Source organism: Sciurus carolinensis, chromosome 3 (assembly GCF_902686445.1).
Source record: "Sciurus carolinensis chromosome 3, mSciCar1.2, whole genome shotgun sequence".
In the NCBI taxonomy this organism is placed as follows: Eukaryota; Metazoa; Chordata; class Mammalia; order Rodentia; family Sciuridae; genus Sciurus; species Sciurus carolinensis.
In genome coordinates, this window is record NC_062215.1 from 139,571,106 (window position 1) to 139,643,194 (window position 72,089).

The 72,089-nt window shown below is 37.5% G+C and overlaps 1 protein-coding gene and 1 pseudogene across 2 annotated transcripts; both read left to right on the top strand.

The window, feature by feature from the left end:
• Positions 1-22,858: 22,858 nt before the first annotated feature.
• Nabp1 (nucleic acid binding protein 1) lies at positions 22,859-30,207 on the top strand. Of its 2 annotated transcripts, XM_047547249.1 has the most exons (6): positions 22,859-23,436; positions 23,731-23,869; positions 26,289-26,360; positions 27,937-28,012; positions 28,479-28,545; positions 29,561-30,207. In XM_047547249.1, the coding sequence occupies exons 1-6, from the start codon at positions 23,346-23,348 to the stop codon at positions 29,728-29,730; spliced, it is 615 nt and encodes a 204-aa protein (XP_047403205.1). In that variant the 5' UTR covers positions 22,859-23,345; the 3' UTR covers positions 29,731-30,207. The 2 variants fall into 2 exon arrangements, with proteins under 2 accessions (XP_047403205.1, XP_047403207.1); XM_047547251.1 differs by lacking the exon at positions 22,859-23,436 and having other exon boundaries at positions 23,749-23,873.
• Positions 30,208-34,630: 4,423 nt separating this feature from the next.
• On the top strand, positions 34,631-41,313 carry LOC124979507 (60S ribosomal protein L10-like; annotated as a pseudogene).
• Positions 41,314-72,089: the final 30,776 nt, after the last annotated feature.

Genomic DNA, 72,089 nt, shown 5'->3' on the forward strand with positions numbered 1-72,089 from the left:
TTATTAAATATTTCCTATATTTGGAGATGGTGTTTGAACTAATCACTTGGTCTTCTATTGAGCATTAAAAAATTTGAATTTCCTTTGAAAATTTCAAAATCATCTCATTTTTGCCCCAGACCAATCATTAGGTTATCTAACATAATAGTTAATATCCCTATATACTCCAACAAAACTATGAAATTTAATTTTTACAGTATTTTTAATAATAATTATCTTGAATCATCATAGGCAAAGTTGCATAATAGTCAATATAGTGAGTTTTAAGAACATTTCAGCTAAGATGATTTTTTTAAAAATCAACTTTATAAAGGATAGTCGACTGGGGGTATGGCTCAGTGGTAGAGTGCTTGGCTAGCATTCATGAAGCCCTGGGTTTGATCCTCAGCACTGCAAAATAAATAAAAACATAATAGAAAAATAAAAGGGACAGTCAGCAATTAAGTGGGTCCTGAGAACATATGGGTGAGAAATATCAGGTGCGTTCTTTGTTAAGTGTGGTGAGAAAGGCAGATATTAATCAAATAGTCATAAAAATGGAGAGCCTAATTAATAAGTGAGATAAAGAAATGAAGCATGTTTCTATATGAGTATAAAAAAAAAATACTGACCTCACTAGACTTCCCTGAGGAAAGGACACTTAAGACTTAAGGAACGAGTAAGCAATACCAGGCCAACTAGAGGGGCAGTTAGGCTGCTGGGAGCAGCTGTTAGCTTGGAGCTCTTCTACCTGAAGGGTCCTTTGCAGGGAAAAGAGCATCAGAGAAAAGATCAGAAGCAAGAATTCCTGGCTTGGAGGTGCAGCCTTGGAGAAGGCCAGAGAGGGAGCACCTCTATCCCTGCCAGTCATACAGACCTTGCTAAGGATTGTCAGTTTTCTGGGAAACAACTGAAAGTTTAAAGCAGATCACGTAGAACAAGATCCAGCTTGCATTTTGGAAAGGTGGCAATGACTGCAGGGCGGGGAATGAACAGGTAAGAGGCTGAAAGTGTTGCAGGGCTATCAGCTAGAACTGTAGAAGTCTAGGGGTGAGGACTGTGTGTTTGGACTAGGGTCTTTACAGTAGGGAAGGAAGGAAGTGGACATACAGTATATTCACAGGCAGCACTGGGGCCAGGAAGAAGGTACTCGAATAACTCCTAAGTTTTTGATGTGAGTAATTGAAAAGATGAGGTAGCACTTACTAAGACAGTGCCCATTGTAGGAGAACCCTGCGGCACTCATAGTTTGTATAGTAGGTTATAAATTCTATTTTAACCATGCTGAGTGTCACATAATTAAAAGGTTCCAGACAATTTCTGGTGAGCATGGAATCAAAACAAAAAACAATGGAAAGTCCTGATGGACATGTTTTCCAAATGATGGTTATTATATTTCTTTAGTGACTGCATTTTTGCTTACTAGATTTAGAATCCCTCTCTATAATAGGATGAGCTCCACACACCATAACATAAATAATAGCTTAGCATCTGTGGAAGTTTAATTTAAGCTGTCAGATTGAACATAAGCATGCAAATCTCTTTGCTCCTGAACCCAGCTAAAAGAACAATAAAATGATTTTGAACAAGACATAAATGCACAAGGACAAAGGGAACGAGGTAGAAGACAATAGCAATAAAATTGTAGAAAATGGGAAACAGATAGATGAGTAGTAACTGAATTGGGACACCCAAGAAAGCTGAATTTTAAACTTATGGAGACCCAGTCCAATTTAGCAATATACAGTCCTAATATATTGGAGTAACAGGTACCTTAGGAACTAGGAATGAGTGGCACTTAAATAGGGGATTTGGTATGGAGTCTTTGAAAGAAGATGGTAGATCCCTAAATCCCCACACCCATTCTTTGCAGGGAGCAGAATTGCTCTCTGTCTCATTCTGCTGAGAAACACAAAGGGACTCTGGATCGGTGCAAGTGGGAAAGGAAAAGGGTTATGACACTGAAGACTAGGGATCAAGAGTAAGTTTATAAATCGTGCACCAACACTTCCTCAACCTTATTCCTTCTCTTGAGTCCCAGAACACTGTCAGACAGGCAGAAGGCTGGAAATTTTCTCTGGAAGTCTTATCAGCCTGAGAGAAAAGACAGTAACATTGGCCCAGTAGGTTGGCCTGTGTCCCATAGTCCCAGAGCAAACCCAGTGAAGAGCTGTCTCATTCACACAGAGCTTCCTCTTCTCAATGGCCCATTCCTAAAATAACACTGGACAGCCAGGGATGGCTGGATATTTGAGGGGAAAAGCCTATTAATGAAAGAGAGAACAAAACAAACAGAAGAAAGCAACTTGAAGGGAATATACTCTGCCAAAATAAAACTTTAAAACTATCTTGTCTTCAGGGACATAAGAGAAGATATGAAACAATAACAGATTATCTATAAAAGGAATATTCAGTAAGCACAAAAGAAACCTGTGACATTAGAAATGAGAAATTTGATATTAGGCTTAAAAGATAAAGTTAAGGAAACCTCCTAGGACAAAGCGCAGAAAGACTAATATAAGGATGTAGGAGAGCTAGGATATTATAATTATTGGAGCAATCCAGGAGTCCAGTATCTAAGAAAAGGGTTACCAAGAGAAGAGAGAAGATGATAGGAACAAAGGAAAAAAATTCATGAAAATACTTTATGATTTCAGTGTCCAGGTTAAGTGACCCATCAACAGCTCCAAACAATGGGTAAAAATGGATGCTCATTCGAGAATACCATATTAAAACTTTCATTGATAAATTCCTATCAGATATAATGGAAACCACAGCATGACCATATTGAGAGAATGGGCTCAGGATGGGAGTGAAGAATGAGAAAGAAAGATGGCTAAGCCCTCACTCTCTAGAGCTACATGACAAGGGAGAATGCCCAAAATGTAAAACTCACAAAGTAAAAATTAAAACACATTATTCTGCCAGATGCAGCACACACCTATAACCCCAGTGCCTTGGAAGACTGAAGCAGCCTCAGTTCAAAGCCAGCCTCACAATTTAGTGAAGCCCTAAGCAACCCAGTGAGACCCTGTCTGTAAATAAAAAATTCAAAAAAGGGCTGGGGACGTGGCTTAGTGGTTAAGTGCCCTGAATTCAATCCCCAGTACGAAAAACAAACAAAGAAACAAAAAACCCCAAACATTACTTTGTAAAACAGAGGGAAATATCTTATTAAGCAATTGGGGAGTGGGCTTGGATGGAAAATGAAAGGAGTTCCCTCTAGGAAATGAAAAGCAGGTTGTTTTCAAAACAAACCTTGTAGAACTGATCCTTTAAATTATATGTATATGTAATGTCAGTAAAATAAAATGTAAATCTACAAACTCAGGCTCTGGAGGTGTACTGCTGTCATATGTATCCAATGCCTAACACTAGTTGTGTGATGTTATTTAACTTCTTGAGCATCAGTTTCCTCATATGAAAAAACAGAGACAATAATGCTGCCTATGTTTAGGGTAATTGAGAGGATTAAATGCAGTGAAGTGCATAAAGTTAGCACCGTGCCTTGTCTACATTCTGGCATTTGGGGGGATTCTTTTTGCTTTCCTTCTTGCCAATCATCCTTATTTTATTTACTTAACCTTCCTCACATTATCAAATTTCCATCGCATTTCTGATCAGATTACCCTCCCAGATATTGTGCCCAACTTACTTTGCTAGGAATTCTGCGTCTCTCAAATACACTGATAGGTTATACCAATATCTGGTTAAGTGTCAAAAACAGATTAAATGTGCTCTTACCTGGATATATTTGATGCCTTCTTCCAAAATGTGTTGGGAAATATTTTCACCAGAAATTATAAGCAATCCATTTTTCACTGTGTTCTTTATTGTCTGAATTTTGGGCTGAGGGTACAATAGACAGTAGTTCTCTTTGATCAGAAAAAAATTATTTTGAAAACTCTTCCATCATAAATTTACCATTTTCTGGTTTATCCCTAAAGGTGGCTTCCTCAGCTATTGTGTATGAATTTTACTAGAGTTATGTATCTTCAAGTTCCTAGTGGCACTCCACTGTTCCTCCAACAGAGCAACAGTCACAGTGCGTTTGGAGCATAAATTATTTCAATTTGCCAATATAGAAATGGCACTCACTGGCTTGTCTGAAAGTCACAACCAGAAAGTTGTAGAGTTAACTACACTTCTGTCATTCTAAGCCTAGTGTTCTTTCTTCCAAGTAAACTGAGTGCCCATCAGTGAGTGACATCTTTGTAGGCTCAGATTTGTGACTCAAAGGTGTGAAATAATCTTTAAATTCCTGCCAGCCCTAATTTCCCATGAATTACTGAAGTGTAGGACAAGATTAAACCTGTATCATTACCAATATTTTTTCCTCCCAGGTAGGGACTGTGGATTCTACTAAGAGCCAAAAGACCCATATAATTATAAAGTCCAGCTTTGTCATGTACAATTTTCACTTCCTGTCTTATTCATAAATACCAAGATACAAAATGGCTTTGGGTTTTATTTTCACTTTTGCAATCACTCGGGCATCTTATCAAGGCTGAGGAAAGGTTTGGAAATTCATTTTACATTTCCCAAGAAACTGCAAAGGTTGTGAAATTCACTGGATTCTAGGCTTCCTGAGACAATGAGCTCTAACTGGACAAAACAATTCATTTCCAGTAATGTTCATGGTAGTTCTCTGGAATTAATGGAGAGGTCATGATAGTTGCAGCCCAGTGGTGTACTTTCTGTTAGGGACTGTATCCAGTGAAGCACCCCACAGGGTTTTCTTTTCCCTCAGTTCCAGACATTCATTCAGCAAGCTGGATTCAGCCAGTCAAGAGAGGACATACATGATACAGTGCAGCCCAATGCATTATGGGAGCTCAGAAGTTACAAAAACCAAGTTACTGCAAATGTTTCAAACTAGATACAGATATAAGAGAGAGAGAGAGAGAGAGTGATTGCTTTTTGCTTAACTCTTGGCTTGTGTGTGTAATTAACCATGAGTCCCACTTTTTCAGGCATTCCACACTACTTGCTGACCCCTCTCAGCAATTGTGAATGATCTTTTTCAGTTTGAGTGGTTTTAGGACTTGGTAAATAATGCTCTGTGAGAGAACTCTTCTTCTGTGCTTAAAGACCCAGAACCAAATCTCTAAAAAAAAAAAAAGTCATTTGAAAAGCAAATCTCTATGAAACTGGTCTTGGAGCTGATGATATTTGAAAAAGTCTAATCCCAAACAATACTCGTAAACACTTTAATCAACTTCTGAGGACTCTCTAATGCATTGATTGGAAGTTACTGGTCCTTGAGCACGCTACTACTTAATAAACCATTAAATAAAGTTAATTATTATCAATACATTGCAGGATTGGAAAATCTATCTGGGCTTTTATTTTCCCATGCATTCACAGGGAATTTAAAATTGAGAGACCAGTGATATGGTGATTATACTTCAGGTACTTCTCTGAAGCAAACTAAGCTTTAACTATATGTCAGCCTTGCCCTTTAGTGCCCCTTTCTCAGTGGTGTTCTTTCCCAGCCCCCTCCCAGCCTGTGCAACACCTACCTCTACAGAGCTCTTCACTCTCTTCATGAAAATTTTACCCTGTAAAGAATATAATATGGTGAGTAAAAACGGTGTGTAAAGACTGATCCAGTTGACTGTGTTCCTTCTTGCAGAGATCTTTTCATTTTGGTACCTCTTAGGACAAATGAGAGGATCTGCCATCAGAATTTACTTTGTTAGAGGAAGGTAAAAGGGAAAGGAGTGAGCTTCCTGTGGATCCTAGCTGTAATTCTGCTCTGAAATCAAAGTATGTAAAGCTCTGTGTAGAGTGCTTGACACACAGTGAAGGCTCAATAAATGTTGGCTGGTATTTTTGTGATTTTACCATTGTGGATGCAATCATTAGCTCCTGAGGGGAGTGAACTGAGCTTTCTTTGATAAGTCACTGGGGAAAGTATAATCCATATTCAATTGTCAAACTATTTAAAATTTATCAGAGTACATCGGCTTCTGCTTTGGACCGGTAACCAGAAAAGAATGCATTTTGTTTTCTTGACCCCTGGAAGTCAGTGGAAATATCCCAGGGATTATAATTTTAAGACCTCTGACAGGAAATGCGTACACAGTCTGGGACATATACAAGCTTCCTCAGAATGGCCACGAGCCTAGTGACTCTGCTGAAATGTCAAGTCAAATTGAAAGGTTCTGAGGCCACTGAGTAAGTTGCTAGGCTACCAGCTGGCCTGTCACATCTCCCTGGCATTGTTCTCAGCTTGTTTCACATGTAGTCAATGGTATTATTATTTTACATGTTCCCCAACTGCTGGTTCTGTTAACACAAGTAAAACTCTAAGAAAGTGATGGATGGTTCTTAGTGAGGCAATAGAGTTTCTGAATAAATTAGTATGTGGAATATATAATTTAGAAGTGGTTTCAGTCTGTGACACGAATGATTCTTTTATATTAAACAAACAAAAGATGTTAAAGTGTTTTAGTGAGTACTCCTACCCAGTGCAAAACTTGTTTTCGGAGAGAAAATGAAATTTTGGTGAAAGATGTAAAAGTCAGTAATTTATTCTACCAATATCCTCCTACATGTGTGAAATGACATTTGTTTCAGCTATTTATTACAGTTTTGTTTGTAATATCAAAAAATTGGAAATAACTCAAATGCCCATCAACAGGGGATTAATAAAATAAACTACAGTAAGTCCATCATTAGAACGTTATGAAGTCTGAAAAAAAAAAAAGAGTAGACTCTCTACGACTATAGAAAGATTGCTAGGATATAGTGTAGGGTATAAAAGCAAGATACAAAGAGTATTGTAAAACAAGGTGGAAGGAAAGGACATATGCGCATCTTTGCTTATAAAGGCACAGATTATCTCTGAAGTGGTACACAAGAAAATGGAAACTGTGGTGGTTAGGGGGAGTGGAGAACTGGGTGCCTGGAGAGCAGAGATAGGAGAAAGAAGTCTCACTCTATATACTTCATGTTTTTAATTTTTCATCATGTGAATGCATTTTCTTCTCTTAAAAAGTTATTTTTTTTTAATTTAAAAGAAAAAAATAAAGAAAAGTAGCAGAAGAGCATGATCTTATGCATAGGAAACAACATATCTATCAGTGGAATGTAGAGAAAGCCAAGAAATCAAATAAATCATTAATTTTTATGAATCTTGGGAATTTCCAGTTTCTAGAATTGCCCTTTAGAAATGTGAAACAAGTTGGGCGTGGTGGCACAGGCCTGTTATGCTAGCAACTCAGGAGTCTGAAGCAAGAGGATTACAAGTTTGAGGTCAGTCTCAGCAATTTAGTGAGGCCTTTGGCAACTTAGTGGGACCCTGCCTCAAAACGAAAAAATAAAAAGGGGATGTAGTTCAGTGATAAAGCACCCCTGGGTTCAATCCCCCGCACACACAAAAAAAGGAACGTGAAACATTTAAGGGTGTCATGAATATCTCTGGCCATTCATGATTAGGCAAACTTCTCCTTTCCACTAAATTCTTTTTGCTGGGTCTTAGTAAATGTTGCAACAGAAAACCATGTTCACTGCAGTGAATATAGTGGTTGACATGTCAACATCAGTCAACTCCACCCCTAAGGTTAGCCCAGGTATGGTTGATTTGCCAGGGTGGGGCCAGATTAACCAAGTCACAGTAACCCCACTACCCTTGCCAACATTTAATTGATTCAGGGAAGGACAGCTCAGGTCAATCTAGAAAGTACATTAAGTAAAACCTAAGGAAAACTGATTAAGATATGGACTTTTTGTTCAAGCTATATTGTTTTGTTAATTATAACAAACGTTTTATACTAATTGAAGACACTAAGAGTAGGGGAAACTGGTTGAGGGGTACACTGGGAACTTTATATTATCTTTGTAATTTTTCTGTAAACCTAAAACTGTCCTAAAGTAAAAGAATATATAAATATATATGTACACACAAAAAAAGAGACTAAAATTGGGTTTTTATTATTGCCATGTTCTCTATATTTTCAAATTTTAAAAAAATCTTAATTTTTAAAAAGGCATTGTTTTTGAGACGAAAGCAATGACACCACCTACTCAGGAGGTTAAAGCAGGAGTTCAAGAACAGACCCAGCAACTTAGTGAGACCCAGTCTCAAAATAAAATAAATAATAAATAAATAAATAAATAAATAAATAGAGCTAGAGATACAGCTCAGTGGTAAAGCACCCCTGAATCCAATCTATAGTACATCATTATCATCATCATCATCATCATCATCATCAGAAGTTATTATTTTTTAAAATTTCACCTTCCTCCTGTTCCGGAAGATCTCTGTGGTGGCACACACCTGTAATGTAGCACCTTGGAAGGCTGAGGCAGGAGGATGGAAAGTTTTAAGCCAGGCTTGGCAACTTAGCAAGACTGTGTCAAAATAAAAATAAACAGGGTTGGGGATATAGCTTGGTGGTATAGCACCCCTAAATTTGATTCGTGGTACCAAAAAAAAAAAAGACCACCCCACAATTTTGGGTTTTTAAATAATTAACTATTTACAACTTTGTTTCATATTTTGTGTGTGTGTGTGATTCACCTCAAATTGCTACTTCCATGTTACTTTGGAAAGTAAATGGTTAATAAGTCCAATCCGATCAATTGAACAAATTTCCCTTTATTCCACACCTTCTAGCACTGGTTTAAAAAATTTCATGCAGATTTTTATGTTTTCTGTCCTATTTTGCTCTCTTTGTATAAGATCAAATAAAGAATATGGTGTGAATATAATTAATCAAAAATGTGTAAACTTTTCCCATCAATTAAGTTCATTCATTCTTTGAAGTCAGTTAATAAATGAAAGATGCTAATAAGATGATGTTGATTAAGAGACTGGTTATCTGATTTCTCCAGTTAAACAGTTTTCATTAATCTGTATTTTTGGTTCAATGTGTGTTCTAAGTTTTTATTTTTGTATAGTTTAGCAACCGGGTTTTATAGGTCTCTCAGATATGATCTAGCCTACATGAGATTCATACAAATTAAATTCCTAATTGTGGTGATTTTGAATCCAGAATATTAAATAACTGATTTATAATATGACTAAATATCATAGCAACTATATTATCTATGGTTTTCTTCATCCATGTTTTCAGTTATTGCAGTACTTAACCCATGATATTTATGATGAAATTCCTTAGTAGGTAAGAGATCAGGACATGTCCTGATGGTCTTACCTACAGCACTCATGTGGATCCAATAATCTGATGGTAGCTCACCTGAGGCTGAAGGACCTACATAGGCCTTGCTTTCATTCCTGAAGGTGAGGTGCTGGTTGTGCACTGGGTCACCTCTGCTGTTTTCCATGTTCTTGGCCATCCTCTGGTGATTCACGCCAAATGGCAGCCTCATGACTTCAGGGTTCCAAAGGGGCAAGGAGAAGCTTCAAGTCTTCTAGGCCTAGACTCTAGAACTAGTGTAATGTCACCTTTGTTACATTCTGTTCATCAAAGTCAACACACATTCAACTGAGATTCAAAGGGGGGATTCTGCCTGCTTATTATTTCCCAAAATTATATTGCTTCTTTACTACACTACTTCTTTGACGATGTTATTACTTTTTTATACATGTTAAATAGCCACATTAGCATTGATTATAATAATTTCCCTAGTGACAAAGCAAATCCCTTTTTTTTTAATTATGGAAGGACTTAAATATTCCCCAACTATAAAAGTCTAATGCTAAATACACTTCATTCTGTAGTATTCAAGTATATTTACACAAGTAAGTAAACACACAAAATCACTCTCCATTTGTGAAAGCACTTCCTATCACTAGGGCTTCATATGTATATTTATATTTTTTAATTAAACTCTTCGAATGGGAATAATTTCAACTAGTATTGTTCTTTCAACCCAGTACTTATAACACTAAAAGTGAATTCCCTAAGCAATTTTACAGTAAAACCAATCCTAAGAAGCTTAGACATACTCATAGCAGACCACAAATAAAATATAAATTTGCTACTCTTTTTTTTTTGGTACTGCGATTGAACTCCGGGGCACTCAACCATTGAGCTACATTCCCGGTCCTGTTCTGTCTTTTATTTAGAGACAGGGTCTCACTGAGTTGCTTAGTACCTTTCTTTTGCTGAGGCTGACTTTTCAACTGGCAATTATCCTGCCTCAGCCTCCCGAGCTGCTGGGATTACAGGCATTCACAACTGTGCCCAGCTAAATTTGTTACTCTTTTGGTGAGATCTCTTTTGAGTAGTGGCCCTTTAAAAAACAGTAGTATAGTTCACAGTTTCTCTTTACTTCCCTGAGAATAATCAGAATCAAGTACTTCGGGTAAATACTTTCATGACAGATTGTAGTTACCATGTAAGAGGTTGCAAGAAGGACACAAAATAGGCTTCCAGATGTGGAGCGGGTTTTACATTTCCAAAGCCTGAGAGAGGGTTTTGGTATTGGGTTGATGAAGTGAAGGTATTGCCAGTTCTACATGTGTGTGGAGAGGAGAATGTTGTTGCTGGGTCTGAGAAGGAAATTAATATTTTTTGAGCATTTTCTTTATGTCAAGCACTTGGTATATATTCTCATTTAATCATTATAACACAACTCCAAAGTAGGATTTATTATCCACATTCCACAAATGGGAAAATGAAGAACTATAGAGAGACTCCAGACCACAAACTACTGCTGAGCAGTACTGAAATTCCAACCATATTTCTCTAGCCTCAAAGTTTCAATGTAAGAGAACATGTTATCATGTCACAAGACACAAATAGCTCTAATTAAATGTAAGCCATCCTTGGTATTATCCTTCAAACAGAGTGATCTGCTTAGAGATTAAATTTTAAAGCAAAGTGAATTGAATAGGGGTCAGCCAACTGTGGCCCCAAACTCGTTCCTAGTATTACCTAAGGCTGCTTTCAACAGAGGCAAGTAGTGACAGAGACCACATGATCTGAAGAGTTCAAAATATTTACAACCTGACCCTTTACAGAAAAATGTGCCAACCTATGGTATAGAACCTTTGTTGATCCATATCCGGTGGTGTTCCAAGAAGAGAAATCCAAAGTCTAGCAGACACTGAAAAGAGGTATGTTTTATGGTTGTAAGGGGATTTGCTGACTTTGCCCTATCTTGGAAGTAGTATTTTATAAAATCAGTCATGCTTTTAAGACGTGAAGTTTTGACAATATTTGCTATGTAGCTATTCATACCTGAAAACTAATCTGAGTAAATATTTGTTTCTTGTAGTAGAAAAAGTCCAAGACAAGGGCAAATATAAGTGAAAAGCAACTTAATCAGGTTTGATAACTTTTGAAGAGAAATACACGATCTTCAGCTTACTTCCTTAACATTAAAAATGAGGCACAAAAGTGTTCAATGACGACAATAAACATAAGTAAGGAGGTAGCATAGTATTGTAGAAGGAACTCTGGATAAGAAATTGGCAGAAATGGGTTATGGTTATTTTTCATTAACTAGTTTTATAATCTTAAAAAGTTGTGCAGCCTCTTGGTGTCTCATTTCTTCAGCTATGATGTGAAGGCCACTCCTCTGCTCATTCATTCATTCAGGAAACATCCATCACTCCTAACTGTTGGGAACCATTGCCATGGGGAGGGATTAAGATGATAGTAGACTTTAAATTTCTTGTACAAAGCTTGTGTGTGTGTGTGAGTACACATGTGTGCACGCACATGTGTTTTTTTTGCGTTGCTAGACTGAACCAGGGTTGCCTTGCAACATGCTAGGTAAGTAGTGCAAGCTACATTCCCATATCTTCTACTTACACATTTCTGTATAATTTACTTTTAAAAAATATAGTTTATGTTTATAATCAGCAAAAAATGAAGATGTTGTTATGGGCTAAAATGTGTTCCTCTAAAATTCATATGTCGAACCTCTAACCCCCAATGTATCAGAATATGACTGTATTTGGAGATATGGTCTTTAAAGATGTGATTAAGTTAAAATGATGCTGTTTTGGGTGTGTCATAATCCAATATGACTAGTGGATATCTTGTAAGAAGAGGAAATTTGTATAGACGAAGGGACCAGGGGCCCATGAACACAGAGGAAAGGCTACATGAGGACACAGTGAGCAAGCAAAGGACAAAGAGATAAGAAACCAAGTGTACTGATACCTTAGATTTCTAACCTCTAAATCAGTGAGAAAATAAATTTCTACAGTTTAAGCCACACAGTCTATAGTATTTGGTTTTGGTGGCCCTAGCAAACTAAAGAAGATATTTTCATATTGGAAAAGAGATAATACTTTTAATGAGTTCATGGTCCTTATTCTCGACATGCTCATGTTCAAGCGGGAGGAGAGAAATATTAACTTTTGCAGTATGTTGAATGCTACATTTAGACCAAGAATACTTGGTCCACTTTTGCATCCACTACAGAAAGGGAGATGCTGCATCAAGTGAGGAGAGTTTAAGAAACTTATTCTGGGGGCAAGAAGTCATTTTTAATGTTGAAGGAGAAGCAGGGATAGTAACAATCTTATCTCCTGGCCCCTCTGCTGACCCTTTGTGCTTGGTTGTCATAGGACGTGTTGGCCACCAGTTAAGGATTTCAAGAATCAGTATTTTTACTTAAAAAATAAAAAGTTTTAAATTCTGCTTTACTTAAAAGATCATCATCACCATCTCATTAAGAGATATTTTAACATAAAAATAGGAATATTACTTCATAATAAAGGACAGTTCTCCAAACTGAATGCATTTAGCTTTAATTCTCCTGTATTATCCTTGGCTTTTTGTACTGCACATGTATTGGTAGTCTTAGACCAACATTGATTGGATGGTCATTAGAGTTTTAAGTCAACTTTAACCCATTAGACTAAGAACATAATATTTGGGGTTTTTTTGAACATGGTAAATATTTCTACTTTTCCTCCAAAATTGATATTTTTATTTTTCCATAGAAAGAGAGATTACATGAGATACATGACCACTCAGCTAGAAATGACATCTTTAACCCCTTTCACAGCTGGATGTGACTGTATGGCTACATTTTGGCTAATGGGGTGTAAGTTAAAGTAATGTGTGAGGCGAAGTAGTATGTACTTTCTGGGTCACCTCTACCTCAGAATGGAAACCATTTGCCTTGGAGTCCTCTCTTTTCCTTTTTGATGGATTGGAACACTGAATGTGAACACAACCCAGCTTTGTCTATGAGGTCACCTCAGGGAACAATGAAATGGAAAATGGAGAGAATCTGAGTCCTTGAGTGCACAGAGTACAGGCTCCCTGAGAACCTGTGCTTTCCAACTGGGACTACACCATGAGGAAAAAATGAACTTCCACTTTGTTTAAGCCTCTGCACATAGGTGTACACTTTCTGGGTTTTCTTTCTTTGAGCAACAAACCTAATAGCAAAATTCAGCTCTTATTTTCACAATAATATTTGCTTTCCAACTTCCACTTCAAAAGTTCCATGCCACTCCTATTTATCCCACCCACAAGAGACAGCTAAACTACGAGGTCACTAGAGAAAGGTATTTAGGTAATATTTCCCCATGTCATTGTGGAATTCCCCTAAATGGAGAAGTTTGGTTACCTTCTTACTGCTCTTGCACAGTTTCTCACACTGGTCTCTGCCTGTTCCTTTGCCCCATCAGGAATTTCTACCGTGCTTCTCACTTCCCTTTTCTACCTTCCGAGTATAGCCTCTTTAACTTCCCGTACAACTAGATAGTACATATCCCCTTTCAAATTGTACAAAGATTTTTAACAAATACTTATTGAACATACATTTTTTAAGGTATAAGATAAAATTACAACTTTTCATTCTAGTTGGAAGAAATAGACAAATAGGCAACGGTACATTAAAGTGAAAATTCCTTGCCTGGTGCAGTGGTACATACCTGTAATCCCAGCAACTCAGGAGATTGAGGAAGGAGCATCACAAGTTTGAAGTCAGCCTGGACAACTTATAGACACCCTGTTTCAAAAATAAAATAAAAAGGTCTAGGGATATAGTTCAATGGTAAAGCACCTCTGGGTTTAGTGCCCAGTACCAAAACAAAAATAGAAGAAAAAAATGTGAAATGTCCTATAAAGGGAATAAGTATAGTGTATTATATTGGCATAAGTACAGTGTATTATGGGAATAGTTAGGTGAGGCATCTGACCCCACTATACAGTAGGGAGCATGATCAACAGTGCCAAGTGAAATAAAAGCATTAAAAAAAGGTGAATAAATATATACATAGATGGCAAAATATCATATACCCATTAATTAATAGGATGATTTAAAAACTTCAAGTCATGTAAAATATGCAAAACAGAAACAGTTCTTTCTCTCCCAAATCTTAATTCTAATCCCCATAGTAATTTGTTAATATTCAGTACACATTGTTGAAATTATACAGTATGGAAATAGGGGGTTAGGGTTGTGACTCAGTGGTAGTGTTTACCTGGCATGCACGATGTCCTGGTTTCAATGCCCAGCACAGCAAAAAAAGAAAAAAAAAATTAAATCTAATGATAGTATAAATATTGTGCTGTGTGTGTGTGTGTGTGTGTGTGTGTGTGTGTGTGTTTGTAGTGCTGAGGATCAAACCCAGGGCCTCACACATGCTAGACTAGCACTCTACCACTGAGCTGCACCCGCAAACTTGCAACTTCCTGGTTTTTTTTTTTTGTCCTCCACAAGCTCTTGCTTCCTTGTCAGGACATGGATATTTACCTCATTTAGAAGACAGGTGCCTTGATTACCCTACTAATGATACACTAACTTATTTAATAAGTGTCCCCTTTTTGACATTCATAATTAAAAAATGTTTTTTCTTCTATACTCAGTGTTTCAAAAGAATTCATTAGCCTTATGGTAAATATTAAGAGAAAAGGACTACAATCTAACTTTTCTATAACTACTCAAGATTATATTGGGAATTATGTGAGAAAAGTATGTGAGAAAAAAATCACACATTTTTGAATCTGTGAGTACAAGAAGGTACTTTTTTTTTTTTTTTTTCCCCTTTCTGGGGAACTTACATGAGGAAACATTCCAGCAAAGTCAAAATCAAAGCAAAACATGACCTCAAGGGGATTTAAAGGACATAAAAACATGAGTGAGTAATCAAGCCAGTAAAATTTGAAAGACTAGAACAGGGCCAGGTTTCTGAAAGGGGAACTTGAACATTATAGACAAATCAGTATATCCCAAGTAATTTTTACGCTTTTTCCAATTCTAAACAAACTGTGCAAGGATTTTGAATCATGACAGCATATTTTGGAAAAATAAAGTAAGGGACAGTGGTCAAAGAATGTTTGTAAAAGGGGGCTGGAAGTTGGTATTTGCCTTATTAGATGCTGGAGAATTGTGCAATAAAGTATGTTAAATAGTGAGACTAGCCAGAGAAAATAGTGACCAAGAAGAAGTCCATAATGTGGACTTTGAGTTTATAAAATAGAAAAGGATAATAGGAGAATATATTTTAAGGTGGATGCAGGGGCTCATGCCTGTCATCCCAGAAATTTGGGAGGCTAAGGCAGGAGGATCTTAAACTTGAGGCTAGTCTCAGCAACTTGGACCATGAGCAAGACCCCCAGCAACTTAGCAAGACCCTATGTTTTAGTCAGTTTTTTTTTCACTGCTGTGAACATAAGACCTGACAAAAACAATTTTAAGGGGGAAAAGTTTATTTTGAGGCTCACAGTTTCAGAGGTCTCAGTTCATAGACAGGGAGCTACATTCCTCAGGGCCTGAAGTGAGACATAAAATCATAGTGGAAGGGTGTGGTGGAGGAAAGCAGTTCAGGACATCAGTCCAAGAGGGAGGGAGGGAGGGAGGAGGGAAGGGGGTGGGGGAGAGAGAGAGAGAAAGAGAGAGAATTTGATCAACAAGGACAAAATATAAACTCCAAGGCATACCCCCAATGACCCACCTCCTCTAGCCACACCCTACTTGCTTACAGTTACCGCCCAGTTAATTCCTATCAGGGGATTACTGCACTGATTAGGTTGAGATTCTCTTTACCCAGTCATTTCACCTCTAAACTTTCTTGCATTGTCTCATACATGAACTTTTGATGGATGCTTAATATCTGAACCATAATATCCTGTCTCAAACTAAAAAATAAAAAGGGTTGGGGATATAGCTCAGTGGTAAAGTGCTGTGTTCAATCTCCATATACACATACACATTTACACAAATGAATTGCAAATCTAAAGATAGGGAATTGTTTCTAAGTAACAGTAGGAAAATTAACTTTCTGATGAACATTTTGTTAGATTATTGCATCACAGCATACAAACAGATAGATTAAAGAATTAAAAATTCAACTATAACAAATGGAAAATGGTACAGAAGAAAGTTTATATCATCCCTTAAGAGAAAGGACTATCTCAAGCAGAAAAGCAACAGAAAATACCATAGGAAAAGAAAATATATTTGACCATATAAAAATATAGACTTCTGGAGTTAAAGAGTATAGATAAAAGGAAAGGGCAAATCACAAACTAGGAAAGACTTACACAACAAATGTCACAAAAAACTATGTTACTATCATTTGTCAAAACTCCAGTGCTTGTTACACCCAATTCACAGCCTGTCAGTCCTAAACCTTCACAGATGCATGTGTCTGATGAAAAATAAAAAACCATGTGCAGTGGTCTAACTTTAAATTGGCTGTTAATTGCCTTCAAGTGAGACTTCAGTCTGCTTCTAAAATTGTAATATATTTGCCTGGTTCATTCAATCTCCCACATCCCCCAATCACTATTTCATACCCTCTCCTCACACTTCAAACTTCCAGCACCTCCTCCCCATCTTCACTCTAAACTGATGGGCTTGCGTATTTCACACAGAATAGTAGGAACCAGAAGAGAACTTCCACACACTTCTTTCACTGTATCAGCCCACTTTCCTCCTGTTCCAGAAGATCTCTGTCTCTGCTCCCAGCAACCCCTCCCCAAGGGCTCTAGTTCCCATGCCCTCTCACCTACTCAAGGAACAAGGATGTGTCTCCAGCGATCTGACCCTCTTCCCTAAACTGAGTTATGTCCTTCAGTTTACAGTCAAAAAATCATTTTTTCTCATTCTTAAAAAACTCCCTTTTGTCCCACTACCCATCAAGTCGTTGCTCCATATTTGCTGTCCTCTGCAGCAAGCTTCATAGAAGAGCTGACATATAGCTACTTGGACATTTCCAATTCCTGCATTTTTGTTCTCTCTTAAACTCAATCCATTCAGGCTTTTGCCTTCTCCAACTTCATGGCAATGCTCTTGTCAAGATCACTATGACCTTCATTTTTAATGCCTAAAATGTTGTTCCTTGTCTTTCCATAACCCCCCAAATTGCTCCACTTGCAACCTTCCCCATGTCAGTTAATGACACCATCTTTCTGGTTATTTAGACCAAAAATTTGGAAGTCTAAATTTTTTGACTCACTGTATCATACTCTGCTTTCAGTAACACAGTGATCCCATCTTCCACAGAGATCCAGATGCTGATCATTTTGTCCCATGGTTACTGCTACCACCCTTGTACTCCACATCCCAAGTGGACGAATATGACAACCTCCTGATTTTCCTCTTTCCACCTTGCTACTTTTGTAGCCATCAGTCAGAGTGACTCCAAGTCAGGTTAGCATGTTAGTTCAGTGCTCAAAACACTCCAATAGATTCCTGTCTTCAAATAAAAAAGTCCTCTTATGTGATACACCCCCTCTTCCTCCTCAGCTTCTAGACTCTTTTTGTTCACTGTTCTAGCCATAGCAGCCTTCTTGCTGCTCCTGCAAAAAGCCAGATGTGATTGGACCTTTTCAATGGCTCTCTGTCTAGACTGTCTAAATTCAGATGTCCACCTGGATTGCTTGCTCACTCCTTTGTATCTTCACCCAAGTATCCCCTTCTCTGACCACTCTTTGCATCTCTACATGCAAGATCCCTCTCCCCTCCCTTGCTTCATTTTCACCTTAATATTCATCATCCTCTATCATACTATATAATTTTATTTATTTTATTGCTGTCTACCCCTTTAGAATGGAAGCTCCACAATGTCAGGAATTTTTGTTTCATTTTTTACAGATGCCATCTCAGTGCCAGGAAAATTAACTTTCTGATGAACATCAGATTTGATGATTATTTATTGACTATTTAATAAAAATTATTTAATAAAAATTCATCAGATAAATTATTGAATTACTTTTAATGCCTATATAAAGGCCAAATGGAAGTGTAAGTCTCTTCAAAATTCCCAAGATGTAATTTGATAATATATATCAGAAGTCTTAAATATTCAATTATTTTACTCCTAGAAATTTATCAGTACAGGTTTTCCCTAGTTAGAATAAGGGAAACACTGTTTCAGAGTATTAAGAGGTATGTGGGGGGGGGGAGAGAAAATTCTGAGAAAACAAATCATGTTACCCTACTGTAGTTCTCAGAGTTGGTTACATTGTAAATTACCTGGGGAACATTAAAATATGTCAATGCCTGTGTCCAACCTTGAGGGATTCTGATTTAATTGGTTGAACTGGTTGTCTCTCTTTTTATGATATTAGCAGCCTTTGATGTTTATGACTGAGATCCATTAGTTCATTAGAAGCTGAAGGTGGTAATCCTGTTATCATTTTCCAGCTTGTATTATTTCATACACAAAATGAAGGGTTCAAGTAAGTACTTTATCTGTAAGCATCCTTCCACCTGGGACACACTATACTCATAGGAAATGCTCTTAATTAGGGGTTTGTGCGGAAACATGTAATGTTTCTTCCTGGTGATTCACTGGTGCACGAGTGCGTGCACGTGTGTGTGTTTACTAATACAAAATAAGAGAGTATCTATTTTTATGAGCTTCAGAATAAGAGAGCATCTATTTTTAATTCAGAGAAACCATGATAATAAGTCAGAATTCTATATAGAATCCTCAAGTCCACTCCAACATGTGTCAGGCATTGAGATGATAGGGACTCTCACATACTTTTTGTAGGACCATTTAAGGAGCAGGGCTCTGAAACCAGGCAAGCTAGAGTTTTACACTATTTTCTTCATTCATTTGTCCATTTTAACACAAGACACTGGGAACATCAGCAAACACTAATAACTTTTTTTGAAGCATCTAGTAACATACAGTATTCTTAGAATTCTGTAGGACTTTTGATTCTACAAAAACCTTAAGTGCTCTGAACATGTGATTTGTTGGATTTTCTACAATATCCCTTTAAGTATGAGAACCATGATATCTACACCAATTAAGTAAGTATTCCACTAGAAAGAAATATTTTGCTCCCTCAGTTCCATTGGCAGTATTTTGGTTTTTCTCATAAACAACAAATTTAGCAACTATTTAGAAGTGCAATACACTTGTAAGAAGCTTTGGAAAATGGAGATGCTAAAGTTTTTTACTGTGTCATTAAAAAGATCATCAGTTGATTTGAATTAATCTATTCAGGGATGTATTTCTTCCTAAGAGAAACTAAAAAGTTATTTCTCACAAGTAGATTCCACTGCCTCTACATAGTCAGACATTGGGAATCACATGTTACTGCATTTATCACTATGATTTACAAAATCTTTGAATAATTAAATTATCCATTTAGATAATCAAAAAAGGACATGCCAGGACAAGTAACTTGTTTTGTAGAAAAGTTACATGTATCAGTTAATTTTAAATCCTACCTCCATAACTCACTATAAAATTAGAACAATCACTTCACATGTATTAAGTAACATATTAGGTGTTAAGTGCTTATAAGTGTAAAAGGCCTGGCACATAGCAGATGCTCAGTGTATCAGCATTGATCATTACTAAACATTATTTCTGAGTCATTTGGCTAAATATTTTTAAGAAGATTAAGACTTTTTTAAAACCTTGCCAAGTATGTTGCAAAGTGGATTATTTATGTAACATGAGAATAGTGTGGTTTTTCTAATTTTTTTAAATTCTTAGTTTCACCACACAAACCACCTAGTGTCAAACAGTATTTGGAAGATGTTTTTCTGATGTTGTAATAGTTTCAGTTCTTTTTTTGTTAGTGATGGTGTTTGTTTTTTTGGTACTGGGGATTGAACTCGGGGGTGCTTTACCACTAAGCTACATACCCAGTTCTTTGGGGGGACAGGGTCTTGCCAAGTTTCTAAGGCTGGTTTTGAACTTCCAATCCTCCTGCCTGCAGCCTCCCTGAGATTACAGGCCTGAACCACCATGCCCGACTTATAATTGTTTTACATGTGAAGATAATTTTTGTAATGCCAGAAACTAAAACCTGGAAGAGAATATGGGTAGTGGGTGCTGGACACAATTTTCATGAAACCTTTATCATTGAGGACCTTTATTAATGAGATAATGAAAACCTTTTATCTACAGAATTCTATTGGATGCCCTTTTGTATTATACTATGTCTCACTAAGTAATCCTTTCATGCAATTTATAGTGTTGAATTTCTGGGCATGAAGTGAAGAGTCAATCATTTTAGAATAAGTTTATATTTGACTGTGAAAAACAAAGAAGGCCCAAAGAACACACAAGTTTTAGAAGGAAGAAGACCAGAAGACTGTGAAGTAATTGTGTAATATACGAAAGAATCAGCAATATAATAATTATTACCTAATTGGGTGCACTGAGTGGCAGATCTCCTTGTTTATGTAATGGAACGTTAATGTTAGGAAAGATTATTTGCCTAGAAATAGTTCTTCACATCCCCTTTCTCTTTTCATTAACCATCACCTTTGGGGAGTGATTTGGGAGTAGTTGAAACCAACTAACCTGAGTTGAAAAGTTCCTATACTGCCTGCACTATCTTGTTTCTCAAAGCTATCTTTAGTTTTAGTTAATGAGAAAGCATATGGTTGCCATTTCCTTTCTGAGAACGGCTGAGTTACTAGGGAAGGAAGTAGATGTTCAGCTGAACTGTGTCCTGGGGGAGGGAGATTTGGGAAGGGCTGGGCCACTGCTCTAAGCACTAGCTTCTGCTTTTGCTGGGCTTGGTTTCCTAAGTGTCTGCTTCCTCTTTGTAAAATGTCAATATAATTAGTCTGAGCAGACCTACCTAATCTCTTTCTGGGGGAAAATGACTGAGAATCTGGGGAGTGGCTAACTTTCTTTGTCCAAACTTGGCCACAATTCTACATAACATTCATTCTTAATTGGTTTCCTGTTTTATCTTTTTAAGAGCTCATCAACCCTTTAAAAAAAAAAAAAAAGGTCTGATTTAAATATTGCTAGGATGTGTTGCCCATTAAAAATTCAGCTTTGAGGACTGTCCAATTGAAGTGACTGTCAGATAACCATAGTAGAATAGGAAGTTCTTATCTGGATCTGGAGTTTTGGGGAGCCCTGAGGTTGGACCTAGTTCTACCACTAACTGGCATGTTTTCCTTTGTTTTATTTGATGTAGAAATCATGCTCATCATATTATTTTACACTACTTTCCAGTATTACATCATTGTCTTTGGCACTATGAGCCCTGTGTGTCTGTGAAACGGAAGCTTCTGCTTCCTTAAGAAAAATCTTGACTCTCTTGCTAATGTTGTGATTATTTTTGAAATTCTTTTTAGGGTAATAATATAGCTATTCTTCTTGCAGATATTCAGAAAGGAGAAAAAATTTGCAAGCTTCTGACATAAAATTCTTTGACACTCCTTCCAATGTTTCTGTTGACGATCAGTTAACTAGATGATTATTTAAAGTCCTACAATATATCTTTTTGCTACTACCTTATTTCTTCCATCTGTTTTAAATAATCCCACCATGGAAGTTTAAATCTAAAAATTATTTCTAGGCTGGAGGCCCCTGGGGTCAAGATTGCCTATATTCAAAACCCAATTTGATCATTCTCCAGCTAGGTGGTCTCTGGTGAGTTTCCTTATCTTTAAAAGGGAGATTAAAATTAGCACTTACCACAAAGGACCCTTGAGAGGATTAAATAATCATAGTTTAAGTATTACTCTTCCCTTTAAAAATAGAAAATTGGCTAGTAAAAAATATTGAATATCCATCTACTATTTGCTAGACACTAGTTGGATGATTTACTTATGATCCCATTTCATCTTCTGTGAGGTAGGGATCCCAGTACTATTTTTCTGATGATTAAATTATGGACCAAAAGTCACACAACTGGTAAACAGTTCAAGTCCAGGTTTGTCTCTAAAGCACACTTTATCTTTCTTCAGGTTATGTTTCAGGGTTTCCCGTTGCTGTTATATGATTAATTACTTTTGGTTGTATAAAAACAAGTGCAAACTAAAAGAAGAAAAGTCAAATGACGAAGAAAAACTGTCTGCAAAGATATTCGACTGCTTGTCTATCTCCTTAATTTTATAGAGGGAAAAGTGGAAGACCTGCCTGTTGACAAGTTGCTGGATGAGCTTCAGCAAACGACCCTCATCTTTCTGGATCCTAGTTTAAAAATGCCTAAAATGGTGAAGTTGAGTGGATCTCCAATTTCCTTTCTGTTAAGAAAGCTCTAGCCTTGCAGCCACTGGAACCATTCACCATCCCAGCCCGTTTTTCCTTGATCCTGAACACAGTTAAACATGCCAGAGCCCTGTTCTAATTCGATTGCATACTTTTGCACCCGCTGGATCCTAAACTCATTCGTCCCCGTGATCGCAGGATCAAAGGACATGAGTGGGGGATTGAATTCTGAGTGGTAGGGAAAAAAGGGATGAAAACCCTTACGTTGACAGCTTGTAGTAAAAGCTTGCGGCAGGAAAGTTAGGCAGGGCAGAATTGACGTTGTGCAGCGATGGAGGGCGGGGCCGAGAGTGGATTGGAAGGTTGGGGGGCGGGGCCAGCATTGACAGCCCCGCGGGAGGAGCTAAGGAGGCTGCGTGGGCGTCGTCGGTTCTTTTCCATCCCTTGGTTTCCCCGACCCTGCGCCACGCGGGCGTGCCGACGCCGATTGACGTCACAAGGGGCGGGGCTGCCTGGTAGTCCACCGGTGCGCGGGCGCGTTCGGCAGTCGCAGTTTGGGACGCGGGGTGTGCGGTTGCAGTTTCCTCTCCTGTTTTGCTGTCATAGCTGGTCCCTTCGAGTCCAGGACAGACTGGGCGCGCGCCCGTGTGTGTGTGTGTGTGGTGTGTGTGTGTGAGCGGGACTCAGGACAGAGGTGTCCCCTCACTACCTGTTTTTGATTTTTTTTTTTTTTTCCTTTTATCTAAAGAAGGCAGTTCTTACCTTTGCCTCCCTGTCGCCTAGTTGGGAGCGCGGTTGGCGTGCGCAGTGGTTCGGAATTTTTTTTTTTTTTTTTTAACTTGTGAGCGCTTTTCCCCCTCTCTTTCCCCGCCTTCAATTTAGGCTCAGTGCCGCCAGCTCTGGTTTCCTTGAATAACCGCTTTCGGCCCCTTCTCTCGCCACCCCAGTCCCAGTTGGTCCCTCCGCCTTCGCCCCTGGCCCGGGAGGGTGGGAAGCCTTGTCCCCGCCCTTCCCGTCCGCGCCTCGGCAGCGGTAGCCGCACCTGCTCAATATGAATGGGGTCAACGACCCACCTCTTTTTATAAAAGATATTAAGCCCGGACTGAAAAACTTAAATGTCGTCTTTATTGTCCTGGAGATAGGTAAGTGGGGTCCGCAGCCCACCCCACCGCCCCGTGTGCGCCCTGGGGTCGGAGGGAAGGACACCGCCGGCGCGAGCCGGGGCTCCCCTCCCCCTGCCCTTCCTCCTCCTCCCCTCCCCCACCCACGTGGTCCCAGTGGCCCCCGCTGGCGCTCAGATCCCACCGCGAGAGGAGCCGTGGCTCGGCTTCTTTTCTCCTTCCAGAACTATTAATTTATGGAGGAGGAATAACCCCTTTGGACGTCCTCGTTAATCTAACACACCCCTCTCCCTTTTGATTTTTAAATCTTCACAGGACGCGTGACCAAAACCAAAGACGGCCATGAAGTGAGATCGTGCAAAGTAGCCGATAAAACGGGCAGCATCACTATTTCCGTGTGGGATGAGATCGGAGGTCTAATACAGCCAGGGGATATTATTCGGTTGACCCGAGGGTAGGTGTGTAAAAGAGGGCGCGGGGGCGAGGGACCCTAACAGTGCAGATTCTGGATTGGCTGACTCCTGGGATCGCCTGCCAAGTCCTGAAGTTCCATACCTTTTCTGTGGGCTGCTGGAAGTTTTGAACCCCTTTGCTGTTAAGTTAGTGAGCTGCGTTGGAATGCAGCACAGCCTTGCAGTTAAACACGGTAGGTTTCAGGCAGGAAATCCACTCCTCTCTCCAATTTACAGGTTAGCTATATTTTATTATTTTTAAAGTTTTTTTTTAGTTGTCAGTGGACCTTTATTTTATTTATATGCGGTGCTGAGAATGGAACCCAAGTGCCCAACACATGCTAGGCAAATGCTGTGCCACAGAGCCACAATCCCAGTTCTAGTTATATTTTAAAATTCTGTCTTCAGAGTCAGTACATTGGTACAGTCCATACTCTTAACATTTAATTGTGTATGTTCAGTTCATTTCTACTTCTCCTCCCTTGAAGGAGACTTGAAATCCTTCCAGTAGATTTTTTAAAAAATATTTATTTTTGTGGACAGAAAACTAGTTGGAGAATTTAGTATTTTCTGTGGTACACATTTGTACTCAGAAATAAAACAGTATCTGAAAGTCTCATTCTTAAAAATGAATTTTTCTGTTTTCTGTTGTAAATGTACAAAAAAGTAAAAAGGATACACGTTTGGCAGAAGGATGTCTATGATACCTTCATTCAGAAGATTCAGGTGGCAAATTGGTGGTTTTAAAAAACAATTTAGCACCTATTTCTCAATAGATTGGTTTAAAAATTTGACAAATCTTTATCTTGGGAAGACAAAAGATCAGGAAAGGGTCTTGAAAATAGAAGCTGAGAACTTTTGTGATTAATAGAATTGTAATAATTCATCCTTAATAACTATAGGAAAATAGGTGGAGATTGATGCTGGTTAGTAAGTAGAATCCAAGGAAGTATGAATGCCCTGGGTATAGGAGCTTAGAGCTCTTTGATACTATCTTACAGGCCTTACAACATCTTCAGGAAGTGAGGTAGAGTATCATCAAAGCAGGAAATGAGAGTCAGGACTTAGACATTTTATTCTCACACACTGACTCATTATGACACTAATTATGTTTTTTTTAAACTTCCACATCCTCAATTTACACAAAAGAAAATTCCTACCTGAAGGGTGTGGTGAGGATTAGCATAATTGAAGTTTTTTGGCTCCCAAAATATCATTTATCTAGTAATTAGAACTACTTTATACATTAAAAACAGCATATCATTTCAAATATTTCCTGTACTGTGGTTGGTCATGGATGTTTCCATCAAAACTTTTGTCAAAAAAGTTAAAACTCAGTCCCTATAATATTTAAGGGGCCCAGTGGCTAAGGAGTACAATTTATTTATTTTTGGTGCTGGGGATTGAACCCAGGAGCACTTAACCACTGAGCCACATCACTACTGCTTTTTAGAGACAGGGTCTCTCCAAGTTGCTTGGGGCCTCACTAAGTTGCTGAGTCTGGCCTCAAACTTGGAATCCTGCCTCAACCATCAAGCCACTGGTATTATAGGTGTGCACCACTGTGCTGGCTAAGGAGTGCAATTTAAAGGAAAATTCAAAACTAAAGAAATTCTCTTTACCACTTCTTTGTGACCTTGGGAACTCTGTATCTTATGGAGGTAGAAGAAAAGCAGTTATTTGACTATACCATGATAGTAAGTATAAAAGTAAACATGGGGTGTTAATTTTTTAAATCCTGTAGCTGAAAAGTAATAAAAATAACTTTTACAAAATATATGTATAGGGACTGGGTTGCGGCTCAGTGGTAGAGTGTTCACCTAGTGTGCATGAGGGTCTAGGTTCAAGCCTCAGCACCACATAAAAATAAAGGTATTGTGTCCACCTACAACTAAAAACAAAATATTAAAAAATATATATATGTATACATTTTTAAAAAGTTATATATATATAACATATATATAACTAATATATATATAATATATATTTTAGTTGTAGATGGACACAGCACCTTTATTTATGCGGTGCTGAAAATTGAACGCGGTGCCTCACACATGTAAGGTGAGTGCTTCACCACTGAACCACAACCCCAGCCCCTAAAAATAACTTCTGCTTAAATATCTGGAAATAAAAGCTTTTCCTATATTGATTGACTAAAGATGTAATCATCTGGAGCATACCAATGCTTACTTTGCAAAAGGAAGTTTTCTGTTTCTAGAGTTATAGTTTAGGTAATTGTGTCACAATTTGGTGATTGAATTTTCCTTGTATTAGTCTTTTAGTAAGTAACAAGTTAAAGTTAGAGTTCTTGTATTTACAGAGGGCTTAATTTCCACTTCTGATACAAAATATATAGTACAAAGGTTTATTTGACTTAGAATAAAACATGCACATTTCTAAAGCACTAATGTTTCTTCTTAGATATGCATCCATGTGGAAAGGATGTTTGACACTCTATACTGGAAGGGGTGGTGAACTTCAAAAAATTGGAGAGTAAGTATTAAAATTTTGTATAATTGAATAAATTACAAATGTCTACAGAATAACTGGTAGGTATAAACTATAAATCACTTCTTTGGATTTTTTGATGAATATTAGTTTTAACAGCTGTCAGTATAGTATCTTATGTTGAGGCTGTCAGTTTTCCTGGCAAAGAGCAGTAAAAGTGGCAGTTGAGACCAGCCCCAGTGGGACTGTTTCTAAAGGTTTTAGAAGCATGCCTCTTTTAGGTGTCATTTGAATTGAATTCTCTCTTTTAGTGATTCATGAAAATAGAGCAAGGCATGAATTTCAGGCCATAAGTTTACATTTTCTTTTTCTTTTTGTGTATGGATGTAGTCATGGTAAAAGGACTTGCAGCAATGAAAACTGAAGTCCTCTATTTATCTACAGCCTAGGTATGGTGCAGGCAGCCGCAATGCGAGCTTCCATACACTGCTACCCTGGTAATGATCTCCACCCTGACCTGGAGGAACCATCCTCTCTAGGGGTGTAAAGGTAATTCAGCCTCTGTGCTAGCCTAGACATTTGGCTTGTACTCATAAAGTATGGTATAGGCATTGAGCGAGATCTTTTTTCCATTTTATTGGTTAATGCTTAGGCGTCTGCTTAATGTCCATTAAATTGGAGGATATTTAGAGAGACCACAAACGGCACCCCCCCAAAAATAAGGAAAATTCACATTGAGAGGATGAGGTACTTTGTTGGGAGAACATTGTTAATAATGTGGGGGAAAAAAAATTTGCACGCTTCTAAAGATCAGACTGAAGTAACACTTTGCCTTTGGTAGAGAGAAAATTCAGATTCACTTGTTTACATTTAGAGTAGTGTTATTAGAGCTAAGTATTATGAAAGGCCTTGGGTCAGTATTAACCAAACCTGTCCTGACGTTCATGTATGCACAGTGTTGTAAGTGAAGAACCACAGGAGGTCACTTAATTCCTCCTAACTGCTCTTTGTCAGGGCCAGTTTAGGACTCCCTAAAATGAATTCTAGTTTCTTTTTAGTGGGTTGAGGAACTAAGAATATGCTTATGTGTCAATTAGTACATATCATGTAGTCACCAGAAGCTCTGGGATAAACTGGTGGCTTGATAGCCAGTTGACTGTCCTTATCACCCAGAATCTACCTTAACCTTGGATGATTATCTTTGCAGATTCGCAGTGATTGGTCAAAAGAGGGATTGGATGAGCGTGTGTGAATGGATCAGTGCAAATCCATCACCACTGCTGGAGAAACCATTCTGGAACCCTAAACACAGTTCACTAGCATCAGCCTGTCTGGAAAAACTGGACAAAGATGTGTTTTTGTGTCCTTGATTTTTGACTTTTTTTTTTTTTTTTTTCAGTATAGAAGAATTTAACTACAAAATAGAATGTTTTATTGTTGTAGACAGCTATTTGATGTTTAATGGGTTATAATGATTTTAGAAGCCTTTTTAATAATAAATAACATTAGTTAGCATTTTGCTATTTTGATACCTAAATTTTTCATTTCTGAATCTTGGGAATATTACGGAAAAGTTGATTAATTTCAAAAGTCATTTAACTTATCCTTTATTTTCTTTCAGATTTTGTATGGTTTATTCAGAAGTGCCAAATTTCAGTGAGCCCAACCCAGATTATCGAGGACCGCAGAACAAAGGGGTAATGAACCAAATATATGGTGTATTTTTATGATTGGGCTAATATAACTGTACTTACAGTTCTGTCCCAAGGCTAATCCTGTTATACCCTGAGTGTAATGAAGAGAATTGTAAAATATAATCTTTAACTTTTAAATACTTTGTGAGTCTGTTTATGGTATAGGATGCTGCAGATACAGATTTATGTGCCATTTAAACTTTATGGAGTGAGGAGTCATGTCAGGAAATATAGGATGTAACAAGCTACAAAAGGTTTGGGGAATATCCTGAATCTTTTAACATTGAATGAATTTGGACAAATTTTTTAAGAAATTGTTAGAGTCTAAATAGAACAAACAATTTAAAAAATTGTTAAAGACGATTTTACAAAACAATTTTAAAATTTTAAAAAGGGTATAATAATTTTGTAATACTGAGTGTTCTTTTAATCTTCATTTGTTTTAGTTTAAAACTTTTTTTTTTTTAAGGCACATAATGAACCGAAGACTAATTCCATGAATAGTAATACAGGTACAGGTACATTTGGATCGGTGGGTAAGTTTTTTTGTTTTTTATTTTGTTTTTGTGTTTGTTTTTATTTGGTCTTTATGTTTTTGATCAGATACGTATAAATTAAGGGAGTTATGAAAGATTTAGAGGAAAAGAAGTCTTTAGACATAAATAAGTATTAAAAGTAAACTACCGATAAAGAGGAATCCCCAAATGTTTTTTAGAAGGCAGATATATATACTTGCAAGCCAGTTTACTGAGCACATTCTATATTTAAACATTGCGACCAATTTCAGGGAATACAGTTCTTGACCATTGACTAATATGCAAGACTGGTGATATCTGTGAAGATGTCTGGTACTATTTTTCCACTTATTTTTATGAAATTTCTCTAAAGTAGTTATTTATAATAGATGCAGAATCAGCGGTTATGTTGGTACATTGAAAACTGATCTTCAGAATAATAGCTCTGAAAAGTAATAGTTAAATACCTTAAATTTTCAACTCCTTTTTGAAAAATTGGCCTTTACTCCTAATAGGTCCTTATAGCCCCTGTTAAAGGGTTTTTTTGTTTTGTTTTTTTGTTTTTTGTTTTTTTTTTTTTTTTCCTCCAAGTCAGTTAAGGAAGTCTTTTGGATTTCATTAGAATGACCTGATAGCATATTTTGGCACAGTCCTAACTTAAAAAAAGCTAGGATTACATCATCTGTTTTGAAACATTAACCATATTTGAGCAAAATGTAGGTACTCAAAATATTTTTTTTGCCCTTTTTTTTCATAGTATATGCAGTACATATACATATTTTTTTCCTGTTCCTTTTCTAATTTTGTTGCCCAAATTGAATTTTTTCCACTAATACAGCATCAAGTTAATGTATTGATAGTACTAACACATTATGAAAACGTAAAACTAGCATTTTTTTCCACTATAAAAATAAAAGATGTTTTCTCTGATATGTAAAAGCATTAATAGATATATTGAAACTTAAAATATGTGGTGTTACATAGATTACTATAGACCTTTTCTGAAGATAGTGATGATTTTTGTATTCTTTTTTAGGAAATGGTCTTCAAACTGGCCCTGAATCAAGGGGGTACCAACTTTCATATGCTGGTAGAAGCAGTGTCCGGGGACCTATCAATCCACAGCCACCAGGAGCTGCTAATAATCAAACAGTCATGACCACAATAAGTAATGGCAGGGACCCTCGGAGAGCCTTTAAAAGATGACCTATGCCAAATAGTCACATGTAGTTTTTAAACTACGTGCCCTACTTGAACACTTAGTGCACTTTTATTTATTGTTAACTGTGAAAAATATGTCCTTTATTGGTTTCATTTTTACATTTTTGGTTTGTTAAGAGTGGTTTTTTTTATAGCAAAACTGTTAAGCTGCTCAAATCTCCTATTGAATGGGAACACTGAAAAGTAGGGGCATATATTTTTAGATCAAAAAAGTTATTGGATATCCTCTAAAAATTACACCCATTTCAAGGGTGAGTTATTTAAAACATCAGCTTTATAGCCTCTATGAGTCTATCTTCTGTATAAATTTTGTAATATTTCATGTAAGGCTTAGTGGGAGATGTTCTTTGTCTTAAATTCAGATATTGCCAACTAAAGCAATAACCACCAAAAAAAAAAAAAAAGAAAAGAAAAACCCAGAAACTTGGTCAATGCCAACAATAGTTTTTGAGTGTTTGATTCCAAGAATGACTGACTATTGAGTGACTGCCATTAAGATTTCCTGAGAAATGAATCATCCTAATTCCTTGTTTCATTACCAAAAAAGATTCTTTATCAGAATTATGGAATAGAATATAATCTGTATTGTAACATGTAAGTTTTAGAAGAAAACTTCTTTCCTTTATTTTTAGATAGTGTTCTTAACATTTTGTTATTAATGTGGATTATATTGAAGGAAAATTTAAAACTGAGGCCTTGAATATTTATTTTTGGATCTACCATGTTAAATATTGAGAAGTATAATTTGAGGGAGTTATAAAGTCATAGTAAACATTGATCTAATTATTTTAAAAAATAATTTTGGTGAACATAGTGAAGGTGATTCAAATTGAATTCATGTAATAATAAGCAGTCTTAATTTATAGATCCTAGGTATTTACAGGTACTGAGCCTGAAGTGAAAATCCTAGGTGGTACTTTTATTTGAAGCGTGTGTGTGTGTGTTGTCAAAGTTTCTGAATATAATTCACATAGCCTTATTAAGTAGCAAAAGTTAAATGACAAAGAAGTGATGACAGCATTATTCAGAAATGTTAAAGTGGAATTTATTTATGTGTCATAAATGGTACCCACTTCTACTTTTTACTGTAGAGTGGATAACTGGTAAATTCTTTCTTTGTTTAGAATTCACCTCTTCTTAAATATTTTCTCTTGAATAAAACTTGCTTTAATGTTAACAGATTTTGGAATTTTGGAGAATTAAAATACTGTCAGGTGTGGATTACTGTCCTTTCAGTCCTGGCCTCATTTTCTCATATGTGATGCTAGGCTAATTATTTCATTTGAGACTTCTCTAAATCTTAGGTACTACAACTGTGAAAACAATTAAATCATAGTATTCCCTTGTGTAGTTAAGTCTTCAGGATAAGAAATTGGAATGATTTCTGGTAAATAATAAGCAGTCAGATGTTTGTACCTTGAGTTCAAAAATGCAGAATAAGGTGTGGAAGTATTGCCATCCTTTAGTATATTGAGATTAAGTTGAAAAAGAACTTAAATTTTACTTTTGTGATTGACACTTGCCTCAATAATTTAACCTTGTTCTGTGGTTTTATTAACAAGTTTCTTTTTTCTTAAGGGAATCCTCCAAAACCAAAGCAAAGTGAATTACAATCCATAATGAATATTTGCCTTCTCAGTCTACTTGGACAGCAGTCATGAAGAAGTTAAGAGGAAGAAAGTTTCTACCTTACTTCCTGGTGTTTTCAGCTTTCAACTTTGAAATAAGTTTAAACAACAAGCATTTAGCAAACAAAGCATTTAGCATAGAAATGCACTCTACTTAGGATCAGGCCCCTGTCTCATTTCTACAGAACAAATCTGAGTTGGATCAAAACCTGATCAGAGCAGGTTGGCCTTGTCTAGGCAGGGTGTGGTGGGAAGTTGCTACTGAAGAGAAACTGAAAGTTGAAATCCATAAGGTCAGATGCTGATATTTAACAGTGAAGGCTCCATATGTTTTCCCATAAGCATTTAAACATCTTAAGATTTTTCTGTAGTGTCCAACTGTCTTTGCTTTTACACTGTAGTCTAGTACTTTTGTTTTAAGTTTGAAGACGGTTTAATTTGAGGATAACATTTTTATCATTTAACATTTTAAATGAATGTTTAATTTACTTGGTTAAGTAATATCAAGGACTGATGCTGAAAACGTGAGATTAGTAAAAGGTTTTAATTTATGATACAAGAACTTAAAAGTAAATGGAGGTGATTAGCCTTCAAGGAGAGGCACATATAGAGAGTTTTACATCAGTCTGAAAACACTGGAAGACAATAGTTATATTTTATATAATGATGTGACATTTCAGCTTAGTTGCTTAAATGACTTCCCTTTTCCAGTGTCATTAGCATAATGGTTGTTTGCCCCAAGCCTTTTCAGGCTGCTTGTGACTTAAGATCCTTTCTTCTGATGTGTTTGGAAGCATTCTAGAGACCACAAAGTGGGAAAACCATGTGAAGTCATATTCACAGAACACTTTGCCAAACAAATACATTCTTTAGTCTTGGGTGCCTTATTGCTACCTTTTTTTTTTTTTTTTTAAGATCTAATTTTCCTTTTCTCTGTCTTCTGTCTGATGAGAGTCAATATTTCTAGTAGAAAAATGGTTACACTCATTCTCTAGTATGGCTGGTATGAGGGGGTTAGAGGCAGAGGTACTTGACCACAGTGAGACCTGTGTGTGGAGATTCCAGACAGTGATTACGTATTAGAGTGATAAAATAGTCCCACATTTCACAAAATACTAATGATTAACAGTTCAGGTATGCCTCTGAGGAAATCTGATTGTGACCTTTGGATAGCAGCTCTAAATGTTGTTACAATGAAGGAGAAATTAAAAACACATTTTACTTTCCAGATAGCATTAAAAATCCTCTGCAGATGCCTCAAAATTTGCCTTATTGGGAATGTATGAGAATTTTGATTTAGATAACTACCCACATTACTCCAAATTTCCAAACTAAGCGTTTATTGATGCTTCTCAAAGCACAAACCACAGATTGGAGAAAATCAAGTCCAACTAACCTGAGAAGCCATTAATTTCTCCTTTTTCCATGTTACCCTAGACCCAAAGATACTAAACTTTTTATCAGTGTGAGATAACTAGTATGACAGAAGAATATCAACATTTTAACACTTCAACTGGGAGGTATTTAAACTTTTGAAAAGTTAAGTTTTACCCACAGTTTTATTGTGGATCCTTATTCTGAGAACATAACCAATCCAAATTTGGATGATTTCATGTTGAGCTATTATAGAGCCTAGGCCCCTTGAGAGTGTTGATGTACCACTTTCACATGGTATCTGTTGTCTAACAACCCCAGCTGAAGGACTGATGTGTTTTAAAGAGCCTGTTCTTAACTATTTCGAACTGGCAGCTCAAGTATATTTTATCTTAACTGATCAAAATTTGTGCCTCTGGACATGGGTAATACAGTTTCTGTTTCCTAGTCTCAATATAGAATAACATTGAACATATGTTGAATAACTGCGTTTCTAAACCACCTACATGAGATATCCCTAAAAGTTGTGAGAAATATGAATTGCTCCTCTGATATACTGGAAAGACTGCAAGTATAGGTCTGGGAAGCCTGTGTTTGAAGTACCCTGAAGATCTGTCTTCTGCTCTTGAGATTTCCCTTTAATGAGATAACTTAGTTTAGACATTACCAAAGTTTTCTCAGTTTCATTTACGTTAGTGAAGCTATAGATCACTAAATTTGTTAAAATTGTACAGGGAAAATAATTTTACCTAGAAGGATGTTCCTCCAAGCACAGAATCAGTGGCTGAAGCAGTTAATTCAGAGAATGAGGAGTTGACTATGGCTTTTGGATTTGAGCAGTGCAAATTTCGAATTAGATTTAAATAGAATTAGCATCAAAGTTAAGATCAGATCTTGGTAGGGTCACATGGCTTCTATGGAGCCTACGTGTATAGTTAAAAATAAGATTTTCCCCCTAACCTTTGGTTAAAAACTTAAAAAGTTTTGTTGCATATCTCAGCAAGGACATGTTCACAGCTTCTACCTTACTCCTGTCCCTCAGTTCCCTATTATGAAAAAGAAGGTTGATCAAAATGTAAAATAGGTTGGAGGCATAATATTCCTGAGAAAGTCTCTAGAGTAACCCTTCATCTTACACCTTCAGATCTCAATCCTGTTTTGTACAGAGAAACAGCTTCAATAAGTATTTTCCACAAGTAATATGCAAGGCATGATTTGCTTGCCATGTGGGGCTTTCAGTTTGGAACATGGTCCTAGTAGGAGAATAAGCTCTGAAGAGTTGCCTGACCATTTAAAAAGGTGAAAATAGGGTAATCTGCACTTTTACTACCCTAAGCCATTAGAAATCTGGCTTAGTGTCAACATGAAGGAAATGTTGCATTGCTCAGTTGGATAATAGTTTTTGCAGGTTTAAGCATGATAAGGAAGATAATTAAATGCTAGTTGGGTTGTTTAATTCTAGTTTATGAATAAACAATACTAGACATCAAAATAAATTTTCCTTAAACAGATTAAACCCTAACCTACTGACACTATAGAAAATATGGAAAAGGTTGCAAAGTTTCTTGTATTTGTCAGTATGACTGGTAGGAAGTATAAACCGCCTAAAATCACTTTTGTTAAGTGGTTTGGTGAAAAGAATTGAAATACAACATGAAGCTGCCTTTGTAAACTTTGTTCTTTGACCCAGTGGTGTTTTTATAAAATCTTGACTAAATGCTACTGTTCTTGTTAAGTGAGCTGTGCAGAACATAGCATATTTTTAAGTGTCAAGATATGCTTTGGTGAAAAGAACATAGTTTTGAGCTGAGATCTGGGTCCTGGGTCTACTGTTGACTGGCTCCATGACCATGAGCATCATAAAATAAGGATATGTGTTTGCAATGTTCGAGGACCGTGGGGCCAATGTGAGTGAAACAAGATACCTAAGGCTCAACAAATGTTAATTCCCTTCCTCATGACCAATGGAAATGAGACAAATACTGGTCATTCCTCCATGCAGTTTAAAGAAAATTTTTCATGTTAGGGTTGATTTAGAAAATCTTTAAATCAGGAGTATTAAGCAATTTATATGAATTATAATAATTTGTTTTAAAACAGGACATCAAGACACCCAGGCTTTACAAGTTTCTCCAGGCAAAGAAAAGCACTTAAATGTGACAGTCTGTAGGGTTGAGTCCTTATTACAAAGATCTGCCCATTAACTGAGTACCCTGTGCTATGTTTATTTTCACCTTTGCCCAGAGGGTGAGGACCTGATTATGAAAGTGTGGAGGAAGAGGGAGGACTTCCAAGGTCTAGGCTAGCTGGGAGGTCAATGGCCAAGTGAAAGGCAGAGGGCACACTGGAAGGAAATTTCTATTCCTAGTGACAGTCCTAAGGATTGCTGTGCACCCATAGGTGCAGAGTAACTTGCTTTTATGGTGACTAAAATCTCAGGAAACTTTCCCCAACGTTTTATGAACAATTTCAAACATACAGTGATGTTGAAAGAATTTTAGTGTAAAACACCTGGGCTAGATTTTGCCATTCACATCTAACTCCCTACTTAATCAAGTATTGTTCCATTATATGTTCATTAACAAATTTCAAGCAAACAGACATAAGTTCATATTCCCCTAAATATTTCAGTATGCCTATTCATTAGAATTCAGTATTTTCCAGTTTTTAGGGTAAAATTTACAGATAAAAATGCACTTGTTTTTCATGTTCATTTGTGAGTTTTAGATCTAACAGTCTGTGAAACTCAAACCCCTATCAGAATTTTAGCATCCCTCTAGAATAAACTCCCTCATGTGCCTTCCCAAGTCACATGACCCTACTGGTCCCAGTAGCCATCACTTCTCATACTTTAGAAACCATTTTTAGCTTAACTAAAGGGAAAAATATATACATATCAGGTCATCTCTAGAATTCAAGTTTTAAAATTCCAGTTCCAACTCCACTTGCCAAAATATAGTCAAACAGAGCCCCTTCATCTCAGAAATGTAATTCTAAGACCTTGGCATTTTAAAATTTTGTCCTGTTTAAACTTCGCTCCAGCTTTCTCCTCTTTTACCTTCAAGATTTACACTTGGCAACCCAGACTCTTGGGGCAGAAAGCGCTGAAATAAAACCCAGCTGGGTGGGGATTTATAGTCCCAGGACTGATTGGTTAGGAGTTGCTCCCTGGGGCTCACTACTATTCCCTGGGCAGCTCCAAGCAAGAGGTGGAAGCCTGTAGCAGGGAATAATGTGAAGTCCTCCTTACCATGGAGAGCCAGGAGCAGAAGGGAGTCATGGGGTTTTTCAGGGCAGATGCTCAGCTCTTCAGCCAATTTTGATTCTCAAATGCTTGATTTTTTTTTTAAAGTGTAAGCTTTGCAGAAAAACCCTCTTGTTTTTTGGGATTTTGTTGTCCTTACAGATTGAGATTTAGAGTTGTCATACCCAGAATGTGTAAGTGTTTTGCTAAGGAAAGACCCCCCTCTCAATCTACAGGGAAATGTCCCTGAATGAAACACACTTAAAAAAAAAAGGTATTTTCTTTCCCAGTGTGTGCACACGTGTATACACAACACACAGCACACATGCTCATTTCCAGAAGAGCTTTTTCTGCATTGAACAAATTTCCCTTCACAGATACATGTTCCGTTCTCATCACTCGGTGTTTAAGTATTCACTCCTCCCACTTCTTTAAAGGGCTACCGTTAGTTCAATACTAATGATATGCCAAGACCTGTGCTGGTAAGTAACCTACATTATCTCATTTACTTTATAAAATGACTTCGTGAGGGAGGTTTTGTTATATGAAAGATTGAATAACCTGAGACTGAATGCCTGAGATCACACAACTAGGAAGTGGCAAAGTTCTACCAACAACATCTACACTTTTAATAGTTGACTAATAGTAACACTTTGAGATTCCTGCTAACACAGAGGACACCTTCATAGAGGTGATAGGATTGGAGTTAGTTTTAAAAGGAAAATAGAGAATAAAAATATAGAATTTGACTAACATTTTAATCTGGGCATTAATTATACTCTAAATGTCAACTGAATGTAGGCCAAATTAAGTTAAATTTAATCTACAAGTAAAGGTGGTATCTTAGAAGGGAAGTAACAGTAGGGGAAATCAGTTGTTATGACTGGCAACTCTGTCTGATACAAATAGTAGGAAAACAGGTGAATTTCCCCATTATGGAAACCCAATGGAACCCAATCAATAAAATGGGCTAAGGAACTGAACAGCCTCTTCACAGAAGAAGAAATACAATTGATCAACAAACATGAAACAAATGTTCATCTCTAGCAATTACAGAAATGCAAATTACAACTAAGATTTCATCTCACTCCAGTCAGTGTGACAATTATCAAGAATACAAGCAAGAGTTGGCGAGGATGTAGGGGAAAAGGTACACTCATACATTGCTGGTGGGACTGTAAATTGGTGAAAACACTCTGGAAAGTCATATGGAGATTCTTCAGAAAACTTGGAATGGAACCACCATTTGACCCAGCTATCCCACACCTGTTTATACCCAAAGGACTCAAAATCAGCATACTATAGTGACACAGCCACATCAATGTTTATAGCTGCTCAATTCAAATAACTAGATTGTGGAACCAACCTAGATGCTCTTCAACAGATAAATTGATAAAGAAAATGTGGTACATATACACAATGGAATAACTCGGCCTTAAAGAGGAATGAAATTATGGCATTTGCAGATATATGGATGGAACTAGAAAATAAGCTAAGTGAAATAAGCCAATCCCAAAAAAACAAAGGCTGAATGCTTTCTCTGATAAGCAGATGCTGATCCATGGGGGGCATGATGTATGGAAGAATGAAGGAATTTTGGATTGTGCAGAAGGGAGTGAGAGGAGGGGTGGGTTGGTAGGAATGGGAAGGACAGTAGAATGAGGCAGACATTATTACCCTATAAATATGCAGATTATAGTACTGGTGTGACTCAGCACCATGTACAGCCAGAGGAATGAGAAGTTATGCTCCATTTGTGTACAATATGTCAAAATTCATTCTACAGTCATGTATAACCAATTAGAACACATTTTAAACATTTTTAAAATTGGAAAAAAAGAATGGAGAAAACAATGGCTCAAAATCTAGACGCATTAAAGGAAAGATTGATAAATTCAACTACATTTACATTTACATGATATTTTAGTCAGCTAATTTGTTGCTGTGACTAAAAGACCCAGCTAGAACAATTTTAGGGGAGGAAAAGTTTATTTGAGGGCTCATAGTTTCAGAAGTCTCAGTCCATGAACAGCAGGCTCCATTCCTCAGGGCTCCAGATGAGGCAGAAAATCATGGTGGAAGAGTGTGGCAGAGGGAAACAGCTCACATGATAATCAGAAAGCAGAGAAAGACTCCACTTGCTACATACAGAATAATATTTCCAATGCACCATCTCCTCCAGTCACCCTACTTACCTTCAGTTACCATTCAGTTAATCCCATCAGGGGGTTAAGACTCTCACAACTCAATCATTTCTCATCTAAATCTTGCTTTGTCTCACATGAGCTTTTGGGGGACACCTCACATTCAAACCATAACACATGGTTAAAAAAATAAAAGATACACTGGAAAGTATATTATAAAGTGCTAATATTCTTAATATTCAGTTTATAAAAGTAGAGAAAATAAATCACTATGGAAAAAATGGACAAGAAGTATGGACGGTTCACAACCCTGGTCTTTAAAGCATAAAAAAAGAGATGCTCAACCTCACAATGAGAGATGTTTATTAAAATGCCACTGAGATACCATTCTTTTTGATTAGAAAAAATATGAAAGTTTGAAAAAACACTCCCTGTGTCAATATGAGGAAACTTATAGTCAAATTTAGGTTGGAAAAAAAATGATAGTTTGAAAGCATACTCTCAGTGACAATATGAGGAAACAGGCACTTACTTTACTCATAGGTGGAGTGAATGAAAAACTAACACCTATGTGGGGCGATTTTTATTGAATTTGTCCTGTGATCCAACAATCCTGCCTTTGGACAAGTCGTTCTTCAACAAGCAGTTTACAAGTAACAGAGAAAACCTCTTCCTGTTTGCCTGTCTGTGTAGTCTTCCTCTTCCCTACTGATACTGGACTTGCTCGTATAACTTCCTTTGATCAGAAGGACAATAGCAAACTTGATGCTCACAAAAGATTGAAAAGTGCTTGTGCTTCAGGGCTTCCTCACCATGTGCTTGAACCTGAGATTGCCACAAGGACACGTGAGTACTAGCTAGCCTACCGAAGGATGAGAGAGGCCACTTGAGAACCCTTGATTGATAGCCTGCCAACCACCAGACATGTGAGTGAGCCTATCTTGGACTATCCAGATCCAGCTGAGTTGCCAGCTGACTTCAGTCACATGAGGAGAATAACAGGAGGACATGACTGAGTTCTGCCAAAACTGCTGACCTACAGAATCTTGAGCTAATAACTACCCCTTTATGTCACTAAGGTTTGAGGTAATGTGCTATATATATCAAAAGCTGTTAAAATACTAAGATACAATGGTAAAAATATGAAAAGACATGTTCATTGAAGCACTGCCTTTAATAGCTAAAGACAGGAAACAGTTCAGATGTCTAACAATTCAAGAATGGTGGAATAAACCACAGCACATTCACCCAGTGGACTACCAAGCAGGTCCAACATGGGTAACAAATATCTCTTCACACTTTTTTTTGTTGCCGTTTGCTTTTCAGACACAGTTTTATTTGGGAAAGCAAGTACACTTTTCAAGGGAAAATGTGATCTATCTCAGGTAAGAGACATTTTTGGGGGGTAAAGTAAGAAATACACATTTAAAGGACAATACAGTCCATCTCCAGAGGGAGAGACAGCAACTTTCTCTTCATACTTTAATAAAACAATCTTCAATACACATTGTTAAGTTAAAAAAATAGGTGCATAATTGCACATACATTTTGCTGCTTTTTATTTAATAGAGGGACAATTTTAATATGTATTTTGCTTTTACTTTAAAAATGAAAGAATTAACCAGAAAATCATACTGATTTCTTATAGGAAAAAAGTATGGACACAGACTCTAGATATAACTTTAGAACTATGTATTTTACACACACACACACACACACACACACTCACTCAATTTTTCATCACCAGGACCAAAATACCTGAGAACAACAACTTAGAGGAGAAGTTTATTTGACTCATGGCATCAGAGGCTTAATCCATGGTTGACCAAGTTCATTGCTTTGGACCCAAGGGGAGGAAGATCATAGTAGAGGAAAACTGCTCCATTTATGGCAGCCAGAAACAGACAGAGAAGGGGGAAAGGGGCCAGAAGGAAGATGAACCCTTCCATGACATGTTCCCAGTGACCCATCTTTTCTAGTCATGCCCCACCTGCTTACAGTTACACCCAGTTAGCCCACTCATACTAGGATGGACTGATCAGGTTACAGCTCTCACAATCCAATCATTTCACCTCTGAAAATTCCTGCATTAACACAGAAATTCTGGAAGGACACCTCATATCTAAACCATAACACATAAGATAAAAATTACTCAAATATATTCAAAGTGAAAAGAAATAAAATGGATGAAACTAGTTGTGTTGGTATCTTGACCACACAGAGAAGTATTTCAAGTATTTAAAAACATAGCCATTTGTCTGTGGATTCTTACTAGGGAGGAGACCTTAGGGTAAAAATAAGAAATAGTAATATTGTTAACAATAATTGCTATTATGAATCTATTATATATGTCTTTTGCATGTTAAATAAAATAATTTGTTAATATATTACAAATCAAGAAAAGATACAAAATGAAAATGCTAAGTGAAGTTATCAATTAGAATTATTAGTTTGAGAAATATTATGAAATCAATGTATTTTCTTTTAAAAAGCACATTTTTGCTCTTTGTCATCCAGGGCACCACCAAAAATCCTGGTGTTGTCGTGGGTTACCACCCTGTCTGGTGTTAATCAGTATTGTAAGAACAAGTCCTGTGAAAAGTCTCTTTCTGCTGAGGTGTCCCTGATGCCAAGATCCACATCTTTGATCTTGGGCAGAAGAAGGCAAAAATAGATGAGTTCCCACACTTTGGTCACATGGTGTCTGAGGAATATAAGCAGCTATCCTCTGAAGCCTTGGAAGCTGCCTGTATTTGTGCCAATAAGTACATGGTAAAAAGTTGTGGCAAAGATGGCTTTCATATTCCAGTGCGGCTCCATTCTTTCCATGTCATCAGTATCAGCAAGATGTTGTCCAGAGCTAGGGCTAACTGGCTCCAGACAGAGTAGGGTTGCCTTTGGGAAACCCCAGGGCACAGTGGCCAGGATTCACATTGGCCAAGTCATCACGTCCATCCATACCAAACTGCAGAAGAAGGAACATGTGATTGATTCTTATGGCAAGGGCAATTTCAAGTTTCCTGGCTGCCAGAAGGTCTGCATCCCAAAGAAATGGGGCTTTACCAAATTTAATACTGATGAATTTCAAGACATGATGAATGAGAAGCAGGTCATTCCTGATGGCTCATTCCTGATTGGGGCCAAAAATATCCCTAATCATGGTCCCCTAGACAAGTAAAGAACCCTGCACTCATGAGGGCTTCCACTGTGTTGTCCCCTTCTTATTCACACTCACCAATAAATCCTGTATTGTGTTCATAAAACAAAACAAAACACATTTTCTAGACCTGTTCTGTGAAGAGCAGTAATGAACCCCTAGAACCCAGATTATAGTTTCTAAATGCCATTTCCTATTAAAAGGAATAAGGACTCCTTGGAGAAACAACAAGAAATGTACAAAATGAGTTGGAAACATGTTGTTGGACCTGAAAGAAAGGAAGCTATTAAAGAATACTGGGGTCATTTCAAAAAGACTCAGGAGCCAATTTGAAGGTATTCTTTCTTGCCAAAGATGAAAAATGTTGTCTAACAAGATAATAATTGCAATAAATTGAAACTTGTGCTAAAATTTGTGAACTTAAAAATCATACTCAAACATACACACATACACAAACTTTGCAGAATGTTAAGAAACTCATTATTTTAAAAATAGATAAATACAAAGAATAATGGAGCATTTATGCTGCCTCTCCTATAAAAACCATGCTTTGGGGCAACCTAATAGTCGATATGGAAAATTCCTTCTTTGTGAGGAAATCTAGTTAACAAAGAAGTAATGAGAACATCCTGATATCATCATTTTCTATCTCTAATTAAATAATGAATATATGAAATAATTACCAATACCTTCTAAAATCATTTTTGAGAAGTTGATAAGAAACTACATAATAAATAGATATAGTTGACAATTCAGGACCCCTGAGAAATCATAAAGCACTGATGGCTCTCCATGTTTCAGGTTCCATATTCATTGGTTCTGCATTCATGGATTCAGTCAACCATGGAAAAACTACTGTGTCTGCATTGAACGTTTACAGGCTTTTTCATGTCATTATTCCCTAAACAATAAAGTATAACAATTATTTATGTAGCATTCACACTGTATTAGATATTATAAATAGAGATGATGTAAACTATATAGGAGGATGTACATAGGAACAAATGGGAAATGTCAGCAGAGAGATGGAAATTCTAAGAACTAAAAAGAAATACTAGAGATTAATGTAACAGAAAAGAAGAATGCTTTAAATACTGGACATGGCTGAGGAAAGTATCTCTGAATTTGAGAATATCTTAGTAGAAACAGCTAAAATTGGAGAGTGTAGGGGGGAAAGACTGTAAGGAAAAATATACAGAATATCCAAGAACAAATAACATATCTGTGGCACAAAAAAGGTGTAAATAGGCATTATAAGAATATAAGAAAAAAGAGAGGAACAGAAGAAATATTTGAAACAACAATGATTGAAAATTTCCTCAACTTAGTATCAGATACTGAAACACAAATCCAGGAAGTGCTTAGAACACAAAACAGAGCAAATGCCTGAAAAGTTACACCTCAGCATATCATATGCAAACTACCAAAAGTCAAAGATAAAGAAAAAATCCTGAAGGAATCCAGTGGGGAAAAAACAATTTTACCTATAGAGAATGTAAGAGTTACATTTAATTTCTCAGCAACCATGCAAGCAAGAAGAAACTTTGCTGATAAAAATCCACCAGCCTAGAATTTTACCCTACAAAAGTATCCTTCAAAAGTGGAGAAGAAATAAGACTGTCTCAGACAAAACAAAATTTAGGGAATTTATCGCTGATAGACCTGCCTTGCAAAAAACATTAAAAGTTCTTTAGGATTCAGGCGTGGTGGCCCATACTTGTAATCTCAGCAAACTGGAAGGCTGAGGCAGGAGCCAGGTCAGTCTGGGTCACTTGGTAAGACCCTCTCTTAAAATAAAAAATGAAAAAGACTGGGAATGTGACTCAGTGGTAATGTCGGTAAAGTGCCAGAGGGTTCAATTCGCTGGACCAAAAAAAAAAAAAAAAGAGAATCTTTTGCAGAGAATATAATTGAAGGTAAAATGAAAATTTAATTTTGTCTTATTCTCATTTATTCTAACAGTTTGTTTAAATAATAGTAGCAATCCTGCATTTGATTATGTATGTAATATGTGTGTGTATAAGTGAAATGAATCACAATAATGATACAAGCAACAAGAGGGAGGGGTTAGGATAATTTTGTTATTAGAAGGTACTTGCACACTACCCATTAAGTGGTACAGTACTGTTTAAAAATGGATCTGGATTAGTTCTGCATTTGTATCTTGCAAACTCTAGGGCAACCACTGAAAATAAGTTTAAAAAAAAGTAACTCATATACTAAGAAGAGATAGAAAATGGAATCGTATTTATTGCTCAGTCAAAACCTTCTGTATCAGCTGGAGTTCAGTCAGGAAAGAAACTCCATAGTACTTAGAACAGGGAAAGTTGAAAATAAAGAAGTATTAATCAGTTACAGGGGATTAATTACCAAGGGGTACACTGTAAAGAACAGAGGAGTGGGAAATGGAGGAGCACCTGCTGTTCCTAGGACTGAGTCAGAACACTCAGAAAGGGACAAATTTAGTTCTTTCCTGCCCCCAGGGGTGAGATCCAGACCTCCTGGAGAGAGTGTGTAGTGGCCCACTAGGTGACTGAGGTCCACTGAGGTAACAGGTGTGGGAAGGCCACCCAAGTTGGTGCCGGCAGCTGTCCATGGGAAGATACCAGCTGGGCACCTGTGAAGCTGGTGAGTTTCCAGGACTCACTGGAACTGCCCACGTGGGTTCAGCTAAAACTGGCTGGGAGGTTGCACAGGCTCCTGAACTACAGCTGTTTGGCACTAGGAAAACAAGCAGCCTGGAGCAGTAGAACAGGTCAATATCCCTTCCTCCTACCAAGTCCCTCTGGTGCCCTCTACTGACAAAGCTTAATATCTCACCAGTTGGCTGAACATGTTTCTGGGGTCCAGCTCCAGTTCTAGCATCACTGGTTGGAGTGAAAAAAGGGTGGATTGATTTGGAGCTGAGGAGTAATAAATTAGCAACTGAAACACATACCCAAATGTTTACAGATGAAATGACAGAATATCTGCGATTTACTTCAAAATAATCCTGTGGATGGAGGTATAGAAACAAACTCATTCATAAGATGATATTTGTTGAAGATGGGGGACTGGTATACAGGGTTCATCATACTCTTTTCATTTTCATTTTGAAAAAGTTTAAAACATGAATTGAGGCATATTTTAAACTGATGCTTTATACTATAATCTAACAATCTAGGACTGCTCAGAATTTGGGGAAAAGCCAGTTGTCAACCTCGGATAACATGAATCAGCCCTGACTGGGAAGACTTATCTATCACTCTGTTGGATTATGGGAGAGAAGAGGACTTCTCTCCTTTCGGAAAGTTTGGGGCTGGGTTTAGGAGGCCAACGTAGATATAAGCATGATTTTAACACTGAAAGGGTAAAATTTAGGCAAAACAATTGCCCTAAATAAGTTTAAGAGTACTGAGCACGTAGACCAGTGCCTAGAATATTCTTAATGCCATGTATTTGTTGTTTTTATTGTTGTGTGTTAATTTCGGATCAATGAAAATGAAATAAGCGCTACTGCCAGCTAGGCCGCCTCCTACCCTCACAAATTAGCATTGTTGGGACTTCGTATTGACCAGTAATTCAGACCTTGGACTCTCGAAGGAGAGAGCTGATTAGTACCTAAGAGTGTCCAGTTTCCCTCTTGGTTTCTTCTCTTTCCAGGGATAGGAGACAGTAGGAGCTCTTGCTTTTTCAGCTAATGCTGTAACACTAGAGGCTCTGCCAGCGGTGCAGGAGATGGAACCGTGGCCACCGTACGGGTGCTGGAACCAGAGGGTAGTGGAGCGCGCAGTAGGGCTGAGTGGATGGATGGAACGGTGGGAAAGCCCAGGGCCAACAGGGTACTTGGTCTCTCCAGGTAGGCACTCACAGGGACACAGGGAAGTAGGAGAGACATCTTGACACATGGTGAGGGGCAAGGTGGGTGCTGCGGTTACCCAGGAGTTTTACAATTAGTGGGAGGGAGCTGAACAGTGACTGGGAATCGTGGAGGAAGTTTCCTTTCCTGCCCTCTAGGTGGCAATGTTGTATGTGCGGGTGGAGTGTGCTCTGCATGTGCGTGTATGAGCTACATCATGCAGGATGTGCATGGGTAGTGACATGGAATGTGTGATAGCTGTGGCAAAAGACAGCTCAATCCCCTGGTGAAAAAGGAGCCAAACTTCATATTTAAATTAAGTATATGAGTAAGTAAACATTGCTGGGTAATCAACCTGGTGCTTTTCCTTCTACAGTGAAATTGCATTTCATACACATTTAATTTATGGCAAACAAAGAAGCCAACAAAATAACCCAATAAAAGCAAGATAGAAGTGTGAAAGAGAAAACAGAAATATTCATTTTAATAGTGCATACACCATGACATCAACAACTGGTGCCCCCTGAGTTGTCTCAGCTCTTCATGGTTTCAAGAGTAGAGCATCTTGCTGCTCTGTGGGATTCTAGTCCTTAAAGACTTTTTTGTTTTTAATGCAAAGCAACTGCCTTATCCAGACCTCAATGAAGAATATCAACTTTCCCCTCTCTTTTCTTAGGAAAACAAAATTTTGAAAATTATATTTTGCACATCTCTGCTATATTAAGTGGAATCAAGATCACTAATATCTTTTACCGTATTGATCTGTGTACACAAACTATGCATTGCAAATTAATTTAAGGGAATTTTCAGGAAATAGGTGACACATGAATTTATTTATTTGTTTATTTTTTGTTTTTAAATCTTTTTAATTGAATATGGATGCAATGCTTTTACTTTATGTGTTTATACGTGGTGCTGAGAATTGAACCCAGTGCCTCACACATGCTGGGCAAGCGCTCTACCACTGAGTCACAACCCCAGCCCACTGTTTTTATTTTATATGTTGACTTTAGGCCCTATCCCTGAAAATAAAAAAAAACATGACTCCTCTGTATGATTTATTTTATGCACATTGATCAGAACAAGGGACTCATTTGAATATGGCAAATCCGTGTTGTGCAGAGGGTGTGTCAAAATTCGGTATCATTTCATTTCGTACAAAACTCAAATAGCTCCTTTAGAGCAGGGTGGGGAGAACATTGAAAAGCGAAGGTGAAGCTTAAATGTAGCAGCTGGGGAAGGAAGGGTCAAGGGTACAGGAAAACAATCCTCATCAGTATCTCAGAGGAAATAAACAGTAGGGGCAGAAACGTGATAGAGGGGTCCCAAGGACACGAACTTGGGTAGGTAAATTGTGATGTGTAAGTCTGGTTTTACCTGCTCTTTGTGTGACAATTCAAATTGTTTATCACTTTGAATCATCTGTGCACTCCCACCCCTACATTTTTGCTGTGCTGTAAGATGGAGTGAAACACCCATCCACCCAAAGGAACATTGGTCCCTGCTCAGTAAAAGTGAAAATATTCTTGATTCTGCCCCTTACTACTTTTCCCTCTCCCCGCAACTCCTCCTTAGAATTAGCAACACTTCTGGGGTTTCCAGCTTGTCTATGTGTAGTGTTGATTGGAGGCAGAAGAGCCCCCTGGGCATTGCTAGCGCTCAGAAGCATCTGGCAGTGCAGGGCCAGCTGGTGAGACTGCCTGATACATGTGATTGCCCGGGGAGAGGAAGGTGGTGGGAAAGGGGAGAAGTGTCCTCAAAGGAAAAGATCTGGGCACGTGGAATGTGACCCAGAACAAAACCTTAGTTATCAGGGTGAGAGGAGACCTTGAACACAACAGAGGGACTGTTCCCAGAATCTCTCCTTGGCCCCCGCATGCTGTCGGGATCCTGGGGAAGGGGACAGCTGCAGAGATAAAGGAAAGGGCTGTTGCACTGAGCTATGTAACACTTTGGAGCACAGGTTGCTTTAAGGTTTCTTTCACACTGGGTCAAACACTGCTGGGCCCAAAAGAGAGGGAGACTTTCTTAATCCACTTGCATCCCCAGATTCATCTGAGAATGCAGGTGGTTACCAAGTGGGTGCTCACTGCTGGTCCTGGAAAGTGAGGAGCAGGGCTGCTACTGAGCTCAAGGGTTCATAAGGGGCAGGGGTGCACATGCAGAGGGGAATCTGGAACCACTGGATTGTGGGGACACTCCCAGAATGCTTTAGGTTGGGGGAACACTTTGCAGGGAGTTGTCATGCTCAAATTGGCCTTCCAGTCTGCATGAAACTCAATACAATTTTTTGATTTGGGGTTTTTTTTTCTGGAGGAGTTTCAAATGATGTCCTTATAGTATGGAATTATGCAATTTTATAAAAAGTTTCAAGTCTATTAATGTGCAATAAATTTATTATTCCCTAAAATTCCACCTGTTCTCATTTGTGGGTGATTTAAGCTTCTTATGTTGTGCATAAGCTTGAGTATTTGGGCTTTTTTGTAACATTTTCTTTAGACTTCAGAATGTTATTAATGCAACTAATGTTTTAAAATAAGAAAATACATTGGAAGAATCCCCAACAATTTTCAAAAGCAGTTTGGGAAGAAAATTAGTTTTCTAAGTTTGTTTTATGTGATTTCCACACAAACCTCCTAAAGCAAAATCAATATGCAATAAAATCCTGGGCACTGGAGCTATTGCTGTCAGTTTCTCACTAATACATGTATTAGATCAAATCCCTGGTCCTACTCATGTGCTTTCCCTCCGTTTTGTGTCCAAGTACTCCTGGAGAAAATCAAATGTAAAAATGCCTTGCTGCATGATAATTTCCACTTTGTATCCACCTTCCTTCTTTCACTTCATTTTTCTGCTTCCAGTAGAAATTTTGCAGAGCTGCATGATATTAAAAAAGGAAAAAACAACTTTTGAGGAAGGAAGGAGAGAAAGTCAATTTACAAGAATAATTGGCTGCTTTTCCCGGTTGTGGAAAAAGTTGGAAAAAAGTCAGCAAACAGGGCTTTCTTCTCCATTGTTTTCTTCTTACCTCTATCCTCTCTTTCAGGTGGGTTCAGGGCTAACCTCAATCCCAGAGGAGGCCAACCTGGATCTGATGATTATCTGGGCTGCTTTGAGGTCTGGTCCTTTCTCATACCAAAGGGGCTTGGGCACCTTTCTAAAACCTGCCATGCAAATGCTGTTGGTTAATCACTGGCAGGTCAGGTCTACTGACTTCTTTTTCTTTCTTCCACAATCACACACAGAGCCTTGCTTCAAGCTTCCAGGAATTAATAAAGGAAAAGACAAACAGACTACCGAGATTCTAATTAACTTTGATATGGATTTATGTGTAAAGTTGGATGAGTCACTGATTTTTAATAAACGGGAGAGAAAATCTTAAAGATTAATGTAATAGCTGAGAACACAGGAACCAGAACTTTGATGCTTGCTTAATTCTTTCTCCCAGCCCATGTCATTTGGAGAAAAAAAAAAATATCAAAGAATGTTATGAAGGGGGAAAGGCAGGGGGATTATGCAAATTAAAAGTGCACAGGACTAAATCATTACTCTTGTGCAAATGAGCTTCTCCTTCATGTGCTTTTCAGAAGTGTTTTAGGGCTATATTTGCTGAGACTATATTCCTGAAGATAATGAGAAATGGAGGCATGATGGAAAAGAGCCTGATTATAATATAAACTAATTGATCTTTCTATGTATAATAAGAGGTTGTAAAAATGGAAAGGAAAAAAATGATAAAATCTGAAGTCCAGTAAGAACTTGACCTTGTTTACATTACTGCTTATCTTTTAACTAAATTAATGATAATGAGAACATGTCATACATGCTTCGAGTTTTCCCCTTCCCTGACTCAGTTGTGACAATGTATGAAAAGCTAAGGCCAGTGGGGCCCTCTTCCAGTTGTTCTCACTAGTAGTCAAGGCTCCCTGTGAGTTTCAGGACCTCTGCCATCATGATGCCTCTTTTGCCCTGAGTTCAGGATTATGCAGAGTGTCAGTTTCTGACTCCTAACAGAAGCTGCTCAGTGTTAACAGAATCATCAGCTCTCTGGGTTCTCAGGCCTCTCACTTTCCCATTTAATAGAATGTTCACGTGTTGAGCATCATCAAGGTTAAATAATTTAGCTTAAAGCTCCCTTTGGTCTGATAGTAGACAGCTAATGCATATAAAGATTTATTTTGAATGTTTGTACAGATTAAGTATTCAATTTTTTCCTAAACGATAAACTGACATCCTGATAGATTGGAAGCAATGCACAAGGCCCTATTGTGTTTGATTAACCTTGACTGTGGGTGCTTTTGTAGCTTAGGCAGCTGATTTGAACAAACTTGTAATTTCACAGCCTTACAAAAAAAGTCATTAATCTTTTATCATTTTATAAAGTAGGAACTTAGTATGTATTTATGGATAATTAGGGGGCATATGTAGGTTGACATAATTTATTGATACTTTATTTCACACTTGAGTTCTGTGGACAAATACTTATAAATAACATCCTGGAATATACATCTTTTCTCACCTGTACTGGTTTTTCTTCGAATAAATCCATGAGACTATATTGTCCCTGAGGCTTCTAAGAGGAGTAACTAATAGTGGTGAGTGCTTTGGAGACTGAACTCTGACTTCTCTTACTAGCTGTATAGCCTTGTGTAAATCATTTAACCTCTTTAAGCTCAACTTCTTGAGCTCACAAATGGAGACAGTATCACTAGCATCCTAGGTTTGTTCTGTATTAAGTGAAATAACATAGGCAAACTGCTTAGGTCAGATAGTTTTTAATAGCATAGCTATTATTATTATTCCTAGAAACAGAATTGCTGAGTTAAGTATTTGTATATTAAAAATATTGATGCATGTTGTTAAAGTTCAACTCAAATTTTGGAATACAAAGTTGTGGGACTCATTAACAAGCATATATTAATAAGAAGTAATAGGAATGCCAATGAATTCAAGAAGATGCCCCCCCCCGGTATTCACTTGCTGGTCTGGTAAGGATTCTCTCTTCTGAGAACAGCACCTTGATATTCACTTGGAGAACTACCTTTCTCCTCTTTTAATCTGTGCAGTTCAGGGAGTTGACCTCATTCTCTGACTTCAGAAAGAGTAAGGAATGTATGAGGTGGCCCTGGGAAACACACCATTGCAATTCATACCTCCTGTGCACTGATTGGCTCTGTAAGGGCATGTGACTTGAATTGACCAATGAGAACTCGGCCTGTGAGATTTATTGGTCCGTTTGGAAAGCAACACTCACCCTTTTGTTGGGTTTGCTAAGCCAGAAATTGCTGGTGACCATCTTTGCTTCTGTATGGAAAGAATCTACTGGGGAGCTGGGCCTGGTGGCACACACCTGTAATCCCAGCGGCTCCAGAGGCTGAGGCAGGAGAATGGCAAGTTCAAAGCCAGCCTAAGCAAATTAGCGAGGTGCTAAGCATTCTAGCCAGACCTTTTCTCAAAATAAAAAATAAAAAAGGCTGGGAATGTGGGTTCAGTGGTTAAGCGCCCCTGGGTTCAATCGCTGGTTAAAAAAAAAAAAAAAAAAAAATGAAGCATGGAAAAATGCAGACCTGAGATGTGGAGGCATCATGTTTGACCACTAGGACTCAGACATGTCTGATATACATTCTGTGTTATGAGAAACCTAACAGAGCAACAATCTGCAGGTGAGAATAGAAGGAAAAAGAATGCAATCGATGCATTTATTGGACTATCGCAATATTGGACTAATGCAGTTATTGGACTATTGCAATAATTCTAGTTGAGATAAGGGAGTTGGCATAATAGGAATGGAAAGAAAATGATGGATGGGAGAGACATTCAGAAAGAGGAGTAAATAAGACATGACCTCCCCAAGAATTTAGGGGTACCAGCAGAGAGAAGTCGAAGATGAGCCTATGATTAATTAAAAGGAAAAAGATTAGATAGTTTGGGGAATTGCTTTGTCTGGGTTGAAGTGCCGTGAGGAGGTTGAGGTGCTCTCGAGGTGCTTAACTGAGATCTTTTCTTTTTGGCTTTCAGCTGTCTTGGAAGTTGAATGCTTTATGTAGAGTAGGAGGTAAACATGAGTTGGTCAGGGAACTTGAAAATTGCTCTCTCGGAGTTGTACCTAAAATAAGAAATATGAAAAGTAATTTTAAAAGCAATAACCTTCATCCTTTGCCTATGAAGATATTAATAATATCTAAAGAAACATGGCTTATTAAAAAGGGGGTTGGTCAGCAATGAAATAAAGGAAATAGTGAGTCATGGAGATAGAGTTTGGTGGTTCCCCCAAAACACAACTTGGAATGGCATGAGACTTTAGGTTTGGTGTGATTGGCAGATACCGTCCAGTGTGCTGATGAGTGCACCGGGCTGTTTGAAACTTCTACCCCTTCATCAGTTCTAATTTTCACCAAGTCAACTTTCTAAGCATAATTTGGATCTTTATATAGTTTCTAAGCAGGAAGAAAAACTCCATTTTCATTGTCTGTCATTAAATTGTGGTGTTAAGTCTTCACTCTCACCATATTTCTAATCTCAAGGGCCAGGCAAGACTGGATTTGCTTGTCTGTAAGGATAAGGGCCAATCTCTGTCTAGTGGTGACCTATCAGGTCAAGGCTTTATGGTAGATAGGTAGCTGATGTATTCCCTGGCATTTTCTGACTTTCCTGTTATCTCTTCTTATGTGTGTGCACTCCCTTGAGTCAGAACACACCAGGCAACCAAGAATTCAACAAGGCCTCCTGTCTGCTAGGAGAGCTGTCATAGACTCTAAGAATTAACAGCAGGGCCACTTTTCCACTTGGGGAACTTGAAGGTGTCTTTCAAATCTATTTACTTTGTTCTGTTTTGCAGGTGTATATGTTTGATCATAAATTTTCTCTTAATTATGACAAAAAAATAAGCAAAAAAAAGTTACTGTCCTTACCCAAAGGCAACCATGGTTCCCATCTTGACATATTTTCTCGTAGGCAATTTTATTTTTACTTTTAAATTGTATGCAATTTTAAAAGCTTCATTATCTGGTTCCCGGTTCCATTGTAGGTTAGAAGTAGCAATTTAGAAAAGGGAAGAGAAAGAAAAATCATAAAAAGTAGATACAATTTGTTAAAGTACATCCAGCTCTGGAGTCATTTAATGGGACAGACATGCACAGATCAATAACACCTGGGAATGGTCATTGTATTGTAATTGAAATAATAACAAATTTATATCTTGGTAACCTCAAGTCATCATTAAATTATTAAATTTTGATTGGTATACTTTTGTCAGAGATTTAAAAGATATACTTTTTGATCTGAATCTTTCAAACTGTTTAAAATGCATTAGGAGTAAACTCTTAGGGGGATTGACCACATATCTTGCTCCAGATGAAGGCTCTGGTTGGCATAAGCTAATCATAACAATCACATCAATTCACAGTGTGAATTGCCACAGTAACTGACTTGTAAATAAACCTCTATGCATGCCCTAAACAAACAGCTCATAGCATTTCTTTGAGTGTAGTGACCATGAGTGTAGAGACAGATGCTGGCCCCAATTAATCAATCAGAATAAAACCCTTAACTTCTGTATAATGGCCATGAAAGAGAGGCTTCCTTCTTTTGTAATCTGAGATTTGCATTTGATTCCTAGAACTACTGCAACCATTTTGTTACCTTGTGTCCTAGTTTGAACGTTTATGTCCTCTAAACTTTGTGCTAAAACTTAATCCTCAATGCCAAAATATTAAAAGGTGGGCTGTTGAGGAGGTGATTTTGTGCTCTTATAAAAGGGCTCAAAGGAACAAGATTTTCCTTTTTGTCCCCTCCATCATTTGAGGTATAATAAGAGATACCATCTTAGAAGCAGAGAGCAAACCTTCACCAAACAACCAAATCTACTGGTGCCCTGATCTTGGACTCTCCAGTCTCCAGAACTATGAGAAATAAATTTATGTTATTTAACAGTTATTTCACCTGGTAAGTTTTGTTGTCATAGCACCATCAGTCTCAGGCACTATGAAAAAGCCTTTCTGAGGATTAACACACAACCAAAGGAAGACAGCAGAGCTGAGGTACAAAACTGAGAGATTGAGACACTAGACTCCTGAAATTCATTTTCTATATGGGTTTGAGTCAAGAATTTCCATTTATATTTAAACTATTTTGAGTTGTGTATACTGTAACTTGCAATGGAAACACAAATATTTTTCGTTAGAGGCAACAGTAGTCTATCAACACATAAATGTCCAGTAGTTCTATTATGTGTATGGATCTAAAGTTCAGGATACCATTCAGGGTTGGACTTGGGTCATGTAGATAGTACAGTGCCAAACAGGAGCTGCTCAATAAGTAAATATTGATTGAATGTGTTTGAAGAAGTCAGAATGGGTTGGAAATTGATAGAAGAAAATACAGAGACCAGAGACCTGAAGACTGAAAGTCCAGTTAGCCCCAGAAAGAGGAATTGGAACTTTCAAATGAACCACTGGATAGACAAAGAGAGAGTCAGAACATTGTCATGTCACTGTGCCTGCTGAGAAGAATTTCCATGTGGATAATCTGTGGTATCTGCAACTTCAGAGGCACCAAGATAACCAATGAATGAGGCAAGCTTGGTAATTTGGAGGTAATTGGTGACCTGGTGAAATGCACAGAAACACATAAGTGACTTTGAATGCTACTATATTTATAGTACGTATGGTCTAGACATAGTTTTCCAGAGACACTGGTCCAAAAAAATAGAAAGTCACAGTGACAGACACAAAATGGATATTTTTTTTCTGGCTCTGCTGCTATTTGCCCTGTAGAAAAATCCAGAATTTAAAAAATTCTTCACCCATTTCTAGGAACTCCTGGGTGTTACTTATGTCCATTAAAAACCACTGGTTGGGGCTGGGGTTGTAGCTCAGTTGTAGAGTGCTTGCCTAGCATACGTGAGGCACTGGGTTCGATTCTTAGCATGTTATTAATTAATTAATTAATTAATTAATTAATTAAATAAAGGTCCATCAACAACTAAAAAAAATTTTATTAAAAAAAAAAAAACACTGGTTGTCAAGCAATGTCCACCAATTGCTTCCTCTGGCTCTAAGGACACAGGTGATGTTGGCAAAGGCATGGGGAAAGGCAGCGAAGTCACTTCTTGAAGGTTGGATGGTGACTGGTCACTTTCCTTAGCTTGTGGCATTCACCCTGGAGTGTCACCTCCATCGGGGCATACTAGACCTCAGCCTGAAGCTCAGGAATATTATTTTTCTGCACACTGAGACAAGACCATCCTTTTGGTTGGTCTGGCACTACCCAAGCTCTCAGAGGCTTGTCACCTATAGGCCCACTTGTCAAATTTTAGAGAGCAACACAATCATAAGGAGATGAGAATGCTTGGATTGACAGAAGTTTGATGAAAAAGGAATCCAAGCACTAAGAGTGATCTGATTCAAGAAGTTCCTCCCAGTTAGGACAGAGTGAGGTACTCTAGGGATGGTATCAAGAAATTTAAAATGTTAGCATTTTATCAGGGTGTTTTTCCTTCTAGTTGCTTATACAATTATTTGTCATCGTTTTTCTCTTCCGGGATCCTGTTTTGTTCTCTCTTGCTTCTATGACTGATCATCCGTTTTGTTCTTCTAAACATGAGTCTGATATACTTGATTCTACTTGATTAGGATTCTACTTACAATCAAATGCCAGTTTTGCCTTCTTGAAACTGCTCTCAGTCACCTTGAGCAGAGTTTTAAGTGTTCACAAACATTCCCTTTATACATTTTTAAAGATAACCTTTGGAGTTTATTGCTATAGTTGAAAAGGTGATATAGACATTTTGTATTTCAGTCATTCCATAAATGTTGAATGTATACCTACTATGTGCCAGGTACTATACAAGATGCTGGGATAATAATGATTAGTTAGGTAGGCATAGTTTAGCCTTTCTTAGCTTCTAACAACGAATATTAGGAGATATTTTTCTCCAAACCCTCAATATTGTGATACTTCTTGTTGCTTCTGGAGTTCAACATTGCAGTGCCTGTGGAGTCCATAGATATTCACCAATTGCTATACTTTGGATCTTGAATGTCTCCCAGAAGACCATGTGTTAAAGCTTTAGTTCCTATTTCTGTAAGGTACATCATTGGGATTTTAATTGGAATTGCATTGAATCTGTATAGCACTTTTGGTCATATGGCCATTTTGACAATATTAATTCTTCCTATCCAAGAACATGGGAGATCTTTCCATCTTCTAAGGATTTCTTTAATTTCTTTCTTTAGTGTTCTGTAGTTCTTATTGTAGAGGTCTTTCACCTCTTTTGTGAGATTGATTCCCAAGTATTTTATTTTTTTCAATGCTATTGTGAATGGGGTAGTTTTCCTAATTTCTCTTTCTAAAGATTCATCACTTATATATAAATTCATCTGGAAGAATAAAAAACCCAGAATAGCTAAAGCAATCCTTGGCAGAAAGAGTGAAGCAGGGGGTTTCGCAATACCAGATCTTCAACTCTACTACAAAGCAATAGTAACAAAAACGGCATGGTATTGGTACCAAAATAGAAAGGTGGATCAATGGTACAGAATAGAGGACACGGACACAAACCCAAATAAATACAATTTTCTCATACTAGACAAAGGGGCCAAAATTATGCAATGGAGAAAAGATAGCCTCTTCAACAAATGGTGCTGGGAGAACTGGAAATCCATATGCAACAGAATGAAACTAAACCCATATCTCTCACCATGCACGAAACTAAACTCAAAATGGATTAAGGACCTCAGAATCAGACCGGAGACCTTGTATCTTATAGAAGAAAAAGTAGGTCCAGAGCTTCAACATGTCAGCTTAGGACCAGCCTTCCTCAACAGAACTCCCATAGCACAAGAAATAAAAGCAAGAATCAATAACTGGGATAGATTCAAACTAAAAAGCTTTCTCTCAGCAAAGGAAACTATCAGTAATGCGAAGAAAGAGCCTACAGAGTGGGAGAAAATCTTTGCCAATCATACTTCAGATAGAGCACTAATCTCCAGAATCTATAAAGAACTCAAAAAACTCTACACCAAGAATGCAAATAATCCAATCGACAAATGGGCTAAGGAAATTAATAGACACTTCACAGAAGAAGATCTACAAGCAATCAACAAACATATGGAAAAATGTTCAACATCTCTAGTAATAAGAGAAATGCAAATCAAAACCACCCTAAGATTCCATCTCACCCCAATTAGAATGGCTATTATCAAGAATACAAGCAACAACAGGTGTTGGCGAGGATGTGGGGAGAAAGGTACACTCATACATTGCTGGTGGGGCTGCAAATTAGTGCAGCCACTCTGGAAAGCAGTGTGGAGACTCCTTAGAAAACTTGGAATGGAACCACCATTTGACCCAGCTATCCCACTCCTTGGCCTATACCCAAAGGACTTAAAATCAGCATATTACAGAGATACAGCCACATCAATGTTCATAGCTGCTCAGTTCACAATAGCCAGATTGTGGAACCAACCTAGATGTCCTTCAATTGATGAATGGATAAAGAAACTGTGGTATATATATATATATATATACAATGGAATATTACTCAGCCATAAAGAATGATAAAATTATGGCATTTGCAGGCAAATGGATGAAATTGGAGAATATCATGCTAAGTGAGATAAGCCAATCTCAAAAAACCAAAGGACGAATGATATCGCTAATAAGTGGATGATGACACATAATGGGGGGTGGGAGGGGTTAGTGTTAGGGTTAGAGTTAGGGTTAGGGAGGGGGGCAAGAATGGAGGAAGGAAGGACTGTATAGAGGGAAAAGAGGGGTGGGAGGAGTGGGGGGAAGGGAAAAAATAACAGAATGAATCAACCAACATTACCCTATGTAAATTTATGATTACACAAATGGTATGCCTTTACGCCATGTACAAACAGAGAAACGACATGTATCCCATTTGTTTACAATAAAAAAAAAAAAAAAAGCCTTAGTCCCAAGGGTGACACAATTTGGAAATGGACCTTTCACAAGTGGGGCCTGGTAAGAGGTCCTTAGGTCACTGAGGCCCTTGAAGGGGGTTAGTAGAGCCTCAGTCCTTTCCTTTATCTGTTTTTGCTTCCTATCCATGAGGCGAATGCTTTTCCAGCATACTCTCCTGCCATGATATATCGTCTTGTTACTGGCCCAGTGGAATGGGGAAGTTACCAAACTGTGAACCAAAGTGGATCTTTTCTTTTTATAATTATCTCAGGTATTTTGATAGAAATAACCCGCACAGATAATTGCAGTGACAGAAAGCTGATTAGCATGTGGATGATGGTCAGTTTTCCTTGTTGATGGTCCTGACCTCTGTACTTTCCTGGCAGAGGGTGATAGTAAGCCTGGGCTAAGGTTAACCTAGTCTGTGAGAACTAAGGGCACGTCTTCTGATGCCTCAGAACTGATGACGTCAATGCCAGCCACTCTTCTCCCACCAGCTTCTGGCTGTTTTAGCATTTCTCACTCTTTTATTGTAGCCCTTTGGTTCTAGAACCTCTTGCTCCCAACCCTGTAACTAAAATGTTCATCTTGATTCTTCTTTCCCTTAGAATGAGTTATTTCTCAGGAAATTTTTTTTTTCTTCCTCCTGCAGCAAATACAGTCTTTGCTTGCCTGTTGCATCTTCTTGCAGATAAAGCAAGATATTCTCAATCCCTCGATAAACAAACAGGTTCAAGTCAATGCACCTGGAGAAGACTAATGTATTTCTATCAACAAAATGCATAAATTCATTATACAGAAAATTAATCAGGGGCCTAGCAAAGGACCTTGCCTAATAAGAAGGAAGGACAAGAGGAAGGAATGAAAAAGGAAAGAAATGAAGGAAGAGGAACAGAATAAGGAATTCAAGGAATCAAGGACATAATAATTAAAGATAGAAGGCATGGATAGAGCTAAGTGGGTTTTTAGTTTTCTTAAGATTTTGATACATTTTTTTAGAGTGCATGTTTTATAAACGTAACATTCATTCTAGAATGGATGAAGAGAAATGAGGCTATTAGTTGCCCATAGCTGGGATGTAGCTGGAATACATAACATCATATTTAAAGCCACATTTAAAGAATCGTAAAAAAAAAATAATAAAAAGCATAATTTTAAGTATGCCTACAAATTACTCTGTGTTTCCAGGGATAGAAATGTCATTTCTTCAGATATTTCAGATGGCTCCATTGAGCCAGATTTGTATTAACCATTTCTGCAATCCACGTGAGAAAAATCACAGTATAGAAATTGCTTATCCGGAATGTAAGAAGGCTGCAGCATCAGCGGGAAAGTCGGTCTGCGACAGGCTTTTCACATCATTGAGAGGCAGAGCCACATGCTGTGAGACGCTGAGGCCCCTGCTGTGAAATGGTGTAGTGCGCATTTGCTGGGTTTGTTGTATTGCAGGGCTCTGTTCATTTTATGGTTCAAGCAATAAGCGGCAGAATATGTGGAATGAGGACAGGTATATTAAAGATACCTTGTAGCTTTTGATTGCACATATTTAAACTGTTTAGAAACAGTGGCTCCAGGTTATACCTTCTGTCCTTTATGTGTGTTTAATCAGTTACAAAGCTTATCTCTGTTTTGTAAAGCAATAACTAGGAGGGTGATCTTTGTGTTCAGGAAAAGAAAGGGACTGTTATAAGGAGTCTTTACATATGGAATGGCGTCTAGTGAGTGGAAAGAAGCAACCCCAGAGAGCTATTTCTTTCTGATCTGAAATCCTAACTGTAAGTTTAATTGCACGTCCTAAGCAAAGGTCCTCTTGTCCAGCTATGGAAGCAAATGAGTTTCTAGGGAAGGTGATGTGCATAGACTGTTCTTCTGAGCTCTCTCTAGGGAGAAAAGGGCTTAAACATTTCCTGCTTTGTCTTTCACTTATTTCAAGATTTTGATCCAGATGAGATAAGAGACAGTAAGACAGAATAGAGAAATACAGAAATGATTCTATGACAATGGATTCATGCTCTATCTGAAATTCTAAAGTAATAATGATACCGCCATTTACCGGTGACGAGTTCTGCTCCCTGTAATGTTGAAGTTTGAACACTAGAGAAGCACGCCAAGGCAAACACACTAAGCAGGTTTTATTTAAAGTAGTAATAATACAGACTTCTCCAGGAGGGAGAAGGGGGCCATGACTGATGTTTTAGAATCCCAAGAAGTGAGGCACCCTACATCTTTTATAGCCTAACAACTCTTTTGTTCTCCAGTTCTCTCCCCCCTTATCTCTCCTTCCTGCCTATGTGACTAGGCCTGGTTTTGCAGGTGAGATGCATAAAGTGAGAAGAAAATGGGCAGAGGGAGAGCCAAAGTGATTCAGCCAGGCAAGGGCCCAGGGGGCATTAATTAGCAGTTCCTGGCCTGTAGTCCTTGATAAGGGCAGGTAAATTTGGTAATCAATGGGTTCCAGAGATCCTTGACATTCTTCTAGGGGAAGTCTCCAACTTCCAGAGGCAGATGACTTTCATGGCCTCCATTTCCTTGATTTTACCGCCTATTTCTACACTAACTGCCTGTCCCCAATTCTGGCTTCTATAACAGATATTTTATTAGCCACATTGCCTCTTTCAGTTATAAGTGATAAATGTTCGACTTGAACTGGCACAGAGAAAGAAGACAATATATGGACTTCAGGCAATAAGATCAAGCAAAGCTGGATTCTGGTTTGTAAAGATTATTGTCAGGAACCTGAGTCCCTCTGTCTCTTGACTTGCTTTAAGAAAAAGCAAGCATTGACTTTGTTTTCAGGCTATTCCTGAATAACTGCAACCTTATATTCTACTTTAGCAATACCATCGGAAATAGTGTCTCTCTTTTCTAATCCAGACACTATTCAAAGGTGATGCTCACTGGTCCCAGTGAGGACATAGATCCACTCCTGAACCCAACAATGTTACTCTGATGGCATCTGGGCCACATGCTCACTCTTCCCTCTCAGTCAGATTAAGCTCACTTCAGCCCACACCAGTGGTCTCAGAATGATGGAGGAATGGTTCTGTGACCTCTAGGAAAAATAAAAAAATAAACAAACATAAAAGTAAAAAAAAAGAAATAGGCAACTTACGAAGTTGGAAAGACATTCTATGTTCTATGTTCTAGGGAGGCTGAGGCAGGAGGATTGCAAGTTCAAAGCCAACTTTGGCAATTTAGCAAGGCTCTGAACCAACTTAGGGAGAACTTGTCTCTAAAATATTTTTAAAAGGGCTGGGAATGTGGCTTAGCAGTTAAGTGCCCCTGGGTTCAGTCCCTGAAACCAAAACAAAACAACACCCCCGCCCCCAACAAAATAACCACCACCACCACAACAACAAAAAAACCCCAATGGGGCCAAGAGTATTCTCTACCTGTATTCTTGGGAATATATGCAATATTTTTCTTTAGACTATCTTCTTAGGAGAGGAATTAGTGGGATTGGGATATGTATGTATACTAAATGGTCTGTATTTTTAAATTCTGAGGATTTAAAAACAGCTGGTGTGACTTATTATATATATTTCTGTATAAATATTTCCCAAGTACAGTTTTTATAGTTGTTAAAAACATAAGGGATGATAGAATCAATTTCATTGAATTAGAGTTAATTGAAGGCTCAGTTTACTCAACAATTTATACAAGGAACATCCCAAAGCAATAGGTATTGTGATCTTGTTTATTGAGCCTCTAATCTCTTTCAGCAGGGAAGTCATAAAAGACTTGGTTGGCCTTTGTCTTTAATCATTTTAGTTCTTTGTGTCATTTCATTCTGACACATCCTTCTTGAATCCATCAGTCCCTTGTATCAGTTCTTCAATACTTGAAAGGAGTTTTCAGATTCTGAGTTTTTTAAATGTCCACATTTGATTTTCTGTTTCAAGCATCTAGCACAGTGCTTGGCAAATAGAAGACCTTCTGTTCAACTGAAGCCTTCATCAATTATAGTTTATAGCTTTAACTATCCCTGACCTTATTTGCATAGCTCCATGCAAAGTTCCATACTGGAGCTTCCAATGCATGTTTGGAAATAGTATTGCCAGATGGTTCCAACAAAAATACTGGGATCACTTGAGCAAAAAAAATTTGACCACACACCAAAAATACACACGCATGCCATGAAGAATGGTTTGTTGCTGACGATCCATGTTCTATCTGTACTTTACATTAGATGGTTTTAATCAAATATTTTTTCAAGAACACACTCTGTTTTCAAACAGGTGAATACTGTATTTTCAGAAAGTAAAGAACATAATATTTTTTTTGGTCCAGCACTTAATGTGTTATGTGCTAATTGGTCTATATATTAACTATGACCAGTACTAATTTTGTAGAGGAACTACTTTGAAGTTCATTTTGGAACACTTTTCTGAGAATTATGCAAGCTAGGATAGCATTTTATAGCTGAATTTATATTTTCCAGTGAATTTTAATGTTCACATATCTTTATATGTATATGTTATCTATTATTGTGTAACAAATTACCCCAAACGCTGGTGGCTTTAAAAATAAGTACTCATTGCCTCTCACAGTGCTTATTATTTTTTGTGGATCAGAAAAATGACTTGGCAGGGTATCCTGCTCAGAGTTTCTCGTGAGCTTAAATCAGGTGCCCACCTGGGCAGCATCCGTGAGAAGACTTAACAGGGGCTAGATAACCCACCTGCAAAGTGACTCCCTCATGTGGCTGCCAAGTTGGACCTGGCTGTTGGCTTCTTGCCATGTGGATCTCTCTAAAACAGCTTGAGTAATAATCTGCAGTAGCATGACCTCCTATGGCAAGCATGCCGGAACCTCCACATCAAATTTTAAATATTTCTTCTGTCCTGAGATTCTGATGGGATACTTACTCATACTCACAAGTATGACATTGGGAAAAATTAAAACTAACACTATATGTAATAAGGGGAATTATTTCTTATATCATGGCTTTTTGAAATAAGAGCCACTGACATTATTTGTCCATTTTGTGGTCTTATCTCAACACTATCTTCATGACAATCTAGTGAGGTGAGTACTACTATGTTTTTCAGTTTTCAGATCAGAAAATTTAAATGGAGTTTGCTCAGGCAGTTGCTTCATGGAGCTAAAATTTGAATGTAGGCAGTTTACTCTGGAGTTTGAATTGAATTGAATCAGGCCATATGGTCTCCTCTTTGGGCTTTACTTATTTACAAAATAAAATAAGACCATTTTATTCGAATGTATAGTAAAATAGAATAATTTTGTGATCTGACACATACTTAATACCTAACATCACTCAATCCATGATGGAGTCTATCTTATCTATGTCTTTCTTTCCCACATTTATTTCCCAGAGAAATCTCAGACATTATATAATTTCATCTACAAACATTGCAGTATAACCCTCTAAAAGATAAAGGCTTTTAAAACATAAATCCTCTCAGGGTAAAAAATTAACACTAATTGTCCATTATCACCAAATGTTCAGTTATTGTTCAATTTTCAATTGTTTCATCAATATAACTCTTTTTGAAAATGATTTTTGTTTGAATCATCATTTAATGTCCGCAATATAAAAAAATTATCTTTTATTAATCTATGTGTTCCCTCCCTCCTTTCTCCTTCCTTCTCTCCTCTCTTTCTCTTTATTTTCTGGTCGTGTATTTTCAGAATTTGTCTATTTTAAACAAAGCTACACTATATCTCCCAGTAAAATTATTTTTCTGGACACCGATGTTTCACACATCGATTTGAAGTATGTGTGTGTGTGTGTGTGTGTGTGTGCTAATTACAATTTTTAAAGAGTTCTTTAAGTTCTTTAAATGTTAAAGAAATTGACTTGTTTCCTGATATGTGTGTCGTAAATGTTTTTCTCCAATTTGTTTATTTTTTAATTTTTTTTTTTTTGTGGTATGCTTTCTGCTACAAAAGTTTAAAATTTTTGTGTAGTCAGATTAATTCACATTTCCTACTATGATTTTAGGGTTTGGCATCTTCCTTAGAAAGGCCCTCTCCATGCCAATAAATTATTGCGCGAATGAAAAAATAATTGTTTGCATATATTTCTAGTAATTCATGTTTTAATTATTTAAATATTTTATTTTCTTGAGTATATTTCAGTATAAGTGATTAATTTCATTTTTCTCAATGCCTGATAATAATTCTCCTATCTTTTCTTTAAACACTTGACATGCTACCTTTACCACACCCTAAAGTCCCATGGTATTTCTCCTTGCCCTTACCCACTTTTTAAATTGCTATTTATTTGCTAAAGAAACAGGGTTTTAGGGTTTCCCTAAACTGAATTTGTATTGCATCCCTGTGGTGTCCTTGAACGTGTTCTGTTGTCTCCTCTCTTTCCTGAGAAAAATAGTTGAATCTTGAAGGTCCATTGGGATCATGCTTGATTTTTTTTTTTTTGGCAAGATTACTTCATAGATGTTTCATTTTTCTGATGTAGGAGGATAGTGTTGTTTGAATTTCTCTCTCTCTAAAGCATTCAATTATAATCAATGTCTAGATTTCATAAATTATTAAAGGTTATAAAGTGGTAATATTCTAAAATTATATCATTTTTTCTTTATTCGCTAACTGAAATACTTACAGAGAAACATCTACACCTACTGTTTGACTACCCAGTGACACACAGTTCATGTAGAAAAAGTAGGAAAAATACTAGATTATTTTCTTTTACTAGCTTTAAAATAATGACTTAATGTCCTTAAAATACAACCAATTCAACTTTTAAAGCACCATTATGAGCAGAGGAATATATGCATGTTGTTATGTTTCAGTCCATGAAAGCTATTATTATGCTGCTGAAAAATTTCCATCATTAGTCAAGAACCTCTTTAAGTTGGTTCTAAAGTTCTTTGATATAATCCTTGTAGTCTTTTTTTAAAAAATATTTTTAGTTATAGATGGACATAATACCTTTATTTATTTATTTATTTTTATGTGGTGCTGAGGAGCAAATCCAGTGTGTCACCCATGCTAGGCAAGTGCTCTCCATTGAGCCACAACCTCAGCCCCAATCCTCATCGTCTTGAGGGGATCTTTTCCTTCTAATTTATAGATGAAAATACTCTAGGCTTATCTTGTGCATTTGCTGAACTTGACATGGACTCAGACATTTTTTCCAGGGTGGCTGTAGCAAACTCATAGGGTTCAGTGAGACCTTTTAAGTTGTTGAGTGAAACACTGGTATTCAACATCCACAGGACAGGATAGGAACCACTGGCACAAAGTAGTTCATGTTTTCAACTTTCGGCAGCATTATCTTATTTTCAATGATCATATTTATATTGCAATTCTGGGTTTTTGTGGTTCGTGGGATAAATAGCAACTGCATCCTGAAAATGAAATGTCCAAATGAAGGTGATGTCTCCAACTAAAGTCCAAGGTTTGGGGAGCTGTGCAGTCTTCAACAGATGCATAATTCTATCAGTAATTAAATGGCTATTGTTAAAGAATTAGATAAAAATTACTCTAAATTTTTGTGTTTTGTTTTTTCAAGTGGTTACTAAGTTCTTAGGAAAGAGATAATTGGTAGTTTCTTTGGACCTAACTACTCAGTAAAGGAATTCTTGGGTATTTATTTATTTACTTTTGTCTAGAGGTGTCATGAAAAAACCACTGAGACACCAAGAATGTTATAGACTGAGAAAATTTGGGAACCTCTGGATTAGTTCTCCTTGTTTTTATCTGTCTGGGGCTAAGTCAGAGCTCTCTAACAAAATGTCTCTGCTGCCATTTTAGAATTTACTTCTGCTTGCTTGGTTAGTATCATCTTTAATACATTATTGCCTTGTGTCATCTCCTTTAACTCACTAACCAAACATTTAAGGATTTGTTTAATTAAAACAAGATAACCATATACTACTATGAAAGTTGTTACAGTGTTTGGTAAAGTATCAGGATGTATCATTTCCTGAGATTTTTAACTAGCTTTCTCTGATGATTGATATGTAGTGCTGTATTAATTTACAGGGACCGATTTCCTTATTAAAAAGCCACATCAGCAAATTTAATTTTAGATGAACTTGGCTGCTCTACCAGGCTCAGGTTAACTACAATATGTTTCAATATGCTGAAGGCAAAGAAACCTGCAGTAGCCACTGTAACTCCATGATGTTCCCACCTTCCCCCAAGACACATTAGGAATTTAATGTGCATAGGGCTGCCTGACCTGCAGAATGAAGCAGGGTGCCAGGGTCAATTGGTATATAAAATAATAATAAAGCTTAACTACTCTATTATTTATCTTTTGATAGATTAGAAATGGAAATAATAGTTTTAATATTTTTTTTAAATGCCTGGACTGTGCATCCTCTCTTTGGAGACCTGTACTCCATAGCACTTAGTATTGGTGATCACCGTTTCCTTGCTACGTCTTTTCCAACATAGAACAAGAAAACTGCGTACTATTGGTCATCACCTTGGGCAAGTCAGACTGGGCTCTCCTGACACAGGGTTTAGTACAAGAGAAACCCTTCTGGCTACTTTGTTTAGAAACTAGTTAGGTAGTCTGCATTTCTGAATTTTTATAAAAATTAGAGCAGAATATCCTGGATAGCAAAATACATTTGGGAACCAGTAAGGTGGTTTTGGTTTACCTGGGTGTACTTTATCTCCTAAGTATCCAGCTTCCTTATTGAGCTAAAGTCCTTCAAGGCAACATTAGCTCCAAACATGGCCAGCTACAGAAGAATAAGTATAGAAGAAAAAACACATTTACATTTCTAAATACGTTGAAAAATGCACTGTAGAACTACATCTTGAAAGCTCTGCTGCTTTAAATTTGCAAGAAACTTGAAGAGAGAAGATATTTCCTTCACCTCTGAATTTCATACTTTTTACTTTGAATATCAAGTTTGAATGTCAACTTTAAATGTGAAGTTCATCCATTAACCACAGGCATGAGAGACTACTACCTCCCCAACACAGGGAAGAGGTATACAAATTTTCTGTGCTGAAGAGAAGGAAAGAATTTTCAAGAGGTGACTAAGTGCTCAGCTTCCCTTCCCTCAAGATAGAGTTGGAACACGGTCCTGCAGAAAGTTTGGTGGATCCTATAGAAATCTGTGGCTCCTTTTCAAGGATGCAGCCCAAGGAGACAGTCAGCTCCTTGGTGAATGCACTGGCTGGCAGGGTGCTGGCATGGTGACCCTTCAGTGAGAGGCCACAGGCAAATGGGCTTAGAGGCAGGTTCCTTAGGGGCAGAGCATTCCTTATCTCTGAAAAAGTGTCAGATGTGGGGCTGAGGGTGAGATGATCAATCCATTGATCGGAATGGACATCACAGCAGGGATGAAGAGGTTGCAGAGTGCGTGGAATACTCAATTGGAGATCATGGTGGTTGTATAGACATTTATTCTTATTTTTTTCTGCTGCCTCACTACTGTTGTCTTTGATGACTATGTACTCAGTACCTCGCCCCCTGTTGCCATGACTCGTGGCATATGCCCAAATACAGCAAAGTCACAGCTTCCAGGGAAAAGTGAGAAATGCCTAGAACCTTGAAATGACTAAATTAAGATCTTAAAAAGTAAAATTGATTCTGACCTGCATTTTTGAGTTCCTACAATGAGCAGGCATTTTTCCAAAGACTGCAAGTACAGTAATGAAGAAGAGAGAAAAATCTTGCTTTCAGAAGAGCTTATATTCTTGAGGGGAATCTAGACAATGAAAAGATAAATAAGCAAAGCATATAGGATTTTTTAAATTTTTGCAGTGCTGGGGATTGAACATATAGGATGTTTTATGATGTGATATACAAAGGATTAAATCAGAGAAGTGGAATAGATGGTGCTGAGTAGGTGGTGATAGGTAATGACGGGGAGGGAGGTTGAAATTTAAATTTTTTAAAAAATTTGCAGTTACTTTATTGATGTTAAAAATTCCCAGTAATTTATTTATCATAAAGAAGTATCACAGAAGTTAACAATATGAAGTACATTAAATGATTTAAAAGTAACATTTGAGTGAAGTACTGAAGGAGGTGAGGGAATGCAGAAAAAGTGAGGGGCATTCTGGGTAGAAAGAACAGTACGTGCAGAGGCTCGAAGGCAGCAGCATGCCTGGTGGGAAAGATAAACAGCATGCAGCCCTGTGTGGCCACCACAGGGTGAATGAGGTGGACACTGTCAGGAGAAGGACTCAGGAATGTTAGAGAAGGACTCAGAGAATTACACCGGGGATTGTGTGTGTGTGTGTGTGTGTGTGTGTGTGTGTGTGTTGCAGGCATCAGGAAGCGGGGAGCATAGCAGATATCCAGGATACTCCTGTTTGTTTTAAGAAGTTGGATCTGAGAACTTTGTTACTAAGGGCAATACTGGAAATCAATAAAGAGTTGGGTTCAGAATAGCATGATCCAACTTAGGTTTCAGAAGAGCACCCTGGCAGCTATGCGAGAATGTGCTGGAGAGGAGCTTGAATAAAAGCAAGGAGACTAGTGCAAAGACTCTTTCAATAACCCAGGAAAAAATGAAGGCCTTTTAGACTAGGGTGACAGTGATGCTGTTGACAGGGTTGGTGAAGTTCTGGATGGATGGATGAATGGCTGGGCGAATATAAGGCACAAGTAGCAAGATATATGGAATTATCATCATCTGACATGAGAAGACTGGGGTGGAGTCGGTAGGAAGATCAGAAGTTCTGATTTGGCTTGTTGAAATAAAATATCTAAATGGCAATTAGGAGGGAGCAGAAGAGCACACTTTCAGAGTTCAGGGAGGAGGCTGACCTGGAGCTATAAATTTGGTGGCTGTCAGCATACAGATATCATTTTAAGCCAAGGGACTAGATGAAATCCTCAAGAGAATAAATGATCTAGTGTAAAGACAAAAGGTCCCCAAACTTAGGAGAAGAAAAACAAACAAAAGAATGGAGTCATGTCAAAGCAACTTCAGAGTCAGTCCTCAGGAACTGAAACAATAGGAATAATAAAGTAAGTATGTAGTATTGGATTATACCCCAAATTCTAAAATAAGCATGCTTGGATATATACTGCTAGAATGAAATGATTGAAAAAAAGTGGGGAAATTTGTAACTGAAGAAGGGACTAATCTTCCTTACAGAAGACTTCCACTTGGTATATACAGGGGATTTTTCCACCAGGAGGTGAAACTTTCTCTGCGTTGAGGGTGGGCTGAACTTAATGATTTAGTTCAGAATAATAAACTCTAGAGAAAGAGAAATAGGAACTTGATAGTGGAAAATCCTGCCAAAAACAACCTTAGCCAAATGATGATGGTTATGTGGATATGATAATTATGATGTGGATGGTTATGTGGATGGGATATTTGTGATGTATCTTCTGATAAGGTGAAATTAGAGGTCACTTCATTTGTGTGCTATGCTTCCAAAAACTCATAATCTCAGCCTAATCCTGAGAAAAACAAGATTGGGAGATTTTTTGGTTTAGATGTGGAATGTCCCCCCACGTCTTGTGTTGAGAGCATGGTCCCCAATACAGTGAGGTTCAAAAATGGAGTTTTTAGGAAATAATTGGATCATGAGGATTAATCCACTTGACGAATTAATCCATTGATAGCTGAAAAGATTACTGGGAGGTGGGACCTAGTGGAGGAAGTAGGTCTCTGAGGTCTGGAAGTGTTTATCTTCTTCTCAGCCTCTTCTTCTCCGCCCCGACCCGGCTTTCTCTCTCTGCTTCCTGGCTGAGGAGATATACAGCTTTCCTCTGCCATGCCCTTCCACCATGATGTTCTGCCTTACCTTAGGCCAAAGTATTGGAGCAGGCAGACCATGGCATGGGCTGAATCCTCCGAAATCAAGAGGCAAAATAAATCTTTGCTCCTCTAAGTAGTTCTCGTCAGGTATTTTGGTCATCATGAAGTAAAGCTGACTAACACAGGAGACATCCACAGTATACCTGGTCAGCACTCCTCAAGATTATAAAGATCATAAAAAGCAAGGAAATACTGGCATATTCTCATAGGCTAGGGGAGCCCACGGAGGCAAGACAAGTAAAAGAAATCTGGCACCATAGATTGGAGGATATTCATGGAAAAACTGGTGAAATTCTAAGAAATCTAGAAATTAGTTAATAGTAATGTATGAATAAATGTTGGTTTTAAATTTTTGAAAATTGCACTATGGAGATATAAGATATTAATGGTGGGTGAATGGTAGACCGAAACGCTCTGTATTATCTTCCCAATTTTACTGTAAATCTAAAATTACTCCAAAATAGAAAGTTTAATTAAAAAAAACTAGGAGAATGCAAAGCATCTCCTCTTATTTAGCAAAGATCTTTGTACGATTCTCGAGATGTTCATTATTGTTGTAAAATATAACCTTGGACAGTACACTGTTGTGGAACTGGTAACCAGAATCAATATCAGAACCAGCCAAGTTGCCTTGGTTACAGGAAATTTGCTGCTTACAAGTAGAAAAAGAAAATCTGTGGATTTAAACTGGTTTTGCTACCTGTGAACTATGAGAAGGAACATACCAGTCCTTCCCAGGGAACAAATCAGCACTGGCTAGATAGAGACCAGGAGGCTGAGGCTGAGGTTGAGGCTGAGGCTGAGGCTGAGGCTGGAAAAATGAGATATGTATTGCTGGATACTTACCACCTTCCACATCTTCCCTTGTGATTAGATGTTTTTATTTTTACTTTTTATTTATTTTTTTTAATGCAGGCTCATTTTCTTTCAAAGCAAGAATTTGAGTAACTTAAACATGTTTTAAGTGATTCATACCTTAAATATGTACTACCAATATTGTTGTAGTAGGTCATACTCATTAATTTCTCAGTTCTTTTACATAAACAATGTTTCCATTCATTAAAAAAATAATAAAAAACATTGACAAAGAGACTAAATATCATATGGAAATCTGGGACATCTGGAACTTCATACTGACATAGTATAGAATATGTTACTAAATTCAATTTCTAACTTTCCCATAGACAATCTTCAAGATAGTGAAATTACTTCTCTTTCTTCAGTCTTTATTCCCAGATTTTGTTTTCATTATAAATGGTAACTTTAGGGCAGGTCATATTTCCAGTATATTTGCTCAATTTTTTCATCAAGCCTAACATTTTTTTTTTCAAATTTCCTTGGGTATATAATACACATATCATGTTCTAATCTAAAATCCCTAAGGGCACTGTATACCTTGAAAAATTGCATTAACTCTTGAGATAGTGATATTTCATTCTTTTAGAATCATATAAACATATTTTTATGTAATTCCATTTGAAAAATACAGTGTCTGTTGACAGTAAGGTGAAAGGTGATGAAGTCATTGCTGGCTTTTGAATGTTTCCTTGGCTTAGATTATCTTTGACATTTATAGTTTAGGGCTTATTTTCTTTATCTAAAAAGGCATTTTAATTTGTCCTTTCTGTTCTGTCACTTCCTTATGAAGCTGATGGACAAACAAAACCATCAGAAGTAGCATTTTAGCTTGCATTTTTCAAGCTGTGGGCACAAAAATCACAGCTGATTTCCACCAACATTCACATTTAAATCGGTATGAATGCCCAGCTAATGTAGAAATTCAAGTTGTAGGGCTGGGGATATAGTTCAGTTGGTAGAGTGCTTGCCTTGCAAGCATAAGGCCCTGGGTTTGATCCCCAGCACCGCAAAAAAAAAAAAAAAAAGGAAATTCAGGTTGTATCAGGGAAGCAGCATAGCACAGTCATCTTAGTCTATCAATTCACTAGAGTAGGCTGAAGTGTGGCTTTGGTGACTTTGTGTCTAATTTCTAGTAAGGGATTTTACTTTTCAAATGGCACATACTACTGAAGATATAAATTTCTAGTGACTTTTAAGGAAGTCTAAAGGATAAAAAATTCACCTGGAACATACACACACACACGATTCAATGGTCAAAGGACATTTTTGAACCTGTGACTTTCATGTAACCAAAAGCATGTCTGATATTACATCATGGGCATCTCAGCTCCCTTTCTCCAGTCATCCCTCTACATACTGATTGAATTTAGAGGTTAAAAATAATGAACAGAATCATTGACCATTTATCACATTTTTAAAAACAACTAGAAACTTCATTTATTCTGGGGGAATGGAGATGATGAAATCTCCCCAAATTAGAGGAAAAATATGATTAAAAGTTTATTAGTAACAGATTTTTCCAGAGACTAGTTATTTCCAGTCCGGGATTCAGGAGGTAACTAAGATCTCCCTTTTAACCCAATTACTCATCCCTAGAACCCTTGGTCTTGAAAGGGCGTGGCTTCCCAGGGATGCTTTCTCAATCAGAAGGATTGCTGCCCTTCTGACTTGTCCCATAATAGACTAGAGTTGGTGCCACCAAGCCCCTAACTCTGGTCACTCACTTGCTTAAAACCAATACTTCTTTTTAGTTTACATTTAGTCAAATGTACATTTAGGAGAAAATAAAATTATTTGAATGTGGCAAGAAAACTATTAGGAAATGTGGCTTTGGTGGCTTCAGCTGTCTAAATTTTATCAAAATATCTTTACAATATTTGAATATACTCATTTATTTAGAGAGGTGAATACTTATTAACAATCTTGAGGAAGAGAGTTAAATACAAATCAACACTTTCATTTAAAATGCTTTTAATTCAGTACTCTGAATAAGATATGTAGACTATTTTGATCAACAATATAATTTGAATATTCCAGGCTGAAGGATAATCATTCAACCTGCCCTTAGGATTTAAGATAATTACAGGATAGTGCAGGCTTAAAACTTGAAATGTAACTGAAAAAAAAAAAAAAAAACTTTGATATTACAGCTACCCCTAAACTTTTCAGAATTTTGACATTCTAGTTTAGTTTATCCTGTTTTTCTTACATCTTTTCTGTCTCTAGCAGTATAAAAGTGCCATGTGACATGCACATATATTTTAAATTAATATGGATTTGAATTAATTTGAAATTGTGTAAAGTCTATTATTCAGAGACACTTTAGGGATTGTAGAATCAAGGTGGTAATTAGCAATCAATTTTGAACATTCCTTGAATCTCATTTTCCAATGCCAAATACCCAGTTTTAATGGTTTTAAGTGAATCATTTTAGGTACTTT

What these genes read in the sequence shown, in the direction of transcription:
- Nabp1 (XM_047547249.1), top strand. Translation starts at nt 23,346, where the DNA reads ATGAATGGGGTCAACGACCCACCTCTTTTTATAAAAGATATTAAGCCC. An exon ending in CTTTATTGTCCTGGAGATAG is followed by an intron (nt 23,437 to 23,730) that starts GTAAGTGGGGTC and finishes AAATCTTCACAG; the next exon opens with GACGCGTGACCAAAACCAAA. An exon ending in GAACTTCAAAAAATTGGAGA is followed by an intron (nt 26,361 to 27,936) that starts GTAAGTATTAAA and finishes ATTTTCTTTCAG; the next exon opens with ATTTTGTATGGTTTATTCAG.